The sequence below is a fragment of the Lissotriton vulgaris genome, chromosome 5 (genome assembly GCF_964263255.1).
Source record: "Lissotriton vulgaris chromosome 5, aLisVul1.2, whole genome shotgun sequence".
Taxonomy (NCBI): Eukaryota; Metazoa; Chordata; class Amphibia; order Caudata; family Salamandridae; genus Lissotriton; species Lissotriton vulgaris.
The window spans coordinates 670,041,240-670,113,328 of NC_141693.1; the positions used below are offsets into that span (position 1 = coordinate 670,041,240).

The window sequence follows — 72,089 nt, forward strand, 5'->3', positions numbered from 1 at the left end:
ACTGTCCAGAAGGAAGTACGCGCGCGGCCCTACGGCCTTCAATACACAATATGTATATATATTAGCACAATGTCTCTCAGCTGTGGAAGAAAAAAGATACAAGGAAGAAGCTTGATATATGTACAAAAAATTTTCAATGATACGAATGTTCAAAGTAGATCATGGGAAACGAGGATATTGCAGTTGTCAATTTCAGCAAAGCAAGAAAATTTTATTTGTCCTTAGTGTGAGATCGCAAAGAATATCGATGTTTCCCGGGACGTGTCTGCTCGTCGAACAAAGGATCCGTTGAAGAGACAGCGTCCTGCTGATCAGTTGGTTGATCTGGTCTTGAGTCTTTTGCTGACAAGTGTTCAATAGTGGCTTTCTGCTGCGCTGAGGGTTCTCCAACAAGCTGTGCGTCGCCAAAAGGTACAAACGCTGGCAATGTTTCTGTTTCTGTTGACGCAACGCCTTTCCTTACCCACGGGTCTGCCGGCAAAGGAATAGGGACTCGCTTACAATGGGTAGCATGTACCCAATTTTTCCGTCCCTCAAGACGAACGGCAGTCCTCGTGGCCAGGAGTACCTGGTAAGGTCCGGTAAATCGGGGGTCCAGATTGTTCTTGCGTGAGAAGTTACGAGTAACCACCCAGTCCCCGGGCTGGAGCTGGTGGCCTGGACCCTCCGTCTGCGTCGGCAAGGCGTCGTAAACCTGTTGGTGAATTAACCTCAGTTTAGCAGTCAAGTCATGTAAGTAGTCAATCAACATCGGATACTCAAGATCAGAGAATATTCCTGGCCTAGGAACCCCCCACACATTCGCAGGACGGCCGAACACTATCTCATAGGGACTAAGCCCTATTCGGGAGTGTACAGTCGCCCTAGTTGACAGCAATGCTAGAGGCAAAGCATCAGGCCACGAAAGTCCAGTCGTAGCCTGAATCTTCGCTAGCTTTAGTTTAAGGGTGCCATTGTACCCCTCAACCAATCCAGCTGACTGGGGATGATTGGCGCTATGGAATTTTTGATTAATTCCAAGGCCCTTACACACACTCTTCATCACACTTCCAACAAACTCACTTCCGTTATCTGACCACACGACTCTAGGCATTCCATACCGAGGAAAGTATTCCTTCAGTAGGATTTTCGCACTAGACAAAGCAGTATTGTCTTTGAGAGGATAAGCCTCGATCCATCGGGAGAATGCGCAAACCACAACCAAAACGTACTTCAGGTTATTGCATCGCTCCATATGGATGAAGTCCAATTGAATCACCTCAAAGGGATACGAAGGAGGAGCAAAACTGCCAGGGGGAGTTGGGGTTCCTTTGCCAGGATTGTACATTATACACACCATACAATTCTTCACCAGACGTTCAGCACACTTTGTAATGCCATCATTCTTCCACACATCAGCCAGCAACTTGCAAATGCCTTTCGCGCTAATATGTGCTAACCCATGTGCCATTGTCACAACGGCCAGCACATACGCATCAGGCAACATCCATCTTTTCTGATCCGACAAATCAATCCAGCAACCATTCACATCCAATTTTCCCGTACTTTCTTTCCACTTCGTCTTTTCAGTGTCGGTGGCCTCATTCTGAATTGCTTTCACGCTCTCTATGGTATCTTCACACATACTCGATTCTGCAGGCCACCTAACCGAACTCGTCACATACATTCGAGTGCTAAGGTTCCGGGCAGTCTCCTTAGCAATCTCATCTGCAAACGCATTACCACGACCAACATCATCCGTCACTTTACGATGCGCACTACACTTAACAATTGCAACTTGCGCAGGCAAAGTCAATGCATCCAAAAGATCGTTCACAAGCTGGCCATGCTGGATTTTCGTGCCATGCGACGTCAAGAAACCACGCTCTCGCCACAATCGTCCGAAACTATGCGCTACACCGAAAGCGTACTGGCTATCGGTGTACACATTCACACGTTTCCCTTTTGCTAACACGCATGCTCTAGTAAGAGCGATCAGCTCTGCAGCTTGGGCAGAATTCTGATTCAATCTTGCAGTCTCCACAACAGTATTCAATGTTACAACAGCATAAGCAGTAGTCACATCGCCATTCGGCAACTTAAAACATGACCCATCCACATACAGGGTGCCATCCGGGTCTTCCAATGGGGTGTTTTTAAGGTCCACACGACCTTTTGTTTCCTCTTCTGTCCGCAAGTAACAGTCATGTTCTGCTACTTCATCTGACTCTGCACTAATTGGTAACAAAGTTGCCGGATTTAGGACATTACAACGCTTTATCTGAATGTGGCTTGCCAAGAGCGTCAATTCGTACCCAGATAACCTCGCACTCGTCAAGTGCTGAGTTTTCGTTCGATTCAAAAGAGTATCGACTGCATGCGGAACCATCACTGTAAGCATATTATCCATGACCAATCCTGCTGATTGTCGGATGGAGACCGCAGCTGCCGCAGTTGCTCTCAAACAACTCGGCAATGCTCTAGCTACTGGGTCTAAGGTCGAGGAAAAATATGCACATGGACGTTGCTTACCACCAAAAGGTTGCGTTAGAACACTCAAAGCACAGCCTTCCCTCTCGTGAACATATAACGTGAACGGCTTGCTGTAATCAGGGGTACCTAACACAGGAGCCGAACACAATGAATCACGTAATTCAGAAAAACTTTTCTGACATTCTTCCGTCCATGGTAAAGGAGTTGAAACATCCTTGCACGTAAGAGCCACCAATGGTTTCGCTAGCAATGAAAAATTAGGAATCCACTGCCTGCAGTACGACGTGATACCTAGAAAGGCACGCACATCTCTTTGGGTTTGTGGCACAGCCATTCGCGCAATCGCTGCAATTCTCTCTGGGGTCAATCTCCTTCCCTCCTTTGACAATAAGTGACCTAGATAGGTTACTTCTTGACAACAATATTGGAGTTTAGAAGGTGACACCTTGTGATTTAACTCACAGAGATGTTGCAGCAACGACACTGTAGCAATTTTGCAAATGTCCTGAGTATCAGCAGCCACCAATAAGTCGTCGACGTATTGGATTAAAGCCGCACCGACCGGCAACCTAAACGCATCCAGTTGACCCTTCAAGGCTTGACTGTAAATCGATGGACTTTCACAGTAGCCCTGAGGAGCGCGTTTGAACCGGAAGCTACGTCCACCAAGAGAGAAACCGAAAAGGTCCCTGCTCTCTTCGGCAATCGGGATGCTGAAAAATGCATTTTTCAAATCAATCACCGAAAACCATGAAGCAGTAGCTGGAATCAGAGTCAGTAGCGCCGTGATGTCAGGCACAACAGGGAATTGAGGAACCACAATTTTATTTACCTCCCGTAAATCGATAACAAAACGATAAACAGGCGGTTTGGTAGGATCAGTACGTTTAAGAATGGGCAGTACAGGGCTATTGCACACGTTTCCCCGAGTTTCTTCGATGACATCTTTCTCGATCAAGTCATAGATGATCGCTAACAAAGCTCGTTCACCATCAAGGGAGATACGGTATTGGGGAATACGTGGCAATCGCACATTAGATTTCAACTGAACAACATAAGGGGAGATATCAAGTAGGCCCACATCATTTGGACCCGTCGCCCACAAAGACGCAGGAAGAGAATTCAATTCCGGTGGAAGCTTATCGAGGGACAAATACATGGGAGAGACTACCCTCTCTCCTAACGTAAGTTTTACACCCGCAGGAGAACAATACAAAGTCGCATACAAACGTTTAAGCAAATCCAGACCCAAAAGATTCTCACCACAACCAGTAGTCAAAATCAACGGAGCTTCGAGCTCGCGTGGCCCAATTTGAAGGGGCAAAGGGCGTGAAACTGGATTGCTAACGGGGGCGCCAGAGAATCCAACGGAAACATTTGTTAAGCCAGACAAAGGTGCGCCAGGGAGTTTCGAATGCATGATAGAACTTTTCGCTGCACCAGTGTCCAACAGAAAAGGCTCAACGACGCCCGAAGTAGCAACTGCGACGTAAGGCCCTCTCTGATCAACCGGAACTGATACCACTCCCTCTCCTTGTCTTTGGCTGTCCTAGTAATTACTATCGTCAGTTCCCTGATCGACGTAATAATCGTCTACATTGTACTGCGCAGATCGTCCTTGCGATGATCCACGTTGATCGAAACAGTTATTAGAATTAGACGAGTTGTCTGAGCGATCGGTTTGAGCACCACGACCTCTACCACGTGATGCGTGCTGTGAACCACCACGGCCTCCTTTAGACGAATTACCACTATTACGTTCATTTAAAGCAGGACAATTGAATTTAATGTGTCCCTCCTGTCTACAATAAGCACATTGATTGTACCCTAATGAAGATCTTTGGAAAGAGGAATCATTACGCGACTGCGATAGATTTGATTGCGACTGCGATCTATTCTGCTGAGGCGCATTCTGATTAGAACGCGGCGGATACGCTTGTTGTAACAACACTTTAGTTTTTAGCTCTTTCGTCTTTTTATCAGCACGGTCATTTTCCTCTTTCTCTCTATTCTCGTAATATTGTGCCATAGCCAATATCTGAGCTGAGGTAGAAACGGCCCACGCACTTTCTGAATTCTTTAATTTATTGCTTAGATCGGGCAACAAGTTCGACACGAATTTATCCACAAACAACCTCTGTCCACCCTCAGTACCCATATCCTGTCCACTATGATCAATGAATGCTTCCTCGAACCTCGTAAAGAAATCGGAAACACTCTCATCTTTCTTCTGCTTACAGGCTGACAACTTGTCCCAATTTACCCTCATAGCTGGCATAAGCGTTTTCATTAATGCAATGATTCGCTGGGGGAGAGCAGCAATCAACTGATCGGGTTTAGTAGCAGCCACTTGTCCAGCGTCTGCCGCTGTAATGGCAGCCCAATCACCACCTAATTCATTTGCGTGATCTTGGTGACGAATCTTAGCCCATACCGGTTGCGGTACGACGTTGCCAAACAACATGTCGATATCGGCAAGATTCATTACCGTAGCATCTACGAGCTGCGATAATTCCTTATAATACCCAGTAGGATTTTTACGAGGATCGGGCAAAGATTGTTTCACCTGAAGCACTTCCGATCGTTTCCATGGGAGGTGTATCCACACTCTCTCAAAATGTGCCAATATCGGATGAGGTTGAGCATTAGGATCAGCTGGTATCCAAACCGGCGGAACTTCACGCATAGGATATTGGCCAGACTCGTCTTGTTTTTCAATGTCCTCAACGAACAATGCATGAGGAATAGGAGCGGGACGAAGAGATAGCAACCGCTCAATAGCACGTCGAACATTAGTATCTACTATCAGTCCAGTTGCGAACTGAAGCCGAAGTTCGGACAAGGCGGTCAGCACCTCGTCAGGCGCATTGGCCACTATCTGATCATGAAGGAACTTGCACATTTCGTCAAACACATATCTCTGAGTTGGTATGTTGAATTGATTAAACGTTTCGAGGACAACACGGGGTGGATTTCTAAGAGGGTTTACCATCCAAACCATCGCCATATTATATAGTGCAACACGTTCCCTGTTACCAGGAAGCTGACTACGTCTCTGAGGACCATCAGATCCAGCAGACCCAAAAACAGGTCCGAGCGACTGAAAGAAGTTTGTCGCAAGGGGAGAATTACGAGTACGAGTAGAGGGAGAAGAGTAAGACACAGGACTAACAAGAGGAGGGGTAGAGACAGTAGCACCAACAGGGGTTAACAACACAGGAGCAGTAGCGGGAGCAGGAGTATGTGGAAGCGGAGGAGCAGTAGGAATAGAAACAGACAAAGGAGCAGGAACAGTTGGAAGAGCGGGTGCAGGTTGAGGAACTGGTGGAGGAACAATGGGTGGAAGAACAGGTACGGCAGGGACCACAGGAGCTGCGGTACCCTGTACGTACGGAGGTGGCGACTTCATAAGATAGGACATTAAAGGATCCTCAACTGCCTCTTCCTTCTTATCCGACTCCGTAGGCAAAGCAGGATAGCATTTATCTATGGACATACGCTGCAGCCTCTCAAACACTTCCTTATCCTTATCCTCCTTATCACGCTGAAATTGCTCAGCTTTCTTCACTATAGTAGCAACAGTATCTCGCTGACTACGTTTATTCTGTCTGATTTCTTTCTGTCGGGCTTCTTTGCGCCACAACCGAAAGGCATCAAACATGGCCGGCCTAGATTTACGTTCGAACAACTTTATTTCTAAATTATCTAAGATCGACGCCTCGAAGCTACCGTGAGGTGGCCAACGAAGATCGCCGTCTTTCTTTGTATATTTAATCCAATAATCGTTAAAAGCAATCGGGCCTAGCCCATGTTTGCTATATAAGTCATAAGTAGGAGTTCCAACCGGAGGTATCGGGCACGAGTCCTCCAGCAGGGAATCCGCACCACAAGGTCTAAAACAACTGAACAAAGTACTGCGACCAGGCATCTTGCACACTAGCCGAGTTTCACAAACTTCAAGGGTTACGGGATTTACCAAGTCCCAGCAAAGAACAAAACCCTCGGTTTTTGGCGGCTGCAGTCGTCAAACAATACAACAACAAAGTACGCTAGCAAAGTGTCACCGACAAAAACACTCACACAGCGTTTACAACAAAGACACTCGCTAAAGTGTCAACAACCAAGAACTCTGGGAGCGACCCACAAATACTTAACTCAAAGATCGATGGCGTCCTCAGGAAGGCCCGTCAATCGTCTCGCTATACCAAGGTCTACGCCAGGCGCCAAAACAGGTCTACAGTCAGGGCAGCAGTCCGTCGCAGCCGTCAGGAGGCGGGAATCTTCGCGGGAAAAGTCTTCGGGCCACTTATTTCGACAACAGGATCGATGAAGCGGGGTGCACCTTCCCTCGGAGATTTCACACGAAGTTCCTCACGATCGTCGGGCTTGGACCGGTACCACTGATGCAGCCCCACGTTGGGCGCCAACTGAAGGAACTGGGTTCTTTTGGACCCAGCGGTGCCAGGGCACAACACCTGAAACCTTCGTGGGTAACCTGCTCCGGCGTACAAATCACAGAGACACGGGACACTTCCTTCGGCGTCAAAGATTCAAGGTTTATTTGCTGCAGGGAACACAGAAGTCACAGGAAGTACATCGAGTGTAGTTCGGGGAGACTGCTTCAAATTGGTTCTGTGGATCGCTCCTTTTATACAGTTTTTACCCATAGGATAACATGTTACACAAAAGTTTACAACCCGGTTCCCACAATTAGCCCCCAGAGGGGTCGCTTTGGTCACTTTGAACACACAAGGTCCGGAACATAAGTACGGAAACATTTGGCGGTTCCCAACTGTAAAAACCCATCTTCCCACCATTAGCAAATTCCAATCAGCAGTAAAGTAGATCGAAAAATAGGAACAAAGACAGGTGCAGAGGAAGACGGAGACAGTGGGGAGATCGGAAAGGGTGTAAAAGGGGAGGTATCGAGAAACACGAGATACAGGCATCAAAGGGATGTGCCTAATGAGATGCACGGCTGAGACAATAAGCCCGTGCGGCAAGATGAGCCTCGAGCGGCGCCATCTGCCTTACAGCAGCAACCCCCTTGTCATAAAGACACTTTCAAAGAACACGTGTCTTCCGCCAATATCTTGGGAGTCCCAGGGTCGCGAAGCGGACAGCGTCCGTTCGCTGGCTACTTGAGGGCAAGAGACAAAATGGATGACGTATCTAAGATGGAACCCGTGGGTACAGATGAAAAACCCACATAACAAACGAACGGTTTAAGTTAGCACAGCGAAACTGCGCACACTTACTAAACTCGTCATTTGCGGTTCATAGATACCAGACTCGACCATATTCGTGCGAGTTGAAAACACCACTTACAATTGTCACGGAACCTCAGAACGTTGACTGAGGTGAGCGCAGTGCGAGAGACCAGACGTTAATAAACTCAGCTCTCTTGAATCACCGTGTGGCTGATTATTATCTAACAAATTGGTGACGGGGCTGCGCTGGGGGCAGATCTGGTCTTCCCCCGTTTATTCAGCACTGCTGTGAACCACGACGCCGAGGTCAAGTAACCGTGAGTCTTCTGTAACATGCGAACTGTGTTTGCTGACGAGTCATTTATGGAGCCCAGCGTCTTTTTCCTTCCCGTGAGGCTCTTTACTCGTTCATGAAGAGGTTACGCATTTATAAATTCCTGGCGTTTAGTGACTTTTGGCTAGCGCTTCTGAAACTTGCGCAGAAATTAGCCAAGCTTGTCATCGCATTCCGCTGTGCTTTCAAGCGGTATTCCGTGAATTCCCTTCAGCTGTTAATGACGGATGTTTAGTTAGGTCGGCACTTTTCTTCAGCACACCGATCACCCAGTGACTGTTAAGGGAACTGTTAATTAAGGAGCACCGTGTGTGTTTTGCTTTTCATCTCCACGGCGCAGTTGTTAGTTTTCAGTCAGCTGTATGCTCGTAGCTTTCCTGCGTGACGAAACCTTTATCAGAGCGCTATTTTGATTTGTGTGAAGCTGCCAGCCCTGCTTTCACTGTGGTTTCGAGTTTGATGTGGAGTCTACAGTCCTGAAGGTGCTAGCACAAGATTGAGTGTATGAGGAACACCAAGGCACCTGTGTAATTGTGACAGCTCGGTGGGGAAGCCAAGGATAACGACAGCCCAGCTTTTCGTGGCGTCGGAAGCATAGTTGTCGAGCATGTTCCTGTGATTTAGTGTTGGTATTTCCTCACGCTGACAAGCACAGCTTTACATCCTAAGCTTGTCAGAGGGTGCTGTTGCGTTTCACGCTGTTAAAGATTTTCAACGTTACAGGGCACTTACTTCAGGAGCTTGTTGTGCGTTCACGCTGACAGGCACAGCATTCATCTCGTCATTAATTGGTGCGTGTCACGCTGATGGGCACAGCTTAGTGAGACTAAAATTGTCTTTTGACATTGTTGGTACCATTTTTCGTCACATATATTGCCTAGAGCTATTTAAAAGTGCACTGCATAGTGAGGAGATAGCATTGTATTGTCTAAATTGCATTTTTTTTTATAATCTCACGGGGGTATAGAGTGTATTAGGTTCTAATGGCTACTGCAATGTCGATGTCACAACCCCCTCCATTTCTCAATGATGATGGAGAACCTCTCACTCCATGGAAGAATTGGGAGAAAGTATTTGAATCTTATCTGATAGCTATAGGAGGCAACAGGTTTTCATCAGAAAGGAAGTTGCACATATTATTGCACAATTTGGGTAAACATGCTAGAGAAATGTATGATAATCTACCTGAAGTTGAGTTGGAAAATAGAGGTGGAGAAGGAGAAGGGGATGTTCCACCAGATGTTTACCGTATTGCTTTGAAAAAATTGGAAGTCCAGTTTGGAAAAAAAATTAATGTGGTATTGGAGCGACACAAATTTTTTTCAAGGAATCAAGGGAAACAAGAAAGGGTGGTGAATTACATAGCTGTCCTTAGAGGGTTGTCTTCCACCTGTGATTTTGGTAATCTCACAGATTCGCTTATAAGAGACCAATTGGTCAGGTGCACTTCTGATAGGAAAATAAAAGAAAAGTTACTTGCTGATGCCCCTGAATTAAAGCAAGCTATCGACATAGCTAAAAGCATTGAACACACAGCATTCTGTATGAATGAGATGAAAGAGGCGGTTGAGGTGAAACAAGTATGTGAGGATGAAATCCTGAAAGTGTCCAACAAATATGACAAGGGCAAATTTACGCATAAAAGTAGCACTGTCTTAAAGGAAGAGTCTCAAAAGATGAAATGTTTCCGTTGTGGTAATCCTAATCACCTGGCGAATAGTGTAAAATGTCCAGCAAGGGGTGCCATATGCAGAAAATGCAACAAGAGGGGACACTTCACCAAGGTGTGTCATGATATAAAGAAAGAAATGACCCATATGATTTGGGATGATGAGGAACCAAGGGAGGATATTGTATTTATGGTTAATGAATTGTTTGAAAATACTGGATGTAGCTATCCAGAATGTGAAATTATGCTTGATGGTGTGGCGTATAGAGTTTATGCGGATTCGTGTTCACCATACACTCTTATAGATGAAACCACGTTTAAGACCAGGTCTGTTGACAAAGTTTATGAAGTTTTGCCCACTGACATCAACCCGGGTGGTTATAACCATGACACCATACCTGTGGTAGGAATGATCATTATGCACATCAGATTTAAAGATAGAGCTACTGTGGGTAAAGTGTATCTAACTAAGAAAGGTTCGTGCTTACTGGGATGGAGACATCAAAAGGACCTAGGTATAAGATTAGACCCCAACGCCTCAGAACCTGTCTATTTGATTGAGCAACCCAATATCGGTAATGAGGTGTGTGAGGAGTTCCCTGAAGTATTCTCCAGTGAGTTAGGATTGTTAAAGGGATTCCTTCATAAAATAAAACTTAAAAAACATTGCAAGCCCACAGTACACAGAGCCAGATCAGTGCCATTGGTGGTGAGAGATTCCCTGCAAAAAGAGTTGGAAAAATTGGAGTCCTTGGGGGTGATTGAGAAAATTGAGAGTTCTGAATGGTTAGCCCCCATTGTGGTCGCTTCTAAAGGTGGTGGCAAAGGGATTCGTTTGTGTGTGGATCTTAGGGATCTTAACGCCAATATCTGGGTAGAGAGGCATCCTCTCCCTAGAATAAATGAGATGCTCAGTGTGATAAAGGGGGCTAAATTTTTCAGTGTATTGGATCTCTCGGCGGCATACCACCAGGTTGCCCTTCATCCGGAGTCCAAAAACCTTACCTCTTTCATTACGCCATTCGGAGCATACCAGTACAATCGTATGCCTTTCGGGTTGGCGTCCGCGGCGGCGGTTTTCCAACGCATAATGCAGCACATCCTGGAAGACCTCAGTAAGGTTCTGTGCTTCCAGGACGATATATTGATTTACGGGGACTCAGAGTGCGAGCATAACTCTATCTTAAGAGTAGTTTTATGTAAATTGAGTAAAGCTGGTTTTACTACACAAAAGGACAAATGTAAGATAGGAGTCAAATCTGTGACCTACCTTGGACATACCATATCCGGCGAAGGGATAAAACCTAAAACCAGTTTGGTAGATGCTGTATCTCTTGCACCCCCTCCGTCTACTAAAGAGGAGGTCAGATCCTTCCTGGGTTTGGTTGAGTACATGAGCAAGTTTGTGGAGAATTTTTCTAGTCACACAAGCAACATGAGAGAACTTTTAAAGAAAAATAGCACTTTTATGTGGAGTGAGGAGTGCGATAAGGAATTCAAGTATATTAAGGCAGCCATCGCAAGAGCACCCACATTAGGGATGTTCGATCCTAATGAAAAGACTACTCTTACTACAGATGCTAGCAGCAAGGGCCTAGGGGCGTCCCTCACCCAAACCAATGGTGGATGTGAAAGGGTCATTGCATTCGCTTCCAGAACACTGAAGGACCCTGAATCCAATTACTCCACCATTGAAAGGGAAGCCTTAGCGTGTTACTGGGCTATAATCCATTTTAAATTCTTCCTGTGGGGTATCCCTTTCACACTAAGGTCTGACCATAAACCGTTGATTCCTCTATTTTCTACTAAGAACTTGGAGAGGGCCACTCCACGCATCGCCAAATGGGTACTGGCATTACAAGGGTACAATTTCACAATGTGTTACGTGGCTGGTGAGAAAAATACCATTGCAGATTGTATGTCTAGGTTGCCTATAAAAGGTGAAGACAATGTAAGCGAACCACCAGATGAAACCATACTTGCGGTGGAACTTCCAGCCATCGGTAAAGAGGAATGGAAGAATGATTCCCAAAATGACCCAGAATTAAAGGATCTTATGAAGTTTGTTGAGAAAGGGTGGCCTGAGCACAATAGAGAGTTAGCTGAGAACCTCAAGCCTTATTGGTCTGTGAAGGATGAAATCTCCAGCATGAATGGTCAGCTGTGGAGAGGAAACAAGGTCATTCCCCCGGCTGGCATGAGAAACAGGATCATTGTGCTAGCTCATGAGGGTCACCCAGGAAGGAGCATGACAAAGAGTAAAGTGAGACAACACTATTGGTTCCCAGGTATGGATGGGTTGGTGGAAAGCATGGTAAAAGATTGTGAAGCGTGTGGCAGAAGTGACAAATCAAAAGTTGTACACAAAGCCCCCCTTATTCCTATAGATGTTCCCAGTAAACCATGGGACAAGTTGGGAATTGACATAATAGGGCCCATGAATTTCCTCAGAGCCAACCAGAGATTCATGTTCGTAATTATAGACTACCATTCACATTGGATCAGCACCAAGTTTGTCCACTCTATAACCACTCAGGATATGATAGAATTCCTGAAGGAAATATTCGCTACAGAAGGTATCCCCAGCTCCTTAGTGACAGACAATGGGGTCCAATTTATGTCAGAAGTCATGAAAAGGTTTTTGTCTGATTTAGCCATCTCACACATAAGAACTCCTCTTTACTGTCCCAAGGCTAATGGTATGGTGGAGAGGGCAAACAGGATGGTGAAGAGTTCTATTCAAATGGCTGTTACTATGTGTGAACCAGTAGAGGAGGCAGTCAGGAAAACACTATGGTCATATCATTCTGCCCCCAATGCAGTGACAGGGGTGTCTCCATTTGTGTCCCTCAAAGGTAGAAACCCAGGGTCCAAGCTTAACCCCAATTGGTTGAATGGGAGCAGTCCTGTGTGGGTGGACAGGCAGTCTGTGAAAGACAAGGTGGAGCTACATCAAAAGGAGTACAAAACCAAGTACGACCAGAAATGGGGAACATCCTCCAGAAAGTTCTATGTGGGTCAATGGGTGGTGGTCAAAAGACCTGCTGTGGGTCGAGCTAAAGTGTCCTCCTTCTCTAAACCTGCAAGGATACAGAGAGTGAACAATAACTCCCTAGTGTTGGAGGATGGAAGTACATGGAGTATAGACAATGTGAGTGTTTGCCCAGATGTGTGCGTACCAACGGCAGTTGGTGAGCAAACCCCAGTCGATAATTCAACGGACACGCAGGAAACCAGAGTGACCAGGATGCGTCAGCCACCTAGTTGGCAAAAAGACTATGTAACCTAAAACGATGGAATCTTTCCTCCCTGAGGACTTTCACTTGAGTTGTCCATGTACAAGGGGAGATGTGTTGTAATCTCATCTTGTTTAAGTGCGCTAAGACATGTTGTTAATGTTCTTGTTAGACATATACTAATGGTATGTTCCTTCCCCCCCTTCTCCCACAACTGCTATTGTTTGTCCCATGGAATGTTGGTAGGGCGTTTGACATAGAACGTTGACTGAGGTGAGCGCAGTGCGAGAGACCAGACGTTAATAAACTCAGCTCTCTTGAATCACCGTGTGGCTGATTATTATCTAACAATAACATATTAGAAATATATCACAACATACAATTAAATATAAATACAGACCTTATATATATAATATAATTTTAAGACATCAAATATTAATTACATTTTAAATAATAATTTAGTATAAAAGTAGAGAAAGTGTTGGGTAGCGGAGGGATAAAAATTACTACTCCCGCTCCAGTGCAACAGTAGGGAAAGTGTTCGAGTAGCGGGGAGGTAAAAATTACTATTTCGGCTCCACCTAGTATAACAGTAGGGAAAGTGTTGGATAGCGCAGGGGTTAAAATTACCTTTCCCACTACAGTAACTGCAACAGAAAGGAAATTGTTGGTTTGTGAGAGGGTAAAAATTACTATTCCCACCCCAGTGAGTGCTACAGTAGGGAAAGTGTTGGATAGCGTGTGGGTAAAAAATATTATTCCCACTCCAGCAAGTGCAACAGTAGTGAAGGTGTGGAATAGCGGGTGTGTAAAAAATACTATTTGAAACCAAAGGTAGAGAGTAAGGACTTTTTGACGGCCGTCCGTGTCCCCAGTATATATACTTATAACCAAAAGAAGACGGCCAGGAGCTTTTTCTGTCTGACGTGTAAGAAGTGTCGGCACCTTACAGGTTTTTTAGTAAAACCCTCACACACCAACCTGGTTGGTGTCATGCTTCATCATCGGGTCCCAGCCTGGTAGCCGAATGCTACCTGGCTGTGCTGCGACACCTGGTTACAATGGAGCTGGTTATTGAGATGATGTGATCTGTAATTAAGTGAGTGTGATTAATATTACAATTAAAATTACCTCCAAAATGCTTCCTTGGTACTTTATTCGTGGAGCACTGGGGTAAGGTTAAAAAATTATTGTTTAGAGAGTGGATAATATATTCCAGACACTCAGGGCCCGATTCCGGTCCTGGAGAAAAAAACGTTGTACGATTCGTATTCGTAGCCGTCTCCGTACGAATGATAAAAGTCCGTCCGAATTGGGTAGTACGAACCGATTTCCAAAAATACGTCCGTATATCAGCGACCCGTATGAACCACAATCGAAGACCCGTACGAAATGTCGTCGGAACTCCAAGTACTAACAAGAACGATCCAGACCAGGGACCAAGTACGCGATTTGTACGGGCAAACGTAGTCCCGCATGAAGCACGATTCATACGGAAAACATTGCGTTTGAGCGAGCCACACCAACAAATACGTCTCGCACACCCCACAATCAACAAACACGCACCCCGGGCCTGAAAAACGACTGTAACTGCCAGCCGCACCAACAAATACGACTCGCACACCCCACAATCAAGCGTACACGTACCCCGGGCCCAAAAAAACGACCGTAACTGCCAGCTGCAAGAACAAATATGACTCGCACACCCCACAATCAAGCGTACACGTACCCTGGGCCCAAAAAACGACCGTAACTGCCAGCCGCACCAACAAATACGACTCGCACACCCCACAATCAAGCCTACACGTACCCCGGGCCCAAAAAAACGACCGTAACTGCCAGCTGCAAGAACAAATATGACTCGCACACCCCACAATCAAGCGTACACGTACCCCGGGCCCGAAAAACGACCGTAACTGCCAGCTGCACCAACAAATACGACTCGCACACCTCACAATCAAGCGTACACGTACCCCGGGCCCGAAAAACAACCGTAACTGCCAGCCGCACCAACAAATATGACTTGCACACCCCACAATCAAGCGTACACGTACCCCGGGCCCAAAAAATGACCGTAACTGCCAGCCGTACCAATAAAATACGACTCGCACACCCCACAATCAAGCGTACACGTACCCCGGGCCCGAAAAACGACCGTAACTGCCAGCCGCACCAACAAATACGACTCGCACACCCCACAATCAAGCCTACACGTACCCCGGGCCCAAAAAATGACCGTAACTGCCAGCCGTACCAATAAAATACGACTCGCACACCCCACAATCAAGCGTACACTTACCCCGGGCCCGAAAAACGACCGTAACTGCCAGCCGCACCAACAAATACGACTCGCACACCCCACAATCAAGCCTACACGTACCCCGGGCCCAAAAAAACGACTGTAACTGCCAGCTGCAACAACAAATATGACTCGCAGACCCCACAATCAAGCGTACACGTACCTTGGGCCGGAAAAACGACCGCAACTGCCAGCCGCACCAACAAATGCGACTCGCACACCCCACAATCAAGCGTACACATACCCCGGGCCTGAAAAACAACCGTAACTGCCAGTCGCACCAACAAATACGACTCGCACACCCCACAAAACAAGTCTACAGTGTACACACCATAGGAAAACAATGTCCTGGCCACATCCAACAGGCAAACAGAGGGCCCAAGTCACAACCACCCCTTATGACACACCCACGAAAAATTCAAGATAAGCCACACCCACACATGGACCAATAAAAGGGCCCACACATACAACCCATCATCCTTTGCAACATACCTATTTGCACAAAGACACTGACAGCACACAAACAACTGCAGCCATACACCTTCACACATACACCCTATCTCATTCACACACACCACCCCCTTCACAATCAGACCCACACACCCTCAGCCATACACACCATCACCCCCCCAATCACATACACCCCACACCATGACCACACCAAAGAATCTAAAGTTCACTAACCCGGAGATGGAGATCCTTACAGATGAAGTCATCAGAGTTTTTCCACAGCTGTTTGGTGCATTGGTCAGACAGACCAGCATAGCTGAAAAGACACGCCTGTGGGAGAGGATCGTCGAGAAGGTCAATGCTGTTGCACCCATCAGGCGCACCAGGGTGGTTTGCCAGAACAGGTGGTACGATCTGCGAAGGATGGTCAAGCACAAGATGGATGAGGACTACGCCAATGCTCATCACACTGGAGGTGTCCCTCCCCACAGACCTGCACAATACCATCCCTGGGAGGAGAAAGTCATGGCCCTGTTTCCACCGGTGAGAGTTCACGGAATCGAAGGAGCCGTTGAGCCTGGTGAGTATACAAACAACTCATGTAACATGGGGGGACTACCAGCAGTGCCTAACAGTATGGGGTGTGGGGGTGTATGAATCTTAAATTATCACCAGTTGCACACTTTTTGTTATAACAAGCGTTAGCAATTTTCTTATTTTTGTGCGACTCCTTCGTTTAAAGTGTTTTGTCTAGGAACACTATTTGAAAATTCAGCATGGATGAGAGCAGAGGTACTGCTCGCAACTTCGAGGAAAGCACTCTTTTCTGTGGACCACAATAGGTCCTAATGTTTTAAATCATCTTTGTTTCGATCAATAACGATCCATATACATTTATGCCATCTTCTTTCTTTACTTTTTAATGATTGTTTCTCATTAAATTATTTCCAAATATTGGCAATTTTCATTCTTAACGCATTTCACATATAACCCAATGCATTTCGGGTACAAATGGACCCTTCGTCGGGGGTCTCTATGGGGAAGAATAAAGAACAATTTTGAGCCCAAAGCTGTGTTTACATACACATACTACATTGACACTGTGTCACAGAACGCATAAAACAAACATCTTCATGTATACTTCAAACTGTGTCAAATATAGTAATAAAAGTAATTTGCCAAAAGTGCTAACTTGATTACATTCACGATATTACTAATGTCACCATAACCTATGCGCAACAAGTAAACATACATTCATGTACTGCATTGTTAATTATCAATCGGAGCGGCCAGCGTTCCGTGTCAGTTACTCACTGAAATGCTGTCTAACAACGTCATACGTCCTCTCCTCCAATGGCTGTCTGGTTACGATCACACACTACGCTGTGGTCTAATACCTATTCTCATTGGTTTGTAACATGGTCACATGATCGCTACTGATTCAAAACACGGCCTGACTTCACAAAAACATATTATCGGCATAACATCTCCAACAATAATAAACGTGTATGATGACAAAAATATAGCGTGTGCACTTCTCCTAAAATACATGCGCTACTCTACTATGCCGAATTTCCAACTTAATAATCAAATGGTACATTCAATAAATTTCGTGTAAATTTCACTGAATGAAAAAATAATAAAATGGTCAAACAAAAATCATACTGTGTAAAAAACCATGCTAAGGGAACACCTATATTTCCCAGTTTCCTCGTGTCCCATCAATAATGCGTCGGCCGTATTTAAGCTAGAATGCTCTCGGAGAGCTTAATACATACTCATGTGATCATGGCTTAGTGGATTCTCCCTGTCAACACGTTGTTATAACCAGCGTACATTAACCATTACATTGTGAAAAAGGTTATGTGTCAAACATTAAGTCAAACATTAAGTGTAATCAAGGATGAATAATGATAACTGAAGTTATAACAGAGCAAAACAAATTCATATCTCATTAATTATAAAAAACATGCCAGTTCCAATCTGTCATTGAGCCCATCCGGCTGGAGGCTCCCCATCTTTCTTATCCAAAAATATTCCGATCTGAGTCTCATTTTGTGTGTGTCCAAGCCTGGACGTGTTTCCACCACTTCCAATATGGTAAACCTTAATTGGGAGATGTTATGTCCTGTTTCTATCCAATGTGCTGCCACTGTGGATTTCATGTTCTTTTGCCTTATACTGCTTTTGTGTTCTGTTATTCTCACCTTAACTTTGCGTTCCGTTTGTCCTACGTATAACTTACCACAAGGGCATTTAATGCCGTAAATCACTCCTTTAGTGTCACAAGTGCTTGAATGCTTTAGATGAATTATTTGTCCAGTTCTAGGATGTGTAAAGGATGGTCCTGGTATTACATTATTACAATGTGTACAGTTCTCACATTTGCGCATTCCTTTATGCATTGTCTTATTGGATTCTTTTTCTTCCCGCTTTAACAATTCTTTTAGGTTCTTCGGTCTGTTATAGGCAAATGTTATCCGTTCCGCAAACAAAGGTTTTAAATCAGGTTCTTGAGTTATAATAGCCCAATGTTTTCTCATAATGTTGGTTATTTGTGAAGCCTGCATTGAATATTTTAGAACACACACTGTGAGTTTCTGATCAGTTTTATCTTTTTTAGTTAATAAAGACTCTCGTGTCATGGCCATGACTTTGGTTTTAGATTCCTGTAATAGTTTTTTTGGGTATCCTCTTGTCTCATACTTTTTGATCTGTTTGTCGATAATGTCTGAAACATCCATGGGATCCGATGTGATCCTTTTATAACGAATGAATTGAGATGTTGGTAAATGTTGCTTTAAAGCCTGAAGGTGGAAGCTTGAATAATGTAACCCACTATTGCGATCCGTTTCTTTCACATGTACATTAGTGCAAATTTGACCCTGTTTGATCGATACTTTCACATCCAAAAAAGATAATTGATGTTGATCAATTTCATGTGTGAACTTGATTCTCTCATGTATCAAATTCAACCTTCTGATGTTTCCTTCCAATTCTTCTTTGTTGCCTTTCCACATGATAAATATGTCATCTATAAAACGTTTATAGACTAACAATCCTTTTTTCCAGTCTGGATTATCTAAAATGTAATCATTCTCAAATTTGGACATAAAAATGTTCGCATACGACGGTGCCCCAGCAAAGCCCATGCTGGTCCCACTGCATTGCGCATAATACTCTTTTTCCCATTCAAGGTAACTGTGAAACAGTGCAAAATGTAAAATTTCCATCAAAAAGATTTTTTCTGATCCTTCAATCTCATTTCTTAATAAGCACCATTCCATTGCTTCGAGTCCCTCGTCATGAGGGATCGAAGTATATAGTGCGGTGACGTCAATTGAGCTTAACCAGATTTCTTCATTCTCTGAAATTTTAACATCCTGTCGTATGTTCAAAAACACTGTAGTGTCTTTTATGTGGGTGCACCAGTTTTGGACTAGTGGTTGTAAAAACCAGTCCAAATATTGTCCAATCGGTTCAGATAAAGACCCGCAAGCTGAAACAATAGGCCTAAATGGTGGTCGTGTAGGGTGTTTATGCACCTTTGGCAACATATAAAACTGTGGCCTTCTGGGATGTTTTATATTCAAAACTTGGTAAGTTTTGTTGGTGATCCATTTCATCTCAAGTGCTTTATCGAGTATCTCTTTTAATGTCGCAGCAAAAACTTCAGTAGGGTCTTTTTCAAGTTTATAGTAAATATTTGTGTCTTGTAAGTGTTGGTTAACACTTTCCTTATAGAAGGATGAGTTCATTACTACCAGGGCTCCCCCCTTGTCAGCTTTCTGAATAGTTATTTCAGTTTTTTCTTTCAAGGTCTTTAAAGTGTTCCATTCTTTCTTGGAGAAATTACTTTTAGTACCACTCTTGTAATTGATGTTCTTGATCTCTGTGTTGACTACTCTTTCATAAGCATCAATTGTCTTGTGTGATATAGGAGCACAGAATGTGCTTTTTACTTTGAATTCTTTCATAGAACTCTCCTCTTTCTCTGTGGGTGGAAGGGTGTTAAAGAAATTCTTTAATCTCAAGGTGCGGAAGAATTTAAACAACGCTATTTCAGTCTCTTCGGGGTTAGATTTGTACACTGGGACAAATGTGATTCCTTTGTTCAATAAGTTCAATTGAGCTTTAGACAGTGTGGTGTCAGAGATGTTTATGGTAAGTTCTGTTTCTTTTTCTTCGAACGCAGCTCTTGTTCCGCTTCCGACTCCTTTGCTTTTTCTTTTTCCCCTCCTGGTTTTACCGGTTCTGTGGTTGCAGATGTTGTTGGTATACTGTTGGCTGCTGGGCTTATGTCTAAAAAAGCCTTGTCCGTTTGAGTTTTCTGTCCTGCTTGTGCACTCTTCTCTATTGGTCTTCTGTTTTGAGTTGTATCTGACTCTGATACAACGCTCTCCTGGGAGGAACTGATATTGGTGGTTGGTGTTTGCCATTTTCTCTGATTGTAGACTTCTGCCCAACTATACACCTCCTCCAATTTATAGTCCACAGTATCTCTTTTGTATTTTTTTACTTTTCTATCTTCTATTTCTTTAGCATATCTGTCCAGTTTTTTATTGATATCTTCAAGTAATGTTGTTAAATCGTCATGTTTATTTAGCTCCCTTTTAATCCCTTCAAGTTCTTCCTCCACTTCTTTCAATTCCTTGGATAATTCCTCCACTATCAGCAAGATCAGATCTAAACTGCATTTATTGAGTATTTGATACCACTTATTGAGAAAGGATTTGTTATTTCTGCATAACATCGGTTTTAATGCAATTCTTAAACCTCTTGGTATGCGTTTATTACGATGATAGTGTATTAATGTTGTAGCATGTAGCCGTTTGCTGATTTCACGTTTACTCATATATTCAAGTTGTTTTAATAATTGATTCGCCGTGTTCAATTGTGGGCTGAAGGCTCTTGTCTCTTTAATCAATCCATAGATTTGTTCTGCTTCTTCAGATGTATATGCTAAGGTCTCTGCCTTATTTGTTGTAATCTGAGCAATTTCTTCTAAGTTCATCATATCTTTGGGTAGGTGCTAACGGTGGGGGGTAGACACTCTGAATAAATCTTAAATTATCACCAGTTGCACACTTTTTGTTATAACAAGCGTTAGCAATTTTCTTATTTTTGTGCGACTCCTTCGTTTAAAGTGTTTTGTCTAGGAACACTATTTGAAAATTCAGCATGGATGAGAGCAGAGGTACTGCTCGCAACTTCGAGGAATGCACTCTTTTCTGTGGACCACAATAGATCCTAATGTTTTAAATCATCTTTGTTTCGATCAATAACGATCCATATACATTTATGCCATCTTCTTTCTTTACTTTTTAATGATTGTTTCTCATTAAATTATTTCCAAATATTGGCAATTTTCATTCTTAACGCATTTCACATATAACCCAATGCATTTCAGGTACAAATGGACCCTTCGTCGGGGGTCTCTATGGGGAAGAATAAAGAACAATTTTGAGCCCAAAGCTGTGTTTACATACACATACTACATTGACACTGTGTCACAGAACGCATAAAACAAACATCTTCATGTATACTTCAAACTGTGTCAAATATAGTAATAAACGTAATTTGCCAAAAGTGCTAACTTGATTACATTCACGATATTACTAATGTCACCATAACCTATGCGCAACAAGTAAACATACATTCATGTACTGCATTGTTAATTATCAATCGGAGCGGCCAGCGTTCCGTGTCAGTTACTCACTGAAATGCTGTCTAACAACGTCATACGTCCTCTCCTCCAATGGCTGTCTGGTTACGATCACACACTACGCTGTGGTCTAATAACTATTCTCATTGGTTTGTAACATGGTCACATGATCGCTACTGATTCAAAACACGGCCTGACTTCACAAAAACATATTATCGGCATAACATCTCCAACAATAATAAACGTGTATGATGACAAAAATATAGCGTGTGCACTTCTCCTAAAATACATGCGTTACTCTACTATGCTGAATTTCCAACTCAATAATCAAATGGTACATTCAATAAATTTCGTGTAAATTTCACTGAATGAAAAAATAATAAAATGGTCAAACAAAAATCATACTGTGTAAAAAACCATGCTAAGGGAACACCTATATTTCCCAGTTTCCTCGTGTCCCATCAATAATGTGTCGGCCATATTTAAGCTAGAATGCTCTCGGAGAGCTTAATACATACTCATGTGATCATGGCTTAGTGGATTCTCCCTGTCAACACGTTGTTATAACCAGCGTACATTAACCATTACATTGTGAAAAAGGTTATGTGTCAAACATTAAGTCAAACATTAAGTGTAATCAAGGATGAATAATGATAACTGAAGTTATAACAGAGCAAAACAAATTCATATCTCATTAATTATAAAAAACATGCCAGTTCCAATCTGTCATTGAGCCCATCCGGCTGGAGGCTCCCCATCTTTCTTATCCAAAAATATTCCGATCTGAGTCTCATTTTGTGTGTGTCCAAGCCTGGACGTGTTTCCACCACTTCCAATATGGTAAACCTTAATTGGGAGATGTTATGTCCTGTTTCTATCCAATGTGCTGCCACTGTGGATTTCATGTTCTTTTGCCTTATACTGCTTTTGTGTTCTGTTATTCTCACCTTAACTTTGCGTTCCGTTTGTCCTACGTATAACTTACCACAAGGGCATTTAATGCCGTAAATCACTCCTTTAGTGTCACAAGTGCTTGAATGCTTTAGATGAATTATTTGTCCAGTTCTAGGATGTGTAGGGGGTGTAGGGGGTGTATGGCCATGACGCCCATCAGTGCCTAACAGTATGGGGGTGGGGGGTGTGGCCATGACTCCCAGCAGTACCAGTAGGGGGGTGGGGGTGAGTGGCCATGACTCCCATCAGTGCCTAACAGTATGGGGGGTGGGGGGTGTGGCCATGACTCCCAGCAGTGCCTAACAGTATAGGGTGTGTGGCCGTGACTCCCATCAGTGCCTAACAGTAGGGGGGGTGGGGGTGAGTGGCCATGACTCCCATCAGTGCCTAACAGTATGGGGGGTGGGGGGGGTGTGGCCATGACTCCCAGCAGTACCTAACAGTATGGGGGGTGTGGCCATCACTCCCAGCAGTGCCTAACAGTATGTGGGTGGGGGTGTGTGGCCATGACTCCCAGCAATGCCTAACAGTACGGGGTGGGGGTGTGTGGCCATGACTCCCAGCAGTGCCTAACAGTATGTGGGTGAGGGTGTGTGGCCATGACTCCCAGCAGTGCCTAACAGTATGGGGGGTGGGGGGGGGGGCGGCCATAACTCCCAGCAGTGCCTAACAGTATGGGTGGGGTGGGAGTGTGTGGCCATGACTCCCAGCAGTGCCTAACAGTATGGGGGGTGGCCATCACTCCCAGCAGTGCCTAACAGTATGTGAGTAGGGGTGGGGGGGTGTGGCCATGACTCCCAGCAGTGCCTAACAGTATGGGGGGTGTGGGTGTGTGTTGCCATGACTCCTAGCAGTGCCTAACAGTATGTGGGTGGGGGTGTGGGGGTGTGTGGCCATGACTCCCAGCAGTGCCTAACAGTATGGGGGGTGTGGCCATGACTCCCAGCAGTGTCTAATAGTATGGGTGTGTGTGCAAGGGGAGTGGCAGAAGGCTGCAAGGGGGAGCGGGAGAGTGTGCAAGGTGAAGGGTATGAGGCTGCACTCAACCCATATGGCCCAGGTACACACCCATGCGCCATGCTCAATGCACAGGGAGTGTGAAAGTACTGACAAGATAGCTGGCACTGGGCCCTGGTGTAGGCAGCACAAGGACCTCCTGTGACCAGTGCAAACACTAACACCAGGACAAGGTCAGATATCCTGCACAGGAACTCACAATGACTATCATGGCAGCATTATTCACGGGGGGACAGACACACCACGAGGGACGCACACTTACCAATCACACTCAAAGTACTAGCATGGCCTGTCACACAAACCCCTTACAGAAACTAAGCCCCTGGGGACAGACAATGGAGTGCACCACTGTCACAATCATCATGTAACACAACCTCAGAAATACTGATCTGATGACGTATCCAAACAAATAAAGCACAGTGCTGAATCACAAGTCCATTGTGACTCTCACACAATGCTGTTGCCACAGCTTTGTGATAATGTGGATGCACTCAAGTAGCACCATGGACCTGGGTATTGACAAGGTAATGCATCTTTCAGAAGCCCTGTGCCTGAAGTGGGTGTACTGGTCCTAGGGGGTTGGCAGTGGGTGGCTGTCACGGCACAGCAACACCTCTCAAAAGTTGCTGAATGAAATCAGCAAAATTCCACTCAGCCGCCATCATAAACATACTGCATTAAAACCCTGTGCATGCTTCAACCAGGCATAATTATTGACACTGCATTGTGCAGATTGGACCACACAGAGCAAAGCTGGATCTGTGTGGTGCTGGCGACACAAGCCACAACAATGGCTGTGACAGTCATCGTCAACAGTACACAACATGTCAAGCACCCATGAGCATATGTCAATCTCAGCCCACAACATACACATACACAAGTGAACAATTTCACAATCCAAAGCAGGGGGAACATTGCTAACGACAATGTATATTAAATATGGATGTTGCATGATAGTGCATTAACAGTGTTTGTCTCTCACACCCACAGGGGAACGTGTGGAAACTACCCCCAACCAGGGGGGAGATGGATCCCAGTCCCAGGCTCAGCACGGCACTGACCCCACCATCAGCGAGCCCTCTCAACACACTGTGGATGACCCCAACCAACCAGGCCCCTCTGGATCCCAAACCCCCGCAGCAGCTGGAACAGATACATCTGTGCCAACCACCACACCCATTCCCGCCACATCCCAGCAGACAGCTCGGAGCCCTGTCCATGATCCACAACAGAGCCAGTCTGATAATGAGGGACATGGTTCGCCGGGCACCCATGAGGTGGCAGACAACACCTCCACTGCTAGCACTCATGGGTCCCGTCGACATGATGTGCCCACAAACGCATGCCCGGCTCGTGTGGGCAGGGGTGGTGGGAGTGGCGCAAGGCGGAGGCGACAACCTGACCAGCCAGCTGCAGGGCCCGGTATGGCAGAACTCAGAGACATCATGGATGTATACCGGCGGGACACCAGGGAGTTCAGCCTGGTAGTGGAGGCCCTCAACAAAATGACAGATCAGCAGGCCCAGCTACATGCCAGTCAAGAACAACACCAGGGACGGATGGAGGCAAGACTGGATGAGCTTCCGACGGTGCATAGGGAAATTAACCAATCACTCCGTCTGATCGCTGTCAACATGTAGCGCCCTCCCTGTGTCACAAGGCCAGACACATCTCGGCAAAGACCAACAACAGGCAGAGGGAGGAGGAGGAGGAATTGTCAGACGGAGAATCCCATGCATCGTCAAGGCCTGCACGTGAGGGTCCCCCAAGGAAGGTGGGTCGTCCACGGTCCAGACGTTGAGAGGCATAGGGCCACACGCAACTACCAGGTCACCTGGTCTGGCATCTTGCGTTCGTGTGCAACAGCATAACCCTATTGACTTTCAGACTTTCCCACATGGAATTGCTGGTCGCAGTGTGCCCAATGATGCCAAGCACTGTGGCCTGGACTCTGTTGACTCATACTGTAAGGCATCATATCTCCCGCTGTGAACTTTGGATTACCCCCTTGTTGTACAGCACCTACTCACGTTACACGCAAAAGAGTCAAAAATAAATCTAACTAGCACAAAATGCCTTGATGTATTTATATGTACCCAGATTCTAATACATTTGTGAGGTCAAATGTCTTCAAATGCCACAGTCTCCTGCAAACTCTAGCCATCCACACACTGGGATCTTAGTCCGGCTGTGGATACACATAGGTCACAAGATAGCCAAAACTACATACATGGATGGCAATACTCACCTGTGATGGTTACTAACTGCAGAACATGGTGTTTGCTTGAAATACTGCAATGACTGACAGTCATAGAAGAGTGTGTGAGGTGTCAAGAGCATGGCTAATATGTAGGTGTCCACGGAGGGAGCACCAGGATCTGTGTATTGAGGTATGAGAACTAGCAGCCACATGCTGTTGTACTGTGGATGTGAAAATTGATGGCCTGGACAAGGGTGCCAAGACGGACTGTGGGCAATGGAGTGTTAGCTGGTAGACGTCCATATCACTTTTTTTGCCTGGGTCTGTGTAGTGCCGACTGAGTGTGGCTGAGGAGTATGAAGGTGAACCTGCATTTGACTGTGGAACCATTGTAGGTATCTCAGGCGGATGGTCAAATGGCAGTAGCAGGGGATGGTGAGGATGAGGTGTGTGCATGCACCCTGGATTTCCACAAGTACTCTGGAAGTCAGGTTCTTGTTCCTGTGTAGAGGTTGTTGCTGTAGTTGGGCTGGCTGGTGTGGTAGACGGCAACCAGGCTGAACACCACCTTGCCAACAGACATCACCATAGCCATACCAGAAGGCAATGACAACTCCTGCAAACACCGCACCTACAGAGTGGTAGGAAGAATTGCCATTATCCACATTAACACTCCCAGAGCCACTACTAACAACAATGACGCCCTCCCCACTGCCTAGCACATGCATTTACAGATCCACACCAACACAACCCTCAGAGGAACACTCATCTACAGACCACCTGGAGTCCTACCACTAATCATCAACTCCCATGCTCACCTCATCAGCACGCATGCCCTCGCCTACACGGATTACATCCTCCTTGGGGAAATTTACTTCCACCGTCATAACAACAATGACGCAGACTCCACCGCCCTGATGGACAACCTTGCCAACCTTGAATTACAACAGCTCGAGACAACCCACACCCACACCGCTAGACACACACAGGACCCCATCTCCTCAGAAAATCCACATGTATCATCCAACAACAACACCTAACATCACTGGACAGACCACAGAAGCGTCCACTTCACCTTCAGGAAACCCACCACCCCCCCCCCCGACACACAGACCATGCCACGCCGCTGCTGGTGCAAGCTCACCAAGGACTAACTGACAGCCACCCTTGCCCTGGGACCACGAGCCTACCCCACCTACCCTCACACCGCTGCCATCTGCCTCAAACAGTGGATCAACGACTGCACAGACACCTTCGCCACACTCAAGACCTCCGCCACCTAACACAACAACAACATTGCTGCATGGTTCACCAAAGACCCCAGGACCTCCAAGTGCACCTGTCGGAAGCTGTAGAGGAGCACGCACTACAAATAATCACTAGAAAGCTACAATGCACACAAGAGTGCCACCACCAACTCATCAGGACTGACAACAGGACAGCCATCAAGGACCGGCTAGACAGCAACGCACACTACAGCAAATAGCACAGCAACATTGCTATTCAACTCTCAAAAGCCAAATACATGGCCAACGACATTCCACCATCACAAGACCTGTGTGATTCACTGGCCAACTTCGCTCACGGTAAGATCATCGACATCCACATCAGCTTCTCGTCCACTAGCCCCACATCCACAACTGAGACCAGCCCCCCTACGACCAACACCCACTAAATTCACCTGATTGCCTGCTACAACGTCAGCTATGAAGACACCATCCTGAGCAAGGACTACATTCACTCTGCATCTCCGTCTGAATCATGGCATATCCACATTTCCAACCAAAGCCAGATAAGCCATCTGACCCCTTCTCCGTAAAAATATCCTACATCTCCTTCAAGACAACAACCTTCACTGGGAGCCTGGAGAATGTTGTGATCACCGCCTTACTGAATAAACCTAAGGTGGACCACGAATACCTCTCATCTCTCTGCTCCCCTTCCCAGAACAAGTCACGTACAAGATTATCAACAGACAGCTGACCCGCTACCTCAAAGACAACAACATCATAGAACCAACACAGTCTGGATTCTACATCAACCAGAGCACGGACACCGCCCTCATTGCCGCCACCAACTACATCAGCATCCTCATGGAGAAAGGAGAAACAGACGCCCACATCCATCTGGACCTATCAGCAGAATTCCACACGGTCTCCCACGGCACCCTAACAGTACGCATCCATGAGGCAGGAATCAAAGAGAGTGCCCTGGTCTGGACCACATCCTTTGCCACTGGCAGAACCCAGAGCATCTGCCTCCCACAGTACTGTTCCAAGACCACTGACACCATCCGCAGCGTCCCACAGGGATCATCCCACAGCCCAACGGGCTTAAATATCCACCTGGCACAACTCACCCATGTGGCACAACAACAGAGCCTCAATATCATCTACTACGCCAATTACACCCAGCTGATCATATCCCTCACCAAAGACCCACACACTGGCAAAATCAACCTCCACAGAGGAATTAAGGCTGTTGCAAAATGGAGTAAGGACAGCAGGCTGATGCAGAATCCTCACAAATCAGAGGTACACATCCTTGGCCCTACCAGCTCAGACTGTGATGACTCCTGGTGGCCAACATCGCTAGGAACAGCACCATAACCCACCAAACATGCACACAACCTGGGTGGGGCATCCTAGACTCCTCACTCACCATGAACGAGGAGGACAACGCCATCTCTGCTTTCTGCTTTAACACCCTCTGAATGCCATGCAGGATCTTATAAAGGATCACCTCAAATACACAAAAAACAGTCACCCTGCCCCTCTCCACCTGCTGACGTGAGTAAGGGAACGCCATCTACGCAGCTACAACAACCAAACTCTGAGCCTGCTGCAATGCATCTAGAACACCTTGGCACGTCTGATCCTCGTTTGCCACAACCCGGCCACATCACACCACACCTGAGAGATCTGCAGTGGCTCCCTGTCAAAATCCACATCCACGCACACAAAGCTCTACACCACGCAGGACCAGCATACCACAACCACAGACTCAGCTTCTACACACCCACCCGCAGCCTCTGCTCTGACAACCATGATCTCGCCACTGTCACTCACATCGGGAAAAACACGGACAGTGACAGATCATTCTCCTACCTCGACTCAAAGACCTGGAACACCCTACCTACAAGTCAACAACAGACCCAGGACCTGCTGCCCTTCACAATACTTCTCAAGCCCAGGGTGTTTTGATCATTAGCAGCCCCCCCCCAGCGCATTGAGACCGTCACGGGTAGGTAGTGCGTTTAACTAATGAATCGATTGATTGATAGATTGCTTAGCCAAATTTTGTGTGTAGGATAGGAGAGCTGTAGATGATAGTTACAATGAGGCTGGTCAGGATGCTGGTGTGAAACTGGCTGTGCAGATGTTTGACAATGCAGAGTGTGTCCATGGTGTTGGATGTGACTCTGAGGGTGTACCCCGTTAAGTCTGACCAATCATAATCCTGGATTGGGTGTGTGATCCCTGTGGGATTTTGACAATCCATCTGTGATGGCTAGGCAGAAGAGGTGTTCTGAGGTTGCGTGCTACCATGTTACAGCATTGGAGGCGATGTGTGGTGGTGTTGTGTCAACGAGGTAATACACTACAATGTGGTGCTGCTGGAAGTAGTGTGTGTGCAGTACGAGGCACATTACCTGGTTGTACGAACACGCACTGTTAAGTGTGTCTGCATCGTGTTGTCAGTATGAGTTGCACACACAGCCTGAGAGGCAGGTCATGGGTGTGTTTGTGGTAGCGTGTTACCAGGTGGATGATTGTCTGGTGTTCACTGTCTGGAGGTTGGCTGGGGTATGAGTCTGTTGTGTCACATGTGTCATTCCTTCAAAAGGAGCCCAAGGGGGAAGAAAGGGAAAATGCCGCCCCCCATTCAGACACTGTTCAACAACAAAAAGGCCTAAACCACCTCGCACCAAATTCCTTACGACCAATGGCAGCGTTACATGGGCAATTTATACTACTGCCTCAGATGTGTACCTCGACACTAATCCATAGGGTCATGGTGTGTTTCACGTTTACATAAAAATTCCACCAAGGTCTGATCCCACTCTACAAATTGAAAATGAAGTGAGCAAAGAGAGAGTGCTTCACGGTAGCAACACCCGAGGGAGTTCCTGACAGACAATTGCCAGTTTAGCCACCTCGCATCATCAACCACTCTCTTTTCGTGTGGGAAAAGGAAAATACAAATAATGATACCCTGACTAATATAAATGTTGTGCACAAATAAACAACCACTATGTCCCCTCATATCAATTAAGGTGAAACTAAAGTGTGTGTGCACCTGGAACCCCTATGATAGGCAAAGACAATCGGCCACCACTATTAAAAAGGGGAGGGACTTGCTAGCTAAACGACTTTCTACTGATGCTGTCACATGTGTCATCAAATGAGCTGAGTGTCATGCAGTGTGCATGTTGCAGGTGCTGACGGACCTGCCTTTGTCATAGCAGTTGTGAAACAGTGGCACAGACAAGCTGCGGCATGCTTCAATAATGGATGGATGGAGGAGTATCTCATAGGTGTGTGTGTGGCTGGATTGGGCCACGGAGTGCAGGGTTGTGGCTGGGGATGCTGCAGACGGGAGGAGTGAACACATGACGGCAGAAGGGGCGATAAAACATGCTAAACAGGCACACAACACAAGGATTCTTGCAAGGCAATAAGTGAGATGTGTATGTGTGCCTGGAGTGGCTGGTAACCCATGGGTCACTGCCTGAAAATATGTGAACATTCACCAAACATCACGGCCACAGGACGAGTCACCATAATGCCAAGCGGGGCACAGGACACACTGTGTCAGCAGCTGGTGCCCGCACGTTGTGTGTAGCAAGCAACAGAACACATACACAACCATGTACATCATGCACAATATGGTCCATTAGCCATTACGAACAGCATGCTTGTTGTCACTGTACACATGACCACATATGAAGAATCATTGTAAACAATGCCATATAGAACGCATGCAGACTGTAAAGATAACGGCGGTGACAGCAATGAGGCACAATGTACTGTGTGAAACACAGTTCCTACACAATAGGATGAAATTAGTTGCAAGGTCATGCTGCATCAGCCAATTTACATGCCTAGTGGCATTGCTCTGATGACAATAATACTCATGCAATGATATTACCTGTAATGCTGGTGATACACTCTCCACACAACGGCCAGGGACTGTCCGTACCTGTGACCATCAGAGTGGTGTAATGCTGGAAGGGTTCCATCTTCCAATATCCCCTTGCTCTGACTACTAATGACAGACACATTAGGGCGATCAGGCGAGGGAAGGTGAGGATGGGAACTGCAGGGAGGGAGATCTGAAACAAAGCAAACCAAGCATAAGGATTCCATACTTTTTGTTACATCTTCCCAGATTACCTTGGCACCTAGATTGACTGTACGACTCACACCTGTGTAGTGTAACCACTGCCACTGTGTCCTATTACTGATCACAGATCTTGCAATGAGACTAGATCAGATTCTTCAACACAGACACATGAGAGTTAGTAGAGGTTGTGACCAAAATGGAGCATGTATGACTCTCACTAGGCTGCTACAATGCAATTAGAACCATGCAGTCATGAACGACGTCACAGTGTATGATTGATGCCCGATATCTCAGTAATTGTGACGTATAGCAGTGCAAATGACACAAAGCCAACAATCCGTAATCAGCCCTGTGAATCAGTAAGGGTCATGAAGGGAAAGTAGACATCACCCGCAAGAGCCGTAAGCAGCTCCTCAAATGAGGAAGGAAATAACCTAAACACCAGGAAGCCCCATAGGGGCCAGTCATTACCTCTTGCAACTGTGCCTTACTATGCTAGACAGGACAAGCATGTGTAACCAAAATCAACAGCGAGTAAATAGGAACAATGCAAAAAGATACAACCCTACCGTGACTAGGATATGCTACATGGCAGAAGAGAATTCAGGCAATGAGCTCACCGGACTGTTGCCACGTAAGTGTGAAAATTTGCTACAGCCCAACGTTGTGATGTAATCAGCGCCACATACCTGGCATAATGAGAATGGAAAGTCAACATCAACTTACTGAGAAGGCTAGCGAAGCAATGTTCCCCACCGGCACTGAGGTAACGACATGACAGTGACATGACATACTGCCACAAGGGGCAATGCATCCATGCAAACAGACTCACAGGACAGTTGACAGAACATGTGGGACATACACTGGCCCACACCGGCACAACATGGTTCACTGGAAATCTAACTGTACTGGCCCTCAAAGTTGAGTGGACGATTCAGACACATCCTGCTGCAGACAGTGAGGCTGCAATTCTCCACAGAGCCTGTGTTTGTGATGTCACACACAATGGCAACCCGTGCCATCCGCAATGTGTCAGGGTCAATGTTAACACACATTGATGCATTCACTAAAGTCAAAACTCTACTACAGATGACTGTCAAGAAAGGTGACTGTCTTGTCATGGGAGTGGCGCAACATGAAATTTGATACAAGGTAATGTGACATGTATGTATGGGCCTACAACATGTGCTGAACAATTTCTACACAATCAAAAAACATACCAACATTAAACTGCCTGTTTGGAATCCTTACCTAAACTGACATTTCCACATGTCTGTGTAGGGTATGCAGATTCATCCAACGTTGCAATCATCCAGAGGAATTGCAGGAGGACCAAGAAGACACAAACAGACAACAGGCAGGGCAACCTGGAAAGGACAGGCACACAAGGGGTCATGTACTGAATATATTCTTTTAGACATGGTCATGTACAATACACTAACAATGTAGTACACATGTACATTCAAACTTCAAGCATTGCGCTCATGTGTGTGGCATGACATCGTCACTTGTGTGACACTGCACCACAAACATCAAAGTGAGTTTGTGTACAGTCTGCTGGACACACAGTATGCTACACATGTCACTCTATGGTAGAAGCTTGCACACTATTTTACCGGTACTCACCGTTATGAGAAGTTGCGTGTGAGCTGACTCCAGATATCATCCTCCTCCTCCGCATCGCTAGCATCCTGGCCAAGGCCTTCATCCTCAACATAAGGATCCAGGATGAGTGGCACGTCCCCCTCCACTGCCATGTTGTGCAGCATGCAGCACACGGTGAAGATGTCACACACCTTGAGGGGGGAGTATGGTAGGGATCCACCTGTCTTGTCGAGACACCTGAACCGGCTCTTCCAGAATCCAAACGTACGCTCGATCACACGCCTGGTCTGGCCGTGTGCATTATTGTAACGCTGGTCTGCGGCACTTCTGGGGTTGCGTAGTGGAGTCATAAGCCACGGCATGTTCGGATATCCGGCGTCTCCTACAACAATACATCATGTCAATGAGTGTGCAATGAGAAGCCATGAGAGAGCAAAATTACATTGAGACATACATGAGAAACAGTGTTTACCCACCAACAAGACATGCCCGATGGTTGCGCAGCTGCAGCAGCATCTGTGGTACCCTGCTCCGCCTCATGATGAATGCATCGTTGCATGATCCTGGAAAACGAGCACAAACATGGGAAATCATCATGTTAGCAAGACACACCACCAGGGCATTTATGGAGTGGTAATGTTTCCTGTTGCGGAAGGCATGCTGCTGAGCCTGTGGTGGCACCATTCAAACATGTGTCCCATCAATGAACCCAATTACATGTGGCATGTGTCCCAGGGCATAGAATGCACCCTTGACATTGTTCAACTCTAGGAGGTAACTTAATGAATTCATCAATGTGCTGCAACATAGCAGCTAAGACATCACGTAGGACATGGCTCAACATGGTCTGGGACATCCCCCCACATCACCTATGGTGAATTGGAACGCACCTGTGGCAAAGGAATGTAGGGCTGCCATCACCTTTACCTTGGGTGTCAGCGCAGTTGAATACCTGTGTCACGGTTGTAGATGTGGTTCCAGCCTGTCCGTCAAATTCTGAATCAACTCCTGAGGGAATCTGTAGCGGCGGATGCAATCACGTTCCCTCATGGCATCCAAGTCAGGCAACGGCCTTGGCAGAGGGGGTGCCCTGCATGACATGTGTGGGCAAAAAGGTGTATAACTATCAGCAAACAACAATTACAATGTACATAGCACAATCAACACTGCTTAAGCACATGAAATCACTTATGAATCTGGCGTGGGCTATACATCATGGACACTTATGCCAGCTAGTTGGCACTCCTACAACAAAACTGATTCTCCTGTTGGCTGTGAAATGGACATGACATGCACACAAATGATCATCTGGCCATGTCAGAGTTAGCAGAACAATGGATTGCGTCAGTGACACATGTCACGTGACCTGCATGAGAAGGTGGTCAACAAATCCAGACAGCTGACTGCAAGGAACACACCCACATAACATGTGCTATATATTTTACATTTCAGTGATATTGTGCATGAGTTGTGCATTTTACAAAACTACACCACAGCCATCCTCTGAATGCAGATCTGTATGTCAGTGGCCTAATGCTCTATGATGCCATCACACACATGAGCTGTTGAACTGCCCCTGTGGCATGGTGTGCGTACATGTGAGACACTTGCAATCACGACACAGACCCATCATAGATGCACCAAAAGAGGATTACGTTTACCCAATACAAACAGCATGTCCAATATATTACATGGCACACACATTACATTGTCACACAGGGTCATGCAGAGCGTCAATTGGTAAAGTGAGACAGTGCCCCTGTCCCTGGCATCATGTGACGATACCCGTAATGAAGAGTGTGCCATCACAGTGTTCATGTGAATAACAACATGTTCATGATGTTACTCATGTGACAAGTGTCAAGGTAATGTGAACCACATAGTGGCCCATCACAAATGTCATGTCTCCACAGCCCATCACACATCAACTGTGCCACTAGATCACATGCCATCTGCTATATAACTGTGTGTCACACCTAGGGCCTGCTCATGTAAGTATGCCATGCCAACACATACATGGACATCCTCAATATGATCTTACACCCACATCCCTGCCATGTGTTTTCCTGTTATCACTATAGTAATGGTGCCATGCATGTGCTTCTGGAACGCACTGTACACATGCATTCACTAGAGCATGTGAGATGCCCAGTACCCCACTGGTGCGTGCGTGTGTATGGCTCGTATCACCATTGCATTGTGGCCATACGTGTTTGGAGCGTACCCCACTGGTGCGTGCGTGTGTACTGCTTGTCTCACCATCGCATTGTGGCCATATGCGATACAAATGTGGAGCGTACCCCACTGGTGCGTGCGTGTGTACGGCTCGTCTCACCACTGAATTGTAGCCATACGCGTGTGGAGCATACCCCACTGGTGCGTGCGTGTGTACGGCTCACCTCACCATTGCATTGTGGCCATACGCGATACAAGTGTGGAGCGTACCCCACTGGTGCGTGCGTGTGTACAGCTCGTCTCACCATTCTATTGTGGCCATACGCATGTGAAGCGTACCCCACTGATGCGTGCGTGTGTACGTACGGCTCATCTCACCATTGCATTGTGGCCATAAGCGTGTGGAGCGTACCCCACTGGTGCGTGCGTGTGTATGGGTCCTCTCACCATTGCATTGTGGCCATACGTGTTTGGAGCGTACCCCACTGGTGCGTGCGTGTGTACGGCTCGTATCACCATTGCATTGTGGCCATATGCGTGTGGAGCGTACCCCACTAGTGCGTGCGTCTGTACGGCTCGTATCACCATTGCATTGTGGCCATACGCGTGTGGAGCGTACCCCACTGGTGCGTGCGTGTGTACGGCTCGTCTCACCATTGCATTGTGGCCATAAGCGATACAAGTGTGGAGCGTACCCCAGTGGTGTGTGCGTGTGTACGGCTCGTCTCACCATTGCATTGTGGCAATACGCGTGTGGAGCGTACCCCACTGGTACGTGCGTGTGTACGGGTCGTCTCACCATTGCATTGTGGCCATACGCATGTGGAGCGTACCCCACTGGTGCGTGCATGTGTACGGCTCGTCTCACCATTGCATTGTGGCCATACACGATACAAGTGTGGAGCGTACCCCACTGGTGCGTGCGCGTGTACGGCTCGTCTCACCATTGCATTGTGGCCATACGCGTGTGGAGCGTACCCCACTGGTGCATGCGTGTGTATGGCTCGTCTCACTATTGCATTGTGGCCATACGCGTGCGGAGCGTACCCCACTGGTGCGTGCGTATGTACGGGTCGGCTCACTATCGAAAACTGGCGTTTGCAACGAATCACGCACCGTACTTGTGTGTGGATGCCTGAAAATACATAGGGAATACCTAGGGGACGAGTAGAATGCACAAAATGTAGGCTGGTTGTCAAGGAAACAGAGATTTGAGTGTGCTATAGGTGTCCTGTAAAATTCATTTGGCCAAAACTATACAATGTTGTAATGTTTGTTGTGTAGCTAGAGCAAAATTTTCAAACCATGCAAATGTTTGTCAGGGCCTTATGTGGAATGGGATTGGATGAACCATAGGATGCAAAGTAATCTGCCCTGTCACACTGTCTTCCTGAGACTGACAGTCCCTCAGCAGCACAGATTTAAGGCTGCATGTGGCTGTGAGAGGGCACTTGCCTGCACAACATTGGAGTGGACAACACTGCTGCTGTCTCTGCATTCCCTGGACCCTGATTTTGCTGAGCATGGAGAGGGCACCTGCATTCAGTGAGGAGGAGAACCAGGCCCTGCTGGATGCCCTCCTACCTAACTACTGCAAGCTATATGGGAAACCAGGGGATCAGGTGAGTGATGAATGTGTGAGTGTCACTGCAGCCATTATATTTTTAGGGTACTGAGAGGTGCAATGTACTTTGGAGTCAGTGCCTGGTGTGTACATTAAGATATCAATCATGCAGTAAATGATGTAGCTAAATAGTGTTTACTGCTTACCGGCATTGTGCTAAGTGTATTCACTTGAGCATGTGTGGTCTGCTGAGAGTTCTTAGGTGTAGTGGGATACGTGCCAGCATGTCACGTGCTGTACACCACCCTGCAATAGCATATCTTGTTCAGTGTTAGCCATGCTCAGTGAGTGGTTTGCAAGCCTTAGGGCATCTGTTGCCTTTCAAAGGCATGTAGTGCATTGGTGTTTGCTCACAGTCCACATTCACATGGACTATGATGCAAGTCCTGTCAGTATCCTCTGCCCTGTTCTCATCATCAATGTGGTGCAAGTGTGTGTCTTTGGGACATGGAGCAGGTGTACTTATGTAGTTTCCCTTTGTTTTCATGACAGGTATCTGCCCATGAGAAGGGGGGGCATCTGGCTGGACATAGCCAGGGCTGTCAGGGATGTCAGGTCTCAGGGGGGCCCTCACCGCAGGATCCGGAACATCCGCAAAAGGTGGCAGGACATCCGGTGCTGGACCCGCCGTATAGCCCGGGTGCAGCTGAGCACTGAAACGCGCGTTGGCGTGGTGACATTCTGTCCTGCTATTACCACCATTATTCTCCCCAGCGATGTGCTGAGTTGATGTTGCAGGACAACTCCAGTGTATTAGTGTACGATGTTTACTGGATGTATGAATAGGATATGAATGCTGGAATGGGTGATGAGAGTTTAGTAGAATGTTGTGGTGATGAAGAATGAGGAATGAAAGGGAGACTTGGGGCGCTTTATTGAATTCTATGTGATTGAACCATTGTCAATTTTGTACAAACATATCCTTGAGAAAAAATATCTATAAAAATAAAATGATATATTTTTGTATTTTGTGTCCGAATTCTCGGTAAATGGCCCTTTTTGAAAGTGAGCTCAAAGTTGTGTTCATTGAACAATAGTTGTGAACTCTATAAGAGCCTTTAACTTAAATACATGGGGCAGCCTTCCTTCTCTTGACATTTGATATGCAGCGGAAGCTTGAAACTCCACGCCGGCATGGCGGCACATGTCACCTCACCCCCAACATGCTCCGGGTCCTGGCCGTCGTTTTCCCTGACCTCCATAGGCAGATGCAGGTGGGACAGGAGCAAGGAGGGGGTAGGTACATGTCTGTTTGATGTCATGTGTGTCACATGCTACCTGCAGTGTTTGTAATTCTGGTAACACTCCCACAGTTGGGGTGGTCTGGACAGACAGGCACTTTATGCATTGTCATTTCAATGGCCCATATTGAGCAGATGCTCTTTTACATCCCTTTACCTCCTCCACATTTGTCCCCCGCTTTGTGTATTCCATTTTTGAGCATGTCCTCCTAGGGTAAAATGTATTAGTATGCATATTGCTTAGCACATCATCATGTTGGAGGGGGGTCTGTCACACTTGTTGGTACCTTAACTGTTCCACGACCTGTCCACTGTGGTTGCCCTTCATGATATTTTAGCACTGATCATGAGTCTCAACATGGAGTTCTGCACGGGTCTGCATCAGTGGCCTTTGTCCTTGGTATGCTTTGTATTTCTCATGTGTTAGCTACATGTGCACACTGTCAATGTATACAAAATTTGGCTTGTGCATACGCACACTGGGCAGTGCGTGTGTGCATATTCACAAGAAATGTTGCAGGTTTTTTGGGACTAATATTGATGTGCAGCCACACAATGTGACCGTGGCTTACTTTATATAGCTTCCCAGTTATTGAGAGCCAGATTCTAAGTTTTCACTACTTGGGCTGTGTTACTCACATTGACAGAGTGATTGGGATGTTGTGCATGGGAGGTGTGATGGGCCTGCCTGTTTAGCCTTGTCAGTGGTGTGCTGAGGATGTCATATCTGAAGTGGACTTGTCACTATGCACTTAGACTGTGCTGCTGGACAATGTAGTCATTGTAGGATTTACAGGCAATGTCATTGGCTCACAAAGATGATTGTTCCACATCGTTTTATGCTACATGTATGTATTGGTGGTGCGACTCAGTTTTGGCTTGGTGTCCACACTACTGTATTCACATTTCCCATGTGGTTGCGGATGTGACAAGAATAAATCAATGTTTTTCACATTCACAATTGTAGGCATATTAGCTTTGCCTTTTTCAGGATTTTGTACATGTGTGCCACTTAGATTGACAGCCAGTGTGTGTTATGTGCTAGCAACTGTATGGTCTGGGGATAAATACCCCTGTGAGGAGTTTCAATAAAGTATGTGGTGATGGAGGGAGCCTCTGTACCAATCATATACTCACACCCAGTCAACAGGTCAGGGTTTTAACCATCACCTCTCTGTTGCACACTCTGCCCCCAAGTTCAAACATGGTCATGTGCAAATCTGTCTGTCCATGTGCCTCATGGGAACAGTCTAACCATATTTGTCAGCCCATGCATTCCCTGGACTGGTAACAAGGTTCCTGCAACCACTTTCTGGCATTACAGCCGTCTTCAGCCATGCTTTTTGTATACACATCTGTGTTTCACACAAGCCTGGCTGTAGACAGCTGTGATGCCAGTGAGAGGTGATGGAAAACTTGTTCAGGTCCAGGGATGGCATCACATGGCAGTTCGGGCAGGACTGTTCCCATGTGGCACAGGGTAAAACAGATTTGAACATGACCATCTATGGCCTTGGGTGGCAGTGTGGGCAACTGGACGGTGATTGCTCAACACCTATCCTGTTGACAGGCAGTGGCTCATCATTGTGACTGTCATCCTAGTTGTGGCCTGGTCTGTTACTTGTATCTTTGTATACAATGAGAGTTGTGTCCATTACAATTGCGCATGACTAGACTTATATATGTGCAGAGTTATGTGGCATGTGACTCATTATGCATGGCATGATTAGAAAGGCCCCCAAATTAATTGTTGCTGATATGTCTGATGTGTACAGGTGACTGATATAGTTTTTCATTTTCTCGTTGCCAACAGCATCATCACCACAACCTGAAGGAGACACAGGCACAGACCAGACAGAGGGACCCAGCAACACTGCCACCAGCTTTGAAGAGTCGGAGGGAGGCAGTGGCGCAGAGAGTGAGGGGAGTCAAGCGGCCGGACCTCATGAGCACGACACCTCCTACCATGCGGACGGCTCGGATTCTGACTCCAAGGAGGAGGGGGAATATGCAGCTATGCCATCTTCTACGACTATGGCTGTCCACTCCTCCTCCAGACCCATCTCCACCCTCCCAGTTGTTAGGGTCCCTAGGGTCCATGCTACCCCCGTGTCTCCTTTGTCCCCAGCACCACAGCCCCTTGAAACAAATTGAAACGTAAATCTCCACTCACACAATCTCAAGGGGAAGTAGGCACACCCACAGGGAGAGGGGACAGACATCACACACGCATCCACAGACACACGACACCTGACTCACAGCCCTCTATCTCCACCCTCATTGTGTCCCCGGGTTCAGGTAGTAGTTTGTCCGAGCTGGCAGCAGTGTGCAGCGCATAATATCTGACAACCTTTTGCGCTGCACCGTCCACTGTGGAGTAATCCACCCCACCTGCACCCACTACACCTGCCCTTCCCTCTCCTGTCCCTGCGGTGCCGGACCATGACTCAGATGATGCCCTCCATGTGTCCACAGACATCTGAACTCCTTGTGCAGGCAAGTTTGGGTGTGTCAACATCCATAACGCCACCACTGTTGGGGACATTTATTTGGACTGGCCATTGGAATTTTGTGGGCCTGGACTCATTACTTGGTTATTTTATATTGTTTGGCTGAATAAAGCTTTTCTTTTTTTATTCAGAATTTTTGCTTTTCAGGAAATTACCTAAGCTGCTGTGTTCCTACCAGTTGGTTTAATGCTCATTTTTGGGTATTGTGACAGATGACTATTTCATGATGGTAATGAGGTGGACCATGTTATGTTTGTGCTATCCCAATGTTGCATCACATTTTCGAAATTGGTGTGTGCAGTTTGCAGGCAGACATTGTCCCAAAGAGTGTTCCTTCCTCAGTGACACATGTGATCTGCACTACGGACAGTTACACAATTGTTGTGATGAAGTTTGTGTTGCTTCCCTATAGATATGTAGCTTCCCTTCGGCAATGGCCATGGCTGCTCACAAATCCATTCTGATAATTGGTCAGTGCCATCAATGCTACTCACTGTGCTTGGGGTTGTATGTATTAATGCCTTCAGGGAGACCATCAAACTTTATCACACTATGCATGACAATGTTATCAGCCTTGACGTTATGATTCAGATTGTGCATTTTTTACATTTGGACACATAAAATACATGTTGGTGCTTTGTATCTAGGGGATTACTACCCTGTTACATCCATGAGGAAGTACATGTTGCACCACCTGGACATTGACATCATGTCCGGTATGTACATGACACTTCATTAGTCCATTTGTGCATCATTTATTTGGTGGTCTGTTACATGACTACACACTATTGAATCATGATGGAGGGGTGTGTGCAAGCAAACTAGACGGGTGGATATACATGTGGGATCTGACAATACACCCACATGTGGTGTGTCACCCAGTGTGTGACAGGATACCATTCTCCGTGGAGTAGGTCACTGCTGTGTGTGATGTGTTGATATGCAACTATCATGAGTGTTCCCAGTTAGGGATATACACATACAGGCATGTACTTGCTGATTGATGTTGGACATGCACACCCCTAAGACTGAGCACTGATGGGGGTCCTCTGCACCCACCCCCTATACTGTTGGGCACTGTTGGGCACTGCTGGGGGTCCTCTGCACCCACCCCCTATACTGTTGGGCACTGATGGGAGTCCGCTGCACCCACCCCCTGTACCCTTGGGCACTGCTGGGGGTCCTCTGCACCCACCCCCTATACTGTTGGGCACTGCTGGGGGTCCTCCGCACCCACCCCCTATACTGTTGGGCACTGTTGGGCACTGCTGGGAGTCCTCTGCACCCACCCCCTGTACCATTGGGCACTGCTGGGGGTCACCTGCACCCACCCCCTATACTGTCGGGCACTGTTGGGCACTGCTGGGAGTCCTCCGCACCCACCCCCTGTACCCTTGGGCACTGCTGGGGGTCACCTGCACCCACCCCCTATACTGTCGGGCACTGTTGGGCACTGATGGGAGTCCGCTGCACCCACCCCCTGTACCCTTGGGCACTGCTGGGGGTCCTCTGCACCCACCCCCTATACTGTTGGGCACTGCTGGGGGTCCTCCGCACCCACCCCCTATACTGTTGGGCACTGTTGGGCACTGCTGGGAGTCCTCTGCACCCACCCCCTGTACCATTGGGCACTGCTGGGGGTCACCTGCACCCACCCCCTATACTGTCGGGCACTGTTGGGCACTGCTGGGAGTCCTCCGCACCCACCCCCTGTACCCTTGGGCACTGCTGGGGGTCACCTGCACCCACCCCCTATACTGTTGGGCACTGTTGGACACTGCTGGGGGTCCTCTGCACCCACCCCTATACTGTTGGGCACTACTGGGGGTCCTCTGCACCCACACCCTGTACCCTTGGGCACTGCTGGGGGTCACGTGCACCCACCCCCTATACTGTTGGGCATTGTTGGGCACTGCTGGGGGTCCTCTGCACCCACCCCCTATACTGTTGGGCACTGCTGGGGGTCCTCTGCACCCACCCCCTATACTGTTGGGCACTGCTGGGAGTCCTCTGCACCCACCCCCTGTACCCTTGGGCACTGCTGGGGGTCCCCTGCACCCACCCCCTATACTGTTGGGCACTGTTGGTCACTGCTGGGGGTCCTCTGCACCCACCCCCTATACTGTTGGGCACTGTTGAGCACTGCTGGGTGTCCTCTGCACCCACCCCTATACTGTGGGGCACTGTTGGGCACTGCTGGGAGTTCTCTGCACCCACCCCCTGTGCCCTTGGGCACTGCTGGGGGTCACCTGCACCCACCCCCTATACTGTTGGGCACTGCTGGGGGTCCTCTGCACCCACCCCTATACTGCTGGGCACTGTTGGGGGTCCTCTGCACCCACCCCCTATACTGCTGGGCACTGTTGGGCACGGCTGGGAGTCCTCTGCACCCACCCCTTGTACCCTTGAGCACTGCTGGGGGTCGCCTGCACCCACCCCCTATACTGTTGGGCACTGTTGGGCACTGCTGGGGGTCCTCTGCACCACCCCCTGTACCCTTGGGCACTCCTGGGGGTCTTTTCCACCCACCACTCAGATGTGATGAACCGTACCCCGAGCTTTCAGACGTGTGTGTGGCACGTATCACTATTTCAATGGTTATATGCGCTAGCGTGTGACGCACTGTACCCCGAGATTTCAGACGTGTGCGGGGTTGACGCCTGATATGCAGAGCTGACACAATGAAGGTCAAGAAGGAGACGTGCAATCGAAGCAGTCAGGACATTGGGCTAAATAGGGAGATATACCTGAGGTTGGGGGGTCTAGACCACCTTCCCATAAAGAATGGGTTGAAAGCATGAGCAGAAGTGAAAGTATGGGGAAGACTAGGCTAATCTACAGCTTTTTACATCACAACAGAGGGATATTTGGTCTCACTTCCATGTATACCTACACTCCTTAGACCAAGGAACGACTGAGCCTCCCCAAACCCCACCATACTCCCCCACAGGGATGCCCTCCCATAAATGAATGTATGAACTAATAGATGTTATACATACTCATTTCTACTGTCCTTCAAAGATTACATTGGCTGTGGTAGCAGTTTTTTGTATGGACCTCAGTTCTTGTGGCTGGAAAAAAAGTTAAAGATATCCTAGCTGAAATTCATAATACTCATATCAATATATAGGTCCTGGTAAGGGCAAAATCACACATGAATATAAGGTAATCTATTACCACCTTCCTTATAATGGATCAAGACTCTTTGCTTCATATTGCATCAAAAATTAAGTTGGGCTCACCGGCTGATCCCTGCCCCCCCCAAAAACCTTTAAACAAGCCCTGCCAGCGATTGAGGCAGAAGTCCTAACCCTGCTTAATCTGTCCCTGGAAACATGGATAGTTCCCAGGAAACTTAAGGAAGCTAGAGTAATTCCATTACTCAAAAAAGTGGGAGCTGATACCACCATTATGAAACATTTTAGACCTATTTCCCAACTTCCTTTTATTGCCAAAATCCTTGAACAACATGTTCTTAAAACTTTATCAGGGTTCATGGACGACCATCAGTTATTTGGGGATAGGCAGGCTTGCTTCCGAGCCCACCATAGCATGGAGCTAGTGATGCTGTCCGTACTGGACGAAATCAGGCTTACAGCAGATAAAAAGACACTGTTTGCCCTCGTTCTTTTAGACCTGTCGGCTGCGTTTGACACGGTCAATCATGCTCCACTCTTGGCCAGAGTTCGGCTCATAGGTATTGATGGGATGATTTATCAGTGGATCGCCTCATTTCTGATGGACCGCACTCAAGTAATTCAGATGGGCGACTGCGTGTCAGACATAGGGTCATCAACTTGTGGAGTTCCGCAAGGGTCCGCCCTATCACCATTGTTGTTTAATATTTACTTGCGCTCTCTGGTGATGGACCTGGCCCAGATAGAGTGTCAAGTGTTTAATTATGCTGATGACATCCAAATTATTCTACAAATCAAAAATATCCCCTAATGTACAAGATATTTTGAGATTTGTAGTAAGTTGGATGACTCGCAACTCATTAAAGGTCAACCCAGACAAAACTGAGGTGCTGGCCATTACCTCGGATAAATACCCATGGTCCTATCAATTCTGGTGACAGGAGCTGGGAGACACTCTATCTCCAGCACCAGTGGTAAAAAGCCTGGGTATAAAAATTGATGCTAATCTTTCCCTGTCTAATCAAGTTTCTACCGTCTTTGGGACATGTCTGGGCCTACTAAGGTAATTGAGGAAACTTTCCCCTATCCTCTCTTTTTCCACCATGCGTACGGTAGTGACAGCTATGACATTGTCTTGGTTAGACTATGGCAATACACTTTATATTGGGCTACCGGATAACCTACTAGACAAGCTGCAGGTGGTAATGAATGATGCAGCGAGATTGATCTTTGAACTTCCTAGAAATACAAGAGCTGCTCCCCTACTGCAAAAACTTCATTGGCTCCCCATAAAGTAAAGGACCAAATTTAAGGGACTCTGTATCGCCCATAAGGCTCAATATGGTCAAGCCCCTAGTTACATCAAAGAGCGCCTTTTGAAGTATGCCCTAAGCCACTCTCTAAGATCCTCTGCAATCAATCAATCATCGCATTTATATAGCGCACTACTTACCCAGAGGGTCTCAAGGCGCTGGGGGAGGGGGGATCTGCTACTGCTCGTACAACCAGGTCTTGAGTTGCTTCCTGAAGGCGAGGTGGTCCTGGGTCAGGCGGAGGTGGGTGGGGAGGGAGTTCCATTTCTTGGCGGCGAGGTAGGAGAAGGACCGTCCTCCTGTGGTGGCTCTTCGGATGCGGGGGACGGCGGCGAGGGCGTGGCTGGTCGATCGAAGCTGGCGTTTGGGAGCGTAGAAGTCGAGGCGGCTGTTGAGGTATCCTGGGCCTTGGCTGTGTAGGGCTTTGTGTGCGTGGGTGAGGAGACGGAAGGTGATTCTCTTGTTGACCGGGAGCCAGTGCAGGTCTCTCAGGTGTCCGGAGATGTGGCTGCGACGGGGGATGTCGAGGATGAGTCGTGCTGAGGCGTTCTGGATCCGCTGGAGTCTCTTCTGGAGTTTGGCGGTGGTTCCAGCATAGAGGGTGTTGCTGTAGTCCAGACGGCTGGTGACGAGGGCCTGGGTGACCGTCTTCCTGGTCTCGGTGGGGATCCACCGGAAGATCTTACGTAGCATGCGCAGGATGTTGAAGCACGACGAGGAGACGGCATTGACTTGTCTGGTCATGGAGAGGGAGGAGTCCAGGATGAAGCCCAGGTTGCGTGCGTGGTCTGTTGGTCTGGGTGCGCTGCCTAGGGCGGGGGGCCTCCAGGAGTCGTCCCAAGCGGCGGGTGAGGATCCCAGGATGAGGACTTCCGTCTTATCTGAGTTCAGTTTCAGGCGGCTGTTCTTCATCCATTCGGCTACCTCTTTCATCCCTTCGTGAAAGTTGGCTCTAGCGGTGGCGGGGTCGTTGGTAAGGGAGAGGATCAGCTGGGTGTCGTCGGCGTAGGAGATGATGTTGAGGTTGTGCTGGCGTGCGATGTCTGCGAGGGGGCTCATGTAGATGTTGAAGAGGGTTGGACTGAGCGAGGAGCCTTGAGGGACGCCGCAGATGACTTCGGTGGCTTCAGATCTGAACGGAGGGAGGCGGACTCTCTGTGTCCTTCCGGCGAGGAAGGAGATGATCCACTCCAGTGCCTTCTCCTGGACTCCGACGTTGCTGAGGCGTTGTACTAGGGTACGATGGCAGACAGTGTCGAAGGCCGCGGAGAGGTCGAGGAGGATGAGGGCCGCTGTTTCTCCGTTGTCGAGCAGCTCTGCAGGGAATCAACTATCCTGGCCGCGGTTCAACCTCTCGAGAAAAGGAAGGCGGGCCTTTTCCTTGTGTATTCCACAATTGTGGAACAGGCTCACACCCTATTTTCGATCTGAGGAGGCCCTCCTACCGTTTAGGAAAAATTTGAAAACCCTCCTGTTTATTGAAGCCTGGGCCTAATTCCACTCAGGTAGACATCACACTTACCCGGAGTGCTGTAGCTTCCCTCTCATAGCGCTTAGAGACCTGGTAGTATTAAGCGCTCTATAAATCACAATTAACATTAACATCTATACTATGCAATACCCAATGTAACTGTATTTCCTATCTAAAAATTCAATAAAGACAATACAAATAAAATAAAAAAATGAGGCAGGTCGCAATTTGCGACTCATTAGGAATCCCAGAAATCACAGGGACGGTGGCCTGCTCAGGTCAGCAGACCATTATGTCTGTGATTGTTCATAAATAAAGCAATCTTTTTTCTTGTTGTAAAGCAGCCCATTTTCTTAAAGGAAAACAGGATGCTTAACAAAAAGAAAAATGAAAAGTTTTACTTTCATTTCTTAAGAGCAGGTAGTAGGCTGTGGGACCACTACCTACTCTTTAAAGAAGTATTTGCATACATTTACAGAGTGGAAAGGCTCCCTTGGGGAATCCTTCCCATTTGCAAATGGGTTACCACCAGCTTGAAGTTGGTGGTAAAATGCAAATGTTTTGCAACCAGATTTAGGGTAACAAAACATTCATACATACTGTTATGATTCAGTATTTGGACAGAATGCCCTGGACATTCCCCTTCCAAAAACTGAATCACAAACACATCTTGTGTTTTGTCACCAGCTTACAGAATCGCGAAATAGGGTTTTACACACGGGAAAAGCCTTTTTTGCCTTTGCAACCTGGCCGATTCTGTGAATTGGCCTGTTTAAAAATACAAAATTACTTGATACATGTGGTCCTATGGCACTCCACTGTATGACACTCCACCATATGATGATCAACTCTATGCCACTCCATTCTACACCACTCTACTGTTCGCTATTTCACTGTACGCCACTCCATTGTACCACATTCCACTCTACCTCACACTGCACTCAAAGATGCTCCACTGTGCACTATTACACTATACTACACTACAGTTTTTTCCACTCCACTTTCGCCACTCCACTATATGCTATTCTACTGTATGCCACTCCACTTCATTGTAGTGCACTCAACTCTAAAAAAATACACTCTATGCCATTACACTCTACACCACACCAATGTACCACATTCCAGACTACTTCACTCCACTCTATACACTACAACAGTACACTCATCAATATAAAGATCAGATAAAAGCTTTAAAACTCTCACTTCAATCACTCTTCCCGGCTATACATCAATCTCATTACAGCTTTTAGAAAAATAGGCTAGATTAAAAATAATATCTCAAGAGAGCAATTGTAAAAACAGGAGAGCAGGAAGACATTCTGTACATTTCTGGTTCTTTATTCAACAGGGGAGTAATGGAAACCTTTCTAGGTTGGGGACCGAATCTACAGAACATTATAAAGTACATTATGTCCTGCTAAACATCTAGTCGCAGCCATAGGATCCTATTAAATGTGCATTCTGCCAGCCACGTGGGCATGCTAGTAAGTGGTACAACAAGTTAAACCTAAATACTGTAAGCAGGAAATGATCAAGATTATTGGTTACAACTGTTAGATAAGGCTCCATAAATTGGATAATTTTCAGCATAGCATATCCTTAAACTGTACACTTCTGTAATATCTCCTGTTCTATGTCAAATAGTCTCCCTCTCAAAAAGTGTTCACTAACCAATCTGTGGTCTGCCTTGACCATACTCCTTGGATTACTGAATAACTCTACCCTCCCTAGACTCTTCATTGACTGCTTAATATATTTAAGTCATGGGATATGGAGATCATAATCAAGGGAGAGGCAATCCTTCATAATCTCCTTATTCAACTTGGTTTCCCCTCTTATCCAGATAACAACCTAGTGTAAAAGTGGGAGTTGGTCCAAAGTCTCAAGGTAACTAAGTCCAATAAAAAGAGGAAATCATTTTAGGGAACGTATAAAAGATGGCTTAAAATATGTTTTCAACAATCTGTTGTTTTTAGTACACCCTACAGATATCAGTCCCATATGAGACTTTGGAGACACATTTGGCCAAGTAAACCTGCAGTAGTGCCTTAATCGGTCTTCTGCACAATCTGGAGACAAAGCTGAATACTACTTCATTAGCACATATTCCATTATTACAAATTATCTGCCAGATTCATCAAAAACCCGTTTTGCGAGTCTTTAATAGCGATTCATAAGGAATCGCTATTACAGACTCGCAAAACGGGATTCATGTAGGAATCTCAAAATAAAATGCGATTCCTACACATTCCTTATTTGTGATTTCACAAATAAGGATGCGATTTCAAGGGTGCTAGGGGTGTCCAAAGGACACCCTGTAGCACCCCTGAAATGTAATCTACATTGGTGTTGCGCACACACATGTCCAAAGGACATGTGTGTGTGCAACATGCAACTTAGAGAAATGCATTTAAAAGCATTTTTCAAAGTTTTCGCTATTTACCACGAGGTTTGACCTCGCGGGAAATAGCGGCCCGAAATTGCGAATTCGCAATTTCTAAATGGTTGATGAATTGCATTTAAGGAATCTCAAATAGAGATTCCTTAAAAGTAATTCCTCGCAATTTAGCGAAATCGCATTTACCAATTTTTGCATTTGGGATGATGAATCCCAAATGCAAAAATTGCGCTCGCAAAGGGCCAGATTCTCAGAATCTGGCCCTTTGCGAGCGCAATTAAGCTTCATGAATCTGGCTGTATGTCAGTTAAACATGTTCCAGCTCTTGCATATGGAGTAGAGACCTTAAGAGGATCTGCTGGCAACAAAATAGATAAGCTAGTGACAGGGACCTACCGACGCCTGTGTAATCTTCCGAAGCAAACTTCACCAGCACAAATCCGACTTGAGTTGAGACTTAAACGACAGAACCGAAATAGCTTAGGAGCATGTTTAAAATTCTGCCATAAAATTAGAAGAAATAATAATTCCTCGCTTATGACAGTGGTCTGGGAGGCAATATGTGATAATAAACATAAGCAGCCTTATGAATATTTTAAACTAGCGATAGATACGTTCAAGGCGGAACAACTACGGGCCTTACCTCTTTCACAGGTGGCATTTAATAGAGTTATAAATTGTTGCAGTAAAAAAATTGTCGTCTTTGTGGGATAAAGCAGTACTTGCAAAGTGATCCCATGCATGGAGAGTTATTGCTTCGTACAGTATGTTAAAACCTCAGAGCTATCAAGGAGACTCAAATAGCCAAAGAGCAAAGCTGAAGCTTATGAATCTCCGATTTGGAAATATCCAGTTTCTTGGAGACGCCCCTGCAAGGAAAATGATGAGTAGTGAGAGGATGTGTCGCCTCTGTAACCACAAGAGAGAAGATATTTGCCATATCATCTGTAGCTGCCCTGCTCTAATAGATGAACGTAGGAGGCTGCTAAGGTCGGACTTTAATAGTCAAATGATACGAACAGGTCGACAAGCAGTCTTAGCCAGTTTACAAGGAGAAAGTTTGCAATTTACGGGCAGACTTTTGAAGTTTAAAGAAATAGTGGAGAAGAAACTGCTTACCTATGGACAATGAGGATTGTTTTATACATTCTTAGTTTTATAAATTGAAGAAAAGTATCTTATAATTATGTGGTCTTAATAATGTATGAAATGTAAGAAGAATTGTACAAAGGTGTTTTAATTGTAAGTTTTTATTAACTGAACAATACATTTTTTCATTCATTCATACTTCATTAGACCTTGTCCTTGTAAATTAAGCCTTTTCCCATGCAGCAGGGGGTTCCAACTCAGGTCCGAGTTATGAAAATGCACTCACCTTAGATAAATTATGGGTCCCAGCATTAAACTTTTTAGATTTAGTTAAGCAGGGTCCTACCAGAATCAAAAAGAATTTATTAACATTAATTGTTGGGTCAAGCTCATCCATAAATGCCACAAACGTGCCCAGAAGGGTTTACAGACCCCTTGCTGTCTTCGCCAATATAACTTCATTGTTGCGTAAAGCAGAACGGGCAAGGAACGTGCAGCCATCTGTGGGCAGTCGGCTCAAGTGCCCACTAAAACCTGTTCAAGTTTATTTATATACAGGGTAAATTGAAAAGGGGCCAAAATGCACCTTCTTCTTTTAAAGCACACAATGAGATAACACAGTCTGGAAGGTGACTAGCCTGGGTAGAAAGCCAAGAAGGACACAGACAGGACCTGAGAGCTTTAAACAAACCTTGCTCTCAAGTTGCGGAAATGAGCTCACAATTAGTCTAGATAGCCACTCGAATCAATGTAGGTTCTAGGGACCTTTACAATTATCTTCCATAAAGTATCTGATCTCCCTGTCTATCAGCTGTTTCTGGGTCTGGGCCTGTGGCAAAATAGTTAGATAGAGGGTGTTCCCAGGTATTAACCCCTTCGAAGCTAATGAATAGCTGGGCTCGTCATGGCGCTTACCTGCCGTGCGCGGATGACAAGGCCAGCTCGTCATCAGCCCCACCCTCGGGGGAAGCGCTGGCGCTCCCCCCGAGGTTCTCTGATCTTCGTTGTTTTGCTGGGGGCGGCAGCGGAAGACCTTCCGCTGCCGCCCCCGCCCCCCCCATGGGAATCCCTGATGACGTCAGCGCGCACAGCGCGCGCTGACATCATCAGGGATTCCCAGCGCTCGGGAAGCCATCTGCTTCCTGCGCGTCTGGGGAAAAGGTAGGATTACAGTGTCTGGCGGGGGTTTGGGGCAGCGAAGAGGCATCAAGGGAGAGGAAAGAGTTTTTCCTCTCCCCTGATGTCTCTTTGCAGGGCATTTCTGCCTCACCATCGCGCACAGCGTCGCGATTGTGCGTCGGAAATGCCCCCACTAGCACCAGGGATGTAATTTTAGATTATAGGAAGCGACCCCTTGGGCAAGGGTCATTTCCAGGCGGGCTGTGATAATGTTTTCGTTTTTCTGCCCCCCCTGGGGGCAAATCGGCCCGTTTTTTCGGCCGTTTTGCCCCCAGGGGGAGCAGAAATTCCCCACTAGCAATAGGGTTGTTTTTTAGAGCCAAGATGGCGGCCATATTTTTTGTTTAAGTTTTTCTGTCCCCCCTGGGGGCAAATCGGCCCGTTTTTTTTTGCCGTTTTGCCCCCAGGGGGGACAGAAAATGCCCACTAGCACCAGGGATATTTGTTGGGGCACTGTGTTTGTTTTAGGAAGCGACCCCTTGGGTAAGGGTCGCTTCCAGGTGGCCATAATTGTGTTTTTTGTTTTTCTGTCCACCCTGGGTGCAAATCGGCCCGTTTTATTTGCCTTTTTGCCCCCGGGGGGGGGGGGGGCAGAAAATACCCACTAGCACCAGGGAATTTAAATTTAGTTTTTAGGAAGCGACCCCTTGGGCAAGAAGTAGTGCTTGGCTGGCGGTGTGTGTGGAGTGGCACTTGGCTTGCAGTGTGCGTGGAGTGGTGTTTGGCTGATGGTGTGTGTGGAGTGGCGCTTGGCTGGATGGTGTGCGTGGAGTGGTACTTGGCTGTCTGTGCACGGAGTGCTGCTTGGCTGGCGGTGTGTGTGGAGTGGCGCTTGGCTGGATGGTGTGCGTGGAGTGGTACTTTGCTGTCTGTGCACGGAGTGGTGCTTGGCTTGCGGTGTGTGTGGAATGGTACTTGGCTGGCGGTGTGCGCTGAGTGGTGTTTGGCTGGCGGTGTGCATGGTCTGGTGCTTGGATGGTGGTGTGGGTGGACTGGCGCTCGGCTGGCAGTGTGCGAGTACTAACTTTCTGTTGGTCACTACACACACTGCTAGTTGAGTGACGCAGTCCATCATTTTGTGTAGTTGCTGTGGCAGATACGTAAGTGATGGGCCCTTGAATGGCGCTGTCTGCTGGTGTGAGTGTTGTAATGTGATGGGTCCGCGGCTGGCGGTGGGTGGGCCAAAGGCCTGTGACTAAGGCAGGGGGGCTTAACTTGTAAAACCTACATACTACTTTTTTCAAAATTCATTTTTGGCCTGTTCTGCTTTGGGGCACCCACACAAGTGAGGTATCCTTTTACTCGGGAGAACAAGGGGAACGCTGGGTGGTAGGACATTTTTGCCGGCACGGAGATCCCACGCAAAAAAGTTTGGAAAAGTGTTATTTTTACCTAATTTTAAGGTTTGCAAGGAGTTCTGGGTCGGAAAACATTGGGGGACCCACGCATGCCATACCTCCTTGGAAGCCCCCGGGTGTCTACTTTTCAGAAATGTGTGGGTTTGGTAGGTTTCCCTAGATGGCCGTCTAGCACAGGGCCAAAAACCCAGGTAACCCCTCTTGCAAAAGCTGGTGGTATTGACATTCAATACCACCAGCTTTTGCAAAAGGGGTTACCTGGGTTTTTGGCCCCGTGCGAGACGGCCATCTAGGGAAACCGACCAAACCCACACATTTCTGAAAAGTAGACACCCGGGGGCTTCCAAGGAGGTATGGCTTGCGTGGATCCTCCAACGTTCCTTTACCCAGAATCCCTTGCAAACATCAATTTTTGCTGAAAAAATTTGTTTTTTCACACTTTTTTTGTGTGGGAAAGCGTGGCATCACTGGGCTCACACAAATTTCCTCCCACCAAGTGTTCCCCCAGGTCTCCCGAAAAAAATGGTACCTCACTTGCGTGGGTAGGCATAGTGGCTGCAACAGGAAACGGTTCAAATCGTACGGTGGTGAATTTACAATACCCAATTGCAAAACGACCTTGATTTTTGGGGGGGCACCTGAGTTTTTGGCCTGGGGCTCGGTGGTATTCTTTGGAAAGTACCAAACCCAAACAGTTCTGAAAAGTAGACATCCGGGGGAGTCCATGGAGGTATGGCATGCGTGGGTCCCCCAATGTTTTCCTACCCAGAACTCCTTGCAAACCTTAAAATTAGGTAAAAATATCACTTTTCCAAACTTTTTTGCGTGGGATCTCCGTGCCGGCAAAAATGTCCTACCACCCAGCCTTCCCCTTGTTCTCCTGAGTAAAAGGATACCTCACATGTGTGGGTGCCCCAAAGCAGAATAGGCCAAAAATGAATTTTGAAAAAAGTAGTATTTAAGTTTTACAAGTTAAGCCCCCCTGCCTTAGTCACAGGCCTTTGGCCCACCCACACAAGTGAGGTATCATTTTACTCGGGAGAACAAGGGGAGCGCTAGGTGGTAGGACATTTGTGCCGACACGGAGATCCCACGCAAAAATGTATGGAAAACTGTTTTTTTAACCTAAATTTATGGTTTGCAGGGATTTCTGGGTAGGAAAACATTGGGGGACCCACACATGCCATACCTCCCTGGACTCCCCCGGGTGTCTAGTTTTTAGAACTGTTTGGGTTTGGAAGTTTCCAAAGATTCCCGCCGAGCCCCGGTCCAAAAACTCAGTCCCACCCTCCCAAAAAAGAAGGTAATGTTGCTATTGGTTATTGTAATTTCTCCACCCTACGATTTGGACCTTTTCCTGTTGCAGCCACTATGCCTACCCACGCAAGTGAGGTACCATTTATATCGGGAGACCTGGGGGAACGCTGGGTGGGAGGAAATTTGTGGGAGCCCAGTGATGCCACGCTTTCCCACACAAAAAAAGTGTGAAAAAACTGATTTTTTCAGCAAAAAATTATGTTTGCAAGGGATTCTGGGTAAAGAAACGTTGGAGGATCCACGCAAGCCATACCTCCTTGGAAGCCCCCGGGTGTCTACTTTTCAGAAATGTGTGGGTTTGGTAGGTTTCCCTAGATGGCCGTCTAGCACGGGGCCAAAAACGCAGGTAACCCCGCTTGCAAAAGCTGGTGGTATTGACATTCAAGGCCCATAGGAATGAATGGGAAGACATTTCAATATGCGAATCGCAATTAGCGATTTGCATATTGAAATTGCGATTTCAAGGGTGCAGGGGTGTCCAAAGGACACCCTGTAGCACCCCTGAAATGTATGCTACATTGGTGTTGCGCACACACATGTCCCAAGGACATGTGTGTGTGTAACATGAAACTTAAAAAAATGCATTTAAATGCATTTTTCTAAGTTTCCGCTATTTACCACGAGGATTGACCTCGCGGTAAATACCGGGAAATTTTTGCGATTTCGCAATTTAAATTTTTTTCAAGAATAGCATTTAAGGAATCTCTAATAGAGATTCCTTAAATGCTATTCCTCGCAAATATGCGAATTCTTAAATAGCGATTTTTGCATTTGGGATGATGAATCCCAAATGCAAAAATACCGCTCGCAAAGGGCCAGATTCTCAGAATCTGGCCCTTTGCGACCGGATTTAACAATGATGAATCAGGCTGATTCATTCCTATGGGCCTTTGGGCCCATAGGAATGAATGGGGAGATATTCCTTAATTGCGATTAGCAATTTGCTAATCGCAATTAAGGAATAATTAGAAATCGCAATTTATTTAGCGATTTCTTGGTGAATAGCATTTTGCTATTCCTTAATAGCGATTCCTTAATAATCGCTATTAAGGAATAGCAAATACTCACCTTGATGAATCAGGCTGAAAGAGAATTATTTTTTTTTTCCTTAAGACGTGCTATTTTATTTTTCCTTGCCAAATTGCGGTTTGATTTGTGCCCCAGAGGTGTTGTTGTAGGATTAACCTTTCACCCCCAGTAATCGGCACTGACAAATGACTAAACCACGTAGATTCTCCTTTAAGGGCTGGGCGGGATGTTGTTGACGAGCGGGCCCTGAGAGGATCAACGTGGAAAGCGGGACAAATTGCGTATAATACACGCTCACCACAGCGCGTCCCACGACTCCTCACCTCAGCTCTTCAAAATACGTCAGCAAACCAACCAGCATAAGATTCCAGATACGTGTAGCCGCCGATTGTCTTTCAGCTCAGCAACCTCGTTGCTGACCTCCTAGCAGTTCGCCCTCCTGTTACGATCTGCCGCACCGATCCGGCTCGAAGCCAGCTTCTTCACTTCTAAGTTTTCAAGGTAATCTCTACCTTCGATTGTGGGTTCTCCATGGGAGCCGTCCTCGTCGCCAATTTCAAGTGTAATAACTCGCAAAGAACGGCAGTGTTGTTAAGATAAGTCTTTATTACAGCTCCCACAGGCACGTCTTCACAATGGCAAGTACAACATCAGATTAACATAACGCCACCAACTGTCACTGTCTCGTGTGTCATAACGGACGGCACGAGACACACTATTCTGGCCTCGCGCACAGGGAGCGCGAGGCAGACGAGCCCACTACAAGTTGAAATGACCATCTCATTTGCACAGACATTCAGCTTTAGTGATAAAAGTATTCAGTGCACAAACAATAATGTGTGGAAATGCCATCACATAGTATATTGACTTGTTTAGATCATATTAAATATTTGTTTCCACCCTACTTCAGAATTACACAAAAAAATTGCTTTATTTGTGCTGTAATAATTCCGATATATTCTGAAATATCTGCACAGTTCATTTAAATACACTTGTATTTTATTTGGTGATCAAAAAACATTGTTCACAGCAGAAGTGTCACATAGTCACAAAGTAAACACCAATCTTCCTCAGAAGACAGAGTCTGACATTTGGCCTCTGACTTTGAATGCACAGAGAAAACAACAAGATAAGAACAAGATTTAAAGGCTTGTCTACAGAAAACACGCACTCATGTCATGGGCATAACAAAACTTGAGAGGGACCCCATGCAAAGTACAAGGAGGGGGCCCCACGCTCCAGACCCAAACAGGAACTCTCAGACCAGGGGCCCGCTGTCCATGCACAGTACCGGAGGGAGGCCCCCTGGAGCTCAGGGGCTCACCTACACTGCAGGGGCCGTGGGGGCTATTGTTACATCACTGACTCATGGAAGAATACAGCAAACACAGGAAGGAAGAACTCAAGCTGGATAACCTAAAACAAATAAAGCCAGCAAATAGAGAGCACGGAAATCTGAGTTACAAAAAAAGAAAGCAATAGCCTGAATGCAATCCCAGGGAAGCTATCAGAATGTCCACACAATGTTGACAGCTGTGCTCTCTGGTAGGGTACGACCTAAAAATGGGCAAGAGAAAATACATATCGAGGGAGAAACAGCAATAGTCGCCGAGGACCTTCAACTCTGAGTAGAGCAAGTTGATCACTGCACCTCTTGAGTTTTTTAATGTTCAAGGCTATTAGTACCAGAAAAATAGGGTGTGTGTATATATATATATGTTTGCTCCAAAGTTTGCACCAGTTTCCCAGCACTCACGAGCGGGTGCCCTTGAGCGGGTGGTGCCCCTGCATTTATGACTGCTCCGAGTTTCGTAGTATGCACCACAAAAGACCAGCACTCACGGTGGCGAGCTTTTAAGATTTCATTCAGCTCACGGTGTCCAGACGCGTTTCGGCATTCACCTTCGTCGATGGTAACATGGCGCTGCCGAAACGGCGGACATAGTCATAGGACAACAGAGCTAAATCTCAATCGCCATCTTAGAGTGGTGTAACATATTTTAACATTTGCATTCAAAATACAAAGTGCATCGGCGTTATTGCTTTTAGCCACATATTACAGTTTCATAGTGCCCATAGATGAGCTTACCATATCACGCTTGTTACTCAGTTGCGTTCATGACGCCCTTAGATGGGCTAATTAATCTATTATTCATGTTACAGTTCTGCTCCTAGATGAACTATAGCACTACGATGTCCATAATGTCCATAATCGTAATCAACCACCTACAATAAAAGATCCAAACCCAAAGGGTGTAATCATACATCAGATCCAGTTACAAAGTGTCTTTTCAGTTCAAACTCCATCCATTATCCCCTAAATGTACTGCCAGTTCCTCATGCGAATTCAAGCCTCCAGGTGTTTTGGTGTTGAGATCAATAATATACCTGGACTCAAGTCTCCTAAGGGTCATCAATCTATCTCCCCTCCTAGGGTTCTGGGGTACATGGTCTAAGCAGAAATATGTCAAAAGGTTTCTATTGCCATTATGAAATTCTTTGAAATGATGAGCCACTGGGTATGTCAGGTCTCCATTGTTTATGGCCCTAGCGTGTTCTAAAACCTTCATTTTTGCTTGATGGATCGTGCTTCCTACATATTTCAATCCGCACGGGCAATGCAAGCAGTACGCTGTGTACGGTGCGGAGCAGGTCAAAAATTTGTATATCGCTCTTGGCTGCCTCATTCCAGGTATTTGGAATGTGGAGACTTTCTTACTTCCAGCACAGGCTTTGCATTTTTTACAGGGGTGGAATCCCTTTATATCTTTTTCAAAACGCTTCGATATAACCTTTTGGGTATAACTATTAGTGAGGCTATCTCTGAGGGACCTGGCCTTACGAAAAGTTATCAGGGGTCTCTTCGGAATATCCATTCCGATAACTGGATCCATTTGTAAAAGTTTCCAGTGTCTGTTGAACATGATTCTAAGCTTAGTGGCATCTTTTGAGAAGGTAGTGATCATTCTAAAATTACTGATTTTGTCTTCTTCTACTCTTCTTCTGGTGCCTACTTCAAGAAGATTCTCTCTGGCTATGGAGTCAACTCTTCGCTTGGCCCCCTCTAAAGTCTATGCACTGTATCCCCGCCTGCGGAATCTGCCCATGCTTTCAGCTGCATATCTTTCATAGTCAATACTTCTCGTATTGTTTCTTTTTATGCGGAGCAGTTCCCCGTAGGGAATACTGTTTATTAGTGTAGGAGGGTGTCCACTGTGGGCATGAAGGATGGAATTTCCCGCAGTGGGCTTGCGGTAAAGTTTGGTACAAAGTTTGTTATCGACTACTGTGACCTCCAAGTCTAGAAAGTTCACAGAGCACTCACTGATATCCACTGTGAATTCTAGATTGTACTCATTCTGGTTTAGAGCCTTTATGTATTCAAGAGCACTCTCCTTCGTCCCTCTCCATATGACGAAGAGATCGTCAATATACCTGTGCCAGGTGACAATCTTTTCAATCCACGGACCTTTGTCCGCTGCCCAGGCCACCTGCTCCTCCCACCAGCCCACGAATAAATTCGCGTCGCTGGGGGCGAAGCAGGTTCCCATCGCAGTCCCTGACACTTGTTTGAAGTATTGACTCTCAAATAAAAAGATGTTATTGTGCAGACAGAAGCTTAAAAATTCTATTAGCATCCCATAGTGCTCCGAATATTTGGCTTCCCTGTTCCTCAGAAAATACTGTACCGCCTCTATACCTTGCTGATGTGATATGCAGGTGTATAGGCTTGTGACATTCATAGCTATCATTAAGCCTCCTTCTCTCCAAACAACCTTCTCCAATTTGCCCAAAAACTCTTTCGTATCTTTGGTGTAGGATCTTAATTTTACCACAGAAAATGATCAATATATACTGAAACATGTTCAAGCAAACTACCTTGAGACGAGACAATTGGTCTCCCTGGGGGACATATAGCGTTCTTATGTGCTTTGGGGAGATGGTAGAAACAGGGCATGACAGGACTAAGCTTTCTCGAATATAAATACTCTTCTGTCTCCAGCATCCCCTTTTCATACCATTTTTTTAACATCTCATGACATTCCCCAATACTATTCACATATATGTCGTGTATATATATGTATATATATATATATATATATATATATATATATATATATATATATATATATATATATATATATATATATATATATATATATATATATATATATATATATATATATATATAGACATGTGATCAAGCCTCAGTAGAGGGAAACACGTTATGGTGGACTGGCTGGTTAAAATAAAGCACTTTGATTGAGCACTGATTCCTGGGTCTGCTCTTCGTCATTATTTAATGTTAGCTGTTATTTTGGGGGTCTTTGTCTTAGTTCTTTTTGTGTGTTTTCATATTTTTGGGTGAAAGTTAGTATTCGACCTCGACTATAATCTTTTTCATCTCTGTCGAATTTTTCCTCCTTTCGCTGTTTGATTTTCTGTTCATATGCTTTTAGTCTCTTTTTTATTTATTCCAGTTTTTCCTCCAGTTTGGTCGAATCATCTTCTTTTGATAAATCTTCTTCCAATTCCTTGATTTGTGCCAAGGCTTTTTCGCGGTCACTCCACGTGAATCTTACAAGTATTACGTGCATGCCCTTACTGGACTGGGCAGTATGTTCTGCCCATGCATCCAGCAAAAGGGGATCTGGGTTCTCGTAGGCAGGTACAGTATATATGTGAAGGCCTCTCGGAACTCTACCGACTTCTATATAGTTTTCCAAGGAGGTGGCCTCCCACCATTTTCTAATCTCGCGCTCGTAGAGGCGTGTTGGACAGGCCACATGACGGGCCGCTCTCCCCCCGGCTCGACCAGGCCCGAGCCAGTCACGCAAGCACCACACACCACCATTTCATGTCCTACGTCCCCTCAGGGACACCTGCCCTCGAGCACGATAACCTCGTGGGTCCGATCCACTGCCGGCCCATGCGCCCAGCCGGGGCCGCCATCTTGGACACTTCGCCACGAGGCCGCCTGGCCCCCGATCGACCTCAACCCTGGGCCTAGCCCGGCCTCAGACATTCCGGCACCACCCTCCACCCAGGAGGTGAGCGAGCTACTTGGCCAGTCAATGGGAGGGAGAGGTGTCGATGGTTCTCCCCCGGCCAGTGCCGCTCGCCCATCGCCTCCCCGGGCGCTGGCTCCACCCCCCTGCTGGGTGTCTGGACTCCCTCATCCCGGACCTCCCGACCTCCAAGTGCGAGGGTCCGGACATCAAAGCACACCAGCCCTATAACTGGGGCAGCTCCAGAGCAGGAAGGCAGTTGTATCTTGGAGTCGAGAGACGAAAGAAGAACTCATCCTGGACGGACTACTGGCGCTGCCGTAGCTCTGTCCTGTGCACCATCATCCTGTCTGTTGGCGCTGCCACAGCCGTCGTAACCTTCATCCTTCACCGTCGTCCGGATCTGCTGGCGAGGCCGCGGACCGTTGTAACCGTCATCTGCATCGGGACCTGCTTGGCTTCTCCACGGCCCGTCAACCATCCTTCATCCATCTCGGGACCTGCTTGGCTCCTCCACGGCCCGAACCGCAAACACGCCGAGCTCGAGGATTGAGAGCTATTGAACTCATTGGTAACTAAGACTGTCCCGCTACCCTTTTCCTCAACCAGAGATCAGAACCGAGGGGACCCCTGAGTCCAGACCTCCTTGTATTATATCAACGTAACCTGAGAATTGCATATAAAGTCTCGTTAACCTTCAATCTTGTGTGGTGTCCGTCTGTGGGGGGGAAGTTACTTATCTGTACAGTCGTTGGAGACGGCTCTCCCTGGAGACCTCTCCCCGTAAACTCGGCCGACCCTCCCGGTCCGTCTAACATTGGTGGCCAGCGGCGCGATCCGAATCACCGCATAACGTACAGAGAGTAGCTCACCCCACAACGAACAACAATGTCGACTAAAGAGAGCGGATCAACTGAGAAGTTCCAAATGGAAAAACTAGAGGAATACAGCCATCGTGAACTAAAGCAGTTCTGCATCGAACTAGGTATCGCTACCACCGGACTAAGTACCAAGGACGATTTTAAGCATGCCCTAGAATCTTGGGCAGAGACCGGGGATGTCGAAGCCCCGGAGCAAAGCACCGCGCAAAAGACCAACACGGCCCCTGAAGAGCAAAGAACGGGTCTCTCGCAAGACGAGATCCAAGAAAGAGAAAAAGCCCGACTACACGAACTCGAAATGGCCCGACTCAAGATGGACATAGAACTCAAATTGGCCGAGCAAAAAATAAACTTAGAGCACCTTCGCCTCCGAGAAGAAAGAGAGGAGAAACAGAGGCAAAGAGAGCTCGAGGAAAAAAGACTAACGTACGAGCACGAGCGGAACCTAGCCGAGATTAACCTGCGCAAACAGAATAAAGAGTTAGGGGTGCCCGACAGACCGTCCACCCCAGGGACCACGGACAAAAAAGTGCACATCCCCAAGGATGTGGTCCGAGAATATTTTCGAGAAGACGACATCCAGCAATGGTTTAAGGCATATGAAATCGCGATGACTGCGCACCGGATCGATAGAGCCGACTGGGGAGCCGGCCTATGGGGCAAATTCCTCAATGAGGGCCGCGATACTCTGTTACAGCTCCCAGACCACCAGATGACCTCCTACGACCATATGAAAGCGGCCCTCCTCACTCGCTATGGCCTCACGCCCGAGATGTACCGTCAGAGGTTCCGAGACTGCACACGCATTCCAGGTACAACTTGGGTGGACTATGTAACGTACTTTAGCCGAGCCTTCGAAGGCTGGATCAGAGGGAACAACGTCACGACCTACGAGCAGTTGTTCAATCTGATGGTATGGGAGCATCTGTCCAACAATTGCTTCATTGAACTACGCCAACACCTCCTCGACAGCAAGTTAACCGATCCCCGGCAGCTCGCAGCTGAAGCTGACCGGTGGGAGATCACCCGAGTGGGCCGGAATGGGTCCTACGAGCAGAACAGGAACAACAATGGTCACCACCGATCCAGAGGAGGAGGAGGGGGCCAAGGACGAGGAAGAGACAACACTCCGGCCGCTCCCACTACCAGCACCACCCCCCCGGCCAACCGGGGCAGCACCCCGGCGCGACCGGGATACAGAGCCAATGTTACATGTCACCGATGCCAACGAGTCGGCCACTATGCGAACGACCCAAGCTGCCCGCAGTATCAGAGTCCAAGACCCCGCCAGGTGGCCGCCGCGGCACTAGGGGAAGAACAGATCTCCGAGGAACAAGAAACAGACGAGCAAGAGTATCAAGAGTGGGAGCCAGCCGCCATGACTCTCGCGTGCTTAGGGGGAAGAGACATGGTCCCGCGGGTCCCCCTACCCGCTAACACCCAGAAGTACAGCCAATGGGTGAGCATCAATGGACAACGGGCCGAAGCCCTTCGAGACACCGGGGCCAGTGTGACAGCCGTCCGCTGTCATCTGGTGACCCCAGAACAGTATCTACCGAACATTCTCTGCCCTGTGCGATCAGCCGACAACTCGGAGAGTCTGTGTCGGATGGCCTGCGTCCCCTTTGAGTGGGGAGGGGTCTCCGGCATGTTGAAAGTAACGGTCCGAGACGACGCCCCCGTGGACTGCCTCCTCGGAAATGACCTGGAAAGCTCCCCGTGGGCAGCCGTGGAGCGAAAAGAACACTTGGGGATGTTGGGCGTCCCAGACTGGGCGTGCGTCACCACCCGGTCCATGGCCGCCCGTGCCAACCATCACCCGGAAGAACCAGAATGGCCGGCGCCTCCGCCTCCGGTCGCCCCCGCCGAGACCCCCGACCAGGGCATCCCCCTCGAACCTGCTCAACCTTCCGACCTTGCTAATCTTGACCAGTGGGCTCAAGAAGGGGGGCCCACACAAGAACAATTTCGTCAGGAGCAGAAGACCTGTCCCTCCCTTGAGGGACTCCGACAACAAGCGCTCGCCCAAAGCGCAGGGGATACCTCCGGAACTCATTGGGTCTACTGGGACAATGACCTATTGTACAGCGAGCAACGAATCGCCGAGCTGGGGGCCAACCGAGTACTAGTGGTGCCACTCCGCTTTAGAGACTTCCTGCTAAATCTGGCCCACGATGTCCCCCTGGCAGGGCACCTGGGACAAGATAAAACCTACAGCCGCCTAGTGACCCACTTCTTCTGGCCAAAAATGAGAAACGATGTGCACCAGCATTGCCGATCTTGCCCCACGTGCCAAGCCAGTGGGAAGAGCGGCCGCAAGTTAAAGGCCCCCCTGCAACCCTTTCCCGTGGTCACGACCCCATTTGAGAGGGTCGGAATAGACATTGTGGGACCCATAGACCCACGTACAAGACAAGGCCATCGCTTCATCCTAGTACTAGTGGACCACGCCACCCGCTACCCTGAGGCTATTCCTCTCCGGACCGTCACAGCCCCAGTGGTCGGCAGGGCCCTGATGGGGATCTTCTCCCGTGTGGGTTTCCCCCGAGAAGTCGTCAGTGACAGAGGCACGAACTTTATTTCCAAATATATGAAGTCCCTCTGGCAACAGTGTGGGGTCACCTACCGCTTCACGACCCCCTATCACCCCCAAGGAAACGGACTTGTTGAGCGGTTCAATCGCACACTAAAAGGGATGATCGGGGGATTGGAAGAACCCCTCCGTCGCCAGTGGGACGTGCTGCTGCCGTGCCTCCTCTTCGCCTACCGGGAGGTCCCACAGAAGTCCCTAGGCTTCAGCCCATTCGAGCTGCTCTATGGGCACCCAGTACGGGGGCCACTCAGCCTGATCAAAGAAGGCTGGGAGATGCCTCCGGCCAAGAGTCCTCCAGATGTCTTCCGGTACCTCCTCACCCTCCGCAACCAATCCCAGCGGTTCAGAGACCTAGCAAAAGCCAACCTAGAGGCCAGTCAAGAGGACATGAAGAAATGGTATGACCAGAACGCCTCATCTATTGAATTCGAGCCGGGGCAACAGGTTTGGGTAATGTCCCCCACAGAACCGTGCGCTCTCCAAGACAAATGGACGGGACCCTTCAAGGTAATCGAGCGCAAGGGTCCTGCCACCTATCTGATCGATATGGAGTCCGCCCGGAATCCGCTCCGAGTCCTCCACACCAACAGACTGAAACCCCACTTTGCACGAACAGAACTCAGCCTCTTGATGGCCACAGACAACGGGGTTGAAGATGACTCCGAGCCTCTCCCTGACCTCTTGCGGACCCAGGAGCAAGACGGCTCCATGGATGGGGTCCGACTCTCGGAGACCCTCACCCAGGAACAACGCCAGGAGTGCCAAGCCCTCCTATCACGATTTGCCAGCCTGTTCTCCCTCACCCCAGGTGTCACCTCCTGGTGTGTGCACGATGTGGACACCGGAGACAGCCCTCCTATCCGCCACCGGGCCTACCGCGTACCGGATCGGGTACGGGCCTGCATCCAGGCGGAAGTAGCTAAGATGCTCACGCTCGGGGTCATCGAGCCCTCCGACAGTCCATGGGCCAGCCCGGTCGTACTGGTCCCCAAAGCAGCCGCCCCCGGAACCACACCCGAACTCCGGTTCTGTGTCGACTACCGGGGCCTGAATGAAGTCACCAGAACGGACGCACACCCCATCCCCCGGGCAGATGAACTGGTCGACCGAATGGGCGCTGCCCGCTATCTCAGCATCTTCGATCTAACGGCAGGCTATTGGCAGATCGGCCTCACACCCCGAGCACAAGAACGCTCTGCCTTCTCCACCCCCGATGGCCACTATCATTTCACGGTCATGCCCTTCGGCATGAAAAATGCCCCAGCGACTTTCCAACGGCTCGTCAATCAGGTCCTGGCGGGGCTCGAAGAGTTCAGCGCCGCCTACCTGGACGACATCGCTGTGTACAGCCACCATTGGACCGAGCACCTCCACCACCTCCAAGCAGTGTTGCAAGCCCTTCAGCGAGCTGGCCTCACGATCAAGGCCAGCAAATGTCAAGTTGGACAAGGGTCAGTGACCTACCTCGGGCACCAAGTGGGAAGCGGTCTAGTGGCCCCTCTACAACTGAAAATTGCCGCCATCCAGAACTGGCAACCCCCTATCACACAAACTGAGGTGCGAGCCTTCCTGGGCCTCACGGGCTACTACCGAAGGTTCGTGAAGGACTATGGTACCATCGTGGGGCCTCTCACCGAGCTCACGTCAAAAAATCAGCCCAAGAAGGTGAACTGGACCCCAGAGTGCCAAGCGGCCTTCGAACAGCTAAAGGCCGCCATGTGTTCCGCTCCTGTGCTCCAGGCCCCAGACTACAGCCGGGAGTTCGTCGTCCAGACGGACGCCTCCGACCAGGGCATTGGGGCGGTCCTGTCCCAGGTGAACACCGAAGGCCTGGATCAACCGGTGGCCTTCCTCAGCCGGAGACTCCTGCCACGGGAACAACGCTGGAGCACCATAGAGAGGGAAGCCTTCGCTGTGGTATGGGCCCTCAAGAAGCTCCGACCCTACCTTTTTGGCACCCACTTCCGGGTGCAGACTGACCACCGACCCCTGCAGTGGTTGATGCATATGCGGGGGGAAAACCCAAAACTGCTACGCTGGTCCATCTCCTTGCAAGGTATGGACTTTACCGTTGAACACCGGCCTGGGTCCGACCACGCCAACGCGGATGGCCTGTCCCGGTTTTTTCGCCTCGACGAAGAGAGTCCCCAAGAGGATGGGTAACTCTCCCCGCCTTCAGCTGGGGGGGACGCATGTTGGACAGGCCACATGACGGGCCGCTCTCCCCCCGCTCGACCAGGCCCGAGCCAGTCACGCAAGCACCACACACCACCATTTCATGTCCTACGTCCCCTCAGGGACACCTGCCCTCGAGCACGATAACCTCGTGGGTCCGATCCACTGCCGGCCCATGCGCCCAGCCGGGGCCGCCATCTTGGACACTTCGCCACGAGGCCGCCTGGCCCCCGATCGACCTCAACCCTGGGCCTAGCCCGGCCTCAGACATTCCGGCACCACCCTCCACCCAGGAGGTGAGCGAGCTACTTGGCCAGTCAATGGGAGGGAGAGGTGTCGATGGTTCTCCCCCGGCCAGTGCCGCTCGCCCATCGCCTCCCCGGGCGCTGGCTCCACCCCCCTGCTGGGTGTCTGGACTCCCTCATCCCGGACCTCCCGACCTCCAAGTGCGAGGGTCCGGACATCAAAGCACACCAGCCCTATAACTGGGGCAGCTCCAGAGCAGGAAGGCAGTTGTATCTTGGAGTCGAGAGACGAAAGAAGAACTCATCCTGGACGGACTACTGGCGCTGCCGTAGCTCTGTCCTGTGCACCATCATCCTGTCTGTTGGCGCTGCCACAGCCGTCGTAACCTTCATCCTTCACCGTCGTCCGGATCTGCTGGCGAGGCCGCGGACCGTTGTAACCGTCATCTGCATCGGGACCTGCTTGGCTTCTCCACGGCCCGTCAACCATCCTTCATCCATCTCGGGACCTGCTTGGCTCCTCCACGGCCCGAACCGCAAACACGCCGAGCTCGAGGATTGAGAGCTATTGAACTCATTGGTAACTAAGACTGTCCCGCTACCCTTTTCCTCAACCAGAGATCAGAACCGAGGGGACCCCTGAGTCCAGACCTCCTTGTATTATATCAACGTAACCTGAGAATTGCATATAAAGTCTCGTTAACCTTCAATCTTGTGTGGTGTCCGTCTGTGGGGGGGAAGTTACTTATCTGTACAGTCGTTGGAGACGGCTCTCCCTGGAGACCTCTCCCCGTAAACTCGGCCGACCCTCCCGGTCCGTCTAACAAGGCGTTCCAGAGTGGAGAATTTAGAAGCCAAATTCGGAGTTACTTGAGTTCCATGATTACTCGCAGCTTTCTTGGCATCAGAAGACCATGATATGATTATCTTGCCAATATACGGCTATATATCACATTTAAATATGTTTGGAAAGTGGTTGAATTTATTGCAATGTTGTGTTTCTATGCATCTGTGCATTTATTTTAAGATATTTAAAGATGGTGGCCACTAAAACGGTCACACGTGAGTTTGGTCTGTTTTCTCTTTCTATACCAGAATACAGACACAGGAAATATAAATGTATACACGCTGTGGCGTTCTGTGTGTAGAAATTGACAAAGGCTAAGCGCCGAAACGTGTCTTTTGTTTGCCCAGAGTTCTAAATAAAAACTTTTGAACTCATCTCCTCATGAGTGCCGTCTTCTGTTACGGGTACGATTACCCGATGGAGTTGTGAGCGGAATGTTGAAGCGGGAACAACCTCGCTTGACGAGCACCCGTTCCCGAGTGCAACCGGCTGGTGGTTTGGAGCAGTAATATATATATATACATATATATATATATATATATATATATATATATTAAAACAAAAATCCTGACCCTCAAAATCCACGGAGAGAGGTCGCAGGCTCAGACCACAGCAGGATGAACCCCAAGAAGGTACGAAGGCTGGTTTCTTAAAATTTCATCGTGAAATTATTCTTCACCAAGATAAAACAGACAAGTGTCCGCCTCAAGAGCGTTTTGATCGCCTCCGAGATCAAGATCACCTGACACACTGAGACCGGACCACCATTTTTAAACAATGTGTAACCAATGGTATATGGGCTTAAAGCGATGTGCAATGAATATAGAAGACATACATGTGCAAAAGAGGGGCATTAAGTTATATTCAATACTTGCAGCTTATTTGTAAATATTTAAAAATGTTTTTTTGAAAATATAATAAAACTAATTTAAATTTAAAGGCAAGCCTAAATGGAAATCAAATGGTATACATCGTCAACAGGTCAGTAACAGTATTTTAACTACAACATAGGAGTATTTGTAACACATCTATGGCTAAAATTAAAGGCAATTGCCTGAATAGCGCCAAAATATCCTACTAGATAAATGTTATAACTCTGATGTAATAAAATATTTCGCTAAGCAAAAGCCAATAGCAGACCTATAGCTTAAAGTATGAATTTGTAAAAGGCTAGCCAATAAATAAATATTTGAAAAAACTGCTCCTAAAAGACAAGTGTCAAACTGTGCAAAAAGCATATGTAAAACCACCACAATAAAAAACGTTAAAAACTCCTATAAAAGGTGGGGTTAGTGCAAATGACGGCAATTTGATGTAAACAGTATTGTGATGACATGTTAATACTGGTATGTGCCTTACCACATTTGAAGTCAGATATATGTGCAAATTTGCACTGTCAATAATAACAAAAAATAGGAAACTAAACTTGTAATGTACAATTTCTGAGTCTTTTTGTAGTGGACAACTTTGCATTGGAATTGTATAGAGACCATGCAACTTTTAAATTTTTTACATCAGTAACCGCATAATGCAGTATTGCCTATGACTAGAGTACAGATTTACAGAAAATTGTGAAGATATTCACTGGTATTTAAACCATTGGGTATTCTGGTATCTAATGATAGAATAATGAAAGACTCTAGTTGACGTAACTTCCTCTCCCGATTACTATCACGAGTACATGGGGGAACCGCTCCTATCACACAGTACTCAAGATCACTGACTTTGTTAGAGTGAACAGCTTTAAAATGCTGAGCAACTGGATAGTTGGGATCTGAGTTAATAATCGCACAGAGATGTTGTAGTACGCGATTAAAAACAGGTAACTTAGTGCTGCCAATGTATTTGAGATGGCATGTGCACTCAAGAACGTACACAGCAAAGTCTGTGCGACGTGTAAAATGGCTTTTAATGGAAATCGCAGTATTGTTAAAAGCTGTGCATCATTCCGAGACATTTCTCCCAAACTTGCAGGCACGGCAAGATGAACATTTAAAAAAGCCACTTCTAGTTAGCCATGTGGATTTACAGGTCAGCTCCGGGCTAGATCTTACTAAGGCATCCCTCATCGAGGGTGCTCTCCTAAAAGTAATAGCAGGTACAGTAGGTAACAAAAATTTGAGAGTCACATCAGTTAGAACGATTGGCCAGTGTTTGTAAATAATTGTACGAACAATTTTTTCCTGATTACTGTACGTAGTAATCAGTCTAATAGGTTGTACTTCTTCTGTTGGAGTCTTGCAGGTACTATTTAAGATACATTGTCGTTTGTTTATGAGGCAAGAATCACGTGCATGGGTGTTAGCTTTCTTCAATGCTTTCTCTAGATCACATATTTTATAACCCCTGGCTAAGAAGCGATGTAAGGCTCCTTTCTGGCAACTTTCATATATATATATATATATATATATATATATATATATATATATACATATATATATATATATATACACACACACACACATATATATATATGTATATATATATATATATATATATATATATATATATATATATATATTTATATATATATATATATATATATATATTACCTACTGGCGATAGCCAGTAGGTATATATAGTTAGGACCTAGTTACCATAGGAAATTCCGAACATTCTATTGGGAATAACTTTAGCGCCGATTGAGGGATCTGCCTGTAATTGTCCTTAAATTTGCATCGCTGCGCTCCGCTCCTTCCCTGAAAGTTTCGGGGGGATACGTCAAGCGGGGGCCGAGAAAAAAGTTAATTTCCATTGGGATATTCTGACAAGGCTACAGCTCAAATGGCTGAACGGAATTACACCAGATTTGGCAAAATGGTAGGGACGGGTATGCAGCAGTGCCTTTTGTATGTCTGGTGAAAATCCCTCCAGTAGTTCTTGAGAAAATAGAATTTGAAATTGTTCAAATGGCATATTCTATGGGACATTTAGAAACGGCTACAGCCCGAACGACTGAACGGAATTACACCAAACTTGGCAAAATGGTAGGGACAGGTATGCAGTAGTGCCTTTTCTATATTTGGTGAAATTCCTTCCAGTAGTTGTTGAGAAATTGAATTTGAGCAAATTATATATCTATATGCGCTCAACATTCTATTGGGAATAACTTTGGCGCCGATTGAGGAATCTGTGTGTAATTTTCCAGAATTTTGGCCAGCTCCGCTCCGCTCCTTCCCTGGAAAGTTTTGGGGGGATTCGTCAAGCGGGGGCCGAAAGGGGGGTCCCAAGACGTGTTTTCTCCATAGGGACCTTTAGACACGGCTACAGCCCGAATGGCTGAATGGAATGACACCAAACTTGGCAAAATGGTAGGACCTGGTATGCAGATGTGCCTTTGCTATGTTTGGTGAAAATCCCTCCAGTAGTTGATGAGAAAATTGAATTTGAGCAAATTATATGTCAATATGCGCTCACCGTACCCGCACCGTACGCGTACGGTACCCGTACCGTACGCGTACGTGCGCGTACCCTTACGTGCGCGAGCAGGTTTCTGATTGACTGGCAGTCGACTGTCAACATTCCAAACTGTCCAAACCAGGAAGTGTTGGCCACCATCTTGTGTTTCAGGAGTGTCAGTGATGTCAATTGAGATGTCATCAGTGATGTCATCAGTGATGTCACTGAACATGTCATGAATGATGTAATATGTGACATCATCAGCAGTGGATTGCGGGTGCGTGAAATATAGTTAGTACAACTAACTATATAGGAGCAATTTCAATTGTTTTTTAAATGCTAATTCCTAACTATATAAGGCCTGAAACCTATGTTTTTTTAAGTGAATATATACATACATACATACATACATACATACATACATACATAGTGAAGTAGTGTGGCTCACAGGTTAGAGGCGGCAGACCCGAGAGCAGAGGACGGCCTGGGACCAGGGTTCGATTCCCGGCGCGGCAGGTTTCTGGACCAGGGTCAGCGGACTCGATAATTCTCTCGCCTCGGTGCCCACTCTGATCAGCGATCACACTCGGCAACTCTGGGCATTAGCTTGCCTCATCTTCACTAACGGCCCCACCAGACCGCCGGGGATGCCTGGTCTCACCCTGGAGATACCCATTAAGGGACCATCTCTCAGGGAAGCCAGGAAGGGTTTCGCAGCGGTCGAAGCGCCTTGGGACCCTACGGGTAAGTAGTGCGCTATATAAATGCCTATACATTTACATACATACATACATATATAAATATACTTATTGTGTACTTTGTTGAATTGTAGGTCAGCCTAGCACCTGCAACAGCAAATCAGAAATCATCGTTTCCCTTGCTTCATTCTTATTTTCAAGCAGTTCTGCATTTAGATGTTTATTTTCCTGAGCGCTCGCATCTTTTCATTCCCTAATTGATAGATTTTGCCGCCTCGCAGGCAGGCTGCTCGCCGTTTCTACAATTACTGAGATAACTCCCTCTTGGTAGGAAAGTCGTTTTGCTTTACCAGAAGGGAAGTGGCGAGATCGATGGCAGATTTCATTACGCATATCTGCGGATACTGTAGATATGCCTGAACTCATAATACAGAAGTGCCTCTAATTTACAGCTTGATAATGCTGAGCTCTTCCCAGGTGTTAAGCGTTGCTGCACGCCACACTCTCACCTTATACCAGAGTGCTGATTGGTGGGTGTGATGTGATATTAGCAATCAAATTGTACACATGGCACCTCACAGTTTCGATCCCATAAGAAGGGGGGGGGGGGGGAGTCTAGCATCAGATCACGTGACCAGAGCAGGTAATTGATATTTGACGTTTCCCGAGATAGACTGTAAACCTTTTTAGCAGATTTAATTAACGGGTCTTTCGAACACTTCTCAAAAGGCTACGAATGAAAATGCAAATGCTTAGAGAGGAGCACCTGCATAATACGTCTAGGTTCCGTTTTCCCGCTGTGCGTTATGCTTCCAGTCACTGCTCTTCTAAGATTTGGATCACCTTAAAAATACTCAGACGAAGCTGCAGCTATAAAAGGCAAGAACACTGTAAGAACAAAAGCCCGGCCCTCTTACAGTGGCAACCAGTGGCAACCCTCTAACAGTGGCATTCACAGCACCCTGGTTGCCACTGTAAGAGGGCTTGGGTTTTAGCTAGATTCATGAAGCCGAAATCGTCTCGCAAAGGGCCAGATTCTGAGAATCTGGCCCTTTGCGAGCGCTATTTTTGCATTTGGGATTCATCATCCCAAATGCAAAAATTGCAATTATAGAAATCGCTAAATTGCGATGAATTGCATTTAAGGAATCTCAATTTGAGATTCCTTAAATGCAATTCATGAACCATTTAAAAATTGCGAATTCGCAATCTGGGGCCGCTATTTACCGCGAAGTCTAACTACGTGGTAAATAGCAAAAACTTTGAAAAATGCACTAAAGTGCATTTTTTAAAGTTTCATGTTGAGCACACACATGCCCTAAGGGCATGTGTGTGCGCAACATATGTGCACACATCAATTTCAGGGGTGCAACAGGGTGTCCTTTGGACACCCCTGCACACTTGAAATCGCAATCTCAATTTGCGAATCTCTAAATGCGATTAGCAAATTGAGATTGTCTTCCCAGTCATTCCTATGGGCCTCTAGGCCCATAGGAATGAATGGGGAGGTATTCCTTAATTGCGACCCGCAATTTGCGAGTTGCAATTAAGGAATTTTAAGAAATCGCTATTTTTTTACTGATTTCTTCATGCATAGCATTTTGCTATTCCTTATTAGCGAATCCTTATTTTTCGCTAATAAGGAATCGCAAAACAGATGCTTGATGCATCTGGGGGTTTGTTCTTACAATGTGTGTGTGTGTATATTTTGCCACATACAATTCTATTACACATTTTTCATAATTGTGTGGCCCGCAGTTGTTTCAGAATCTGGGATCCTTTCATGGCTCAAGGATTTCATTGGCCGGAGTCAAAATGGTCTGCTGACGCTGTATGGTTGTCTTTGAAAAGATCAGTGGTGAATCATATGGAGTAGTGGCCAACAAGGCAGCCAAAGTTTAATGCAATGTTATTATTGTTTAGGGATCATATAAAGTTACTGAT

General features: G+C 47.1%; 1 pseudogene; it reads left to right on the plus strand.

Moving 5' to 3' along the window:
- The first annotated feature begins 20,851 nt into the window (after positions 1-20,851).
- LOC147711385 (uncharacterized) lies at positions 20,852-25,107 on the plus strand (annotated as a pseudogene).
- The last annotated feature ends 46,982 nt before the right edge of the window (positions 25,108-72,089 follow it).